General features: G+C 37.1%; 3 protein-coding genes and 3 long non-coding RNA genes across 19 annotated transcripts in view; 4 read left to right on the top strand and 2 right to left on the bottom strand.

The window, feature by feature from the left end:
- GluClalpha (glycine receptor alpha 1) overlaps positions 1-5,040 on the top strand; it is an 88,589-nt gene extending 83,549 nt beyond the window's left edge. For 7 of the 13 annotated variants that reach the window (XM_067111978.1, XM_067111972.1, XM_067111977.1 and 4 more), the window contains one exon: positions 3,194-5,040. In XM_067111978.1, coding sequence (XP_066968079.1) covers positions 3,194-3,388 — 195 coding nt within the window. In that variant the 3' untranslated portion in view covers positions 3,389-5,040. Of the gene's footprint in view, positions 1-3,148 lie in introns of all 13 variants that reach the window. The other 6 variants (XM_067111971.1, XM_067111968.1, XM_067111974.1 and 3 more) reach the window with 1 other exon arrangement.
- A 10,804-nt stretch (positions 5,041-15,844) lies between these two features.
- LOC136843445 (probable ATP-dependent RNA helicase DHX35) lies at positions 15,845-32,722 on the top strand. The gene is made up of 14 exons (XM_067111967.1): positions 15,845-15,987; positions 18,093-18,218; positions 20,286-20,500; positions 20,701-20,937; positions 21,194-21,440; positions 21,624-21,785; positions 22,716-22,862; positions 25,038-25,179; positions 26,564-26,670; positions 27,051-27,230; positions 27,538-27,656; positions 28,483-28,666; positions 29,900-30,053; positions 32,581-32,722. Exons 2-14 carry the CDS (start codon positions 18,188-18,190, stop codon positions 32,705-32,707), a joined length of 2,052 nt encoding a protein of 683 aa, XP_066968068.1. The 5' UTR covers positions 15,845-15,987; positions 18,093-18,187; the 3' UTR covers positions 32,708-32,722.
- Positions 32,723-34,411: 1,689 nt separating this feature from the next.
- LOC136843446 (uncharacterized) lies at positions 34,412-42,771 on the top strand. The gene is made up of 5 exons (XR_010854555.1): positions 34,412-34,569; positions 37,626-37,714; positions 41,956-42,144; positions 42,267-42,435; positions 42,512-42,771. It is a non-coding gene; the product is annotated as an uncharacterized lncRNA (long non-coding RNA).
- A 55-nt stretch (positions 42,772-42,826) lies between these two features.
- On the bottom strand, positions 42,827-53,812 carry LOC136843444 (uncharacterized). Its single transcript, XR_010854554.1, has 3 exons — positions 53,676-53,812; positions 49,954-50,255; positions 42,827-43,169 (listed from the first exon to the last, which is right to left on the bottom strand). It is a non-coding gene; the product is annotated as an uncharacterized lncRNA (long non-coding RNA).
- Positions 53,813-57,399: 3,587 nt separating this feature from the next.
- Positions 57,400-67,355, bottom strand: LOC136843443 (uncharacterized). 2 transcript variants are annotated; one of them, XM_067111966.1, is made up of 4 exons: positions 67,265-67,355; positions 63,812-63,951; positions 61,948-63,572; positions 57,400-59,298 (listed from the first exon to the last, which is right to left on the bottom strand). In XM_067111966.1, exons 2-4 carry the CDS (start codon positions 63,903-63,905, stop codon positions 57,772-57,774), a joined length of 3,246 nt encoding a protein of 1,081 aa, XP_066968067.1. In that variant the 5' UTR covers positions 63,906-63,951; positions 67,265-67,355; the 3' UTR covers positions 57,400-57,771. The 2 variants fall into 2 exon arrangements, with proteins under 2 accessions (XP_066968067.1, XP_066968066.1); XM_067111965.1 differs by having other exon boundaries at positions 67,226-67,329.
- A 3,606-nt stretch (positions 67,356-70,961) lies between these two features.
- The window catches only part of LOC136843442 (uncharacterized), a 9,774-nt gene continuing 8,646 nt past the window's right edge, over positions 70,962-72,089 (top strand). Inside the window, exon 1 of the long non-coding RNA XR_010854553.1 lies at positions 70,962-71,102. This is a non-coding gene — a long non-coding RNA (uncharacterized lncRNA). The remainder of the gene's footprint in view (positions 71,103-72,089) is intronic.

Here is a 72,089-nt window from a genome sequence, read left to right as displayed (position 1 = left end):
AATTTGATGTTCTTTTAAACGTATCTTCCTTTTATGCTGTTTTGATGTTCTTTCATCTTGACCTTGGGAGTATACATGAGTCGTGTCTGCACTGTTGCTACGCTTTATTCTTTTCTTTCCTTCGTGCCTTAAATCATCCCTTTTCTTGTTTCGCACGAGAGTCAAATTTGCATGATGTCCAGCTTCTGTGTGTGGCTAAGAATGGCTTCTTTTCCGATTACTAAAGAAACAAAAAAAAAGAATGTTCGTTAGTGATTAAAATCTCGTGTCCTAAAACTTCCGTTCGTGTAAACAGCTGGGGTTCGCCAGGGTTGGTATCCCACCCAACTGGTTCTCCTTCATTTCGAAGAGCCCGGGTCTCACTTCTGGAAAGTGCGGGCAGACCTTTCGTCTGGAAAGGACAAAATTGTTATTTGCTATCCATTAACACGAACCCTTATCATTTTTTTCTATATTAAAAGTTTATAATTATGTCAAATCATATCATGTGGAATCTTCTGATCTCCAAATATCGAAGCGTGGAGCCAGTTCATTCCTGCGCTCTGTTGAAGTCTCCTGAATTTCTGGTGTATCATATATATTGATGTCACCTTTTCATGTAATCTCTCTCTCTCTCTCTCTCTCTCTCTCTCTCTCTCTCTCTCTCTCTCTCTCTCTCTCTCTCTCTCAATCTTCAGGCTGGTTTCCCTATGGAGCCCTCTTAGGTTTATTTAGTTTGTTGACTCTGTCCGTAAGGGTTTTCAGCCGAAGTTTTAAAGAGAGAAAGAAGAAATTTACCCCCATGTTCCTTTCTTAGTGGACACCAAATTGCTACCCAATTCATTCAGTAAATGTCCGGTATTAAAAGAGAAAAAATCGACATATTTTAGTTTAAGGGGAAAAAATGAGAGCGTCCTTAAATTTCGATTTTAAATGTCTTACCCACTTGTACCCCTGCCAGGCTCAAGTGAATTCATTTCAATTAATTTTCCAGTAGAAAAAAAAAATAGCTGTTTACACGAAAAAAAAAAATCCTTGTTACTTGAACGAGTGAGTGTTCCTTGTCCCTCCTTTTTATTTGCTTTATTTTTGCCATACACTTACATTCACTACTTTGGTAATATAAGAAAATTTTGCAGAAAGAAAAAAAAGAAATTTACTCGTTTGTGTTGTATTTTATTTATTTATCCATTTATTTTCTATCATTTATCGTTCATGTTAGATAAGCAAAAGAATTTGTATGGTTTGGCTGAAAGTTATCACGCTTTTCAGGATTTATTGTCCAAAAAATTCATATTTTCTTTCCGTGTATTAGCTTAATTTATTACTGAAATTATTTTTTTTTATTTTTTACTCTTTGCGTTATTATTATTATTATTATTATTATTATTATTATTATTATTATTATTATTATTATTATTAATATCACGTTAATCTGAATAATTTTCTGTATAATAATATAAAAATTCACCATACTTTCTTTTCATGCAATCATTGGCATACTTTGTAACTGAAATCATATTTTATTTTTTACTCTTTACATTATTATTATTATTATTATTATTATTATTATTATTATTATTATTATTATTATTATTATTATTTTTACGTTGCTCAGAATAATTCTCATTATAATCATATCTGCTTTATATCCTCTTTGTTTGCATTTTTACAATTCCAGCACCTGTGGCTTCTTTTCTCTCTCTCTCTCTCTCTCTCTCTCTCTCTCTCTCTCTCTCTCTCTCTCTCTCTCTCTCTCTCTCGGTGTATTTATATTTAAATCGCTGCTGTGAGAAGTGTGCTGTTCTTGAATGATAGCATTTCATTTTCATTGTCAATGCAGTATCGATAAACTTGTTAATGGATAGTTTTTTCTTTGATTTTAAGTTTGGCTGACAGCAATTGCTTATTTCCCCCAAGTTAAACACTTAAAAATCAAGTCTCCATTGATGAGGGTCCATGAGGAAGTATTTATTTTAAGAGGGGTCTCCTGTCCCGGAGTGAGAAACTCATCGGCGCAGAATTAGCGACGAATCCAAAGATGCTTTGTTCAGAAATGCGATTAGAATTACGTCGACGCTGGTAATGCTTTTTTCAGAAATAGGATTTAAGACTAGCGTCGACGCCGAAGATGCTTTGTTTAGAAACACGGTTAAGACTAGCGTCGATGTCGAAGATGCTTTGTTTAGAAATGCGATTAAAATTACGTCGACGTCGACGCTCAAGATGCTTTGTTCAGAAATAGGATTTAAGACTAGCGTCGACGCCGAAGATGCTTTGTTTAGAAACACGGTTAAGACTAGCGTCGATGTCGAAGATGCTTTGTTTAGAAATGCGATTAAAATTACGTCGACGTCGACGCTCAAGATGCTTTGTTCAGAAATAGGATTTAAGACTAGCGTCGACGCCGAAGATGCTTTGTTTAGAAACACGATTAAGACTAGCGTCGATGTCGACGATGCTTTGTTTAGAAATACTATTAAAATTACGTCGACACTCAAGATGCTTTGTTCGGAAATACGATTAAAATTACGTCGACGTCGACGCTGAAAGCGCTTTGTTCAGAAATACGATTAAAACTAGCGTCGACGCCGAAGATGCTTTGTTCAGAAACACGATTAAAATTGCGTCGACGTAGAAGCTGCAGAAGCTTTGTTCAGAAATAGAGTTTAAGACTGGCGTCAACGCCGAAGATGCTTTGTTCAGAAACACGATTAAAACTAACTCGACGCTCAAGATGCTTTGTTCAGAAACACGATTCAGACTAGCGTCGACGCTCAAGATGCTTTGTTCAGAAACACGATTCAGACTAGCGTCGACGCTCAAGATGCTTTGTTCAGAAACATGATTAAAACTAGCGTCGAAGCCGACGATGCTTTGTCAGAAATGAGATTGAACTAGCTTTAACATTATCCAATCAGCCTTAGAAAGCATTTAAAAACAAAAAGCCTGAACATCGCGCAGGCCTCACGTTTCAGTGACAATTACGTGACGCCGTCATCATCATCATCATCGTCGCACGAAACCAGTGTCTGTAAGTCACGCGGTAGCTACTTCGAAGTAACACACTCAAGCTCCGTTTCACGAAAGATGAGTTTCTCGCTCCGGCGATCTCTTCGGGGAGTCCCGTTAGTGTTAGGCTTGACCGTACTGATGCTGGTCTTAACAGAAGCCCCTGATGAGGCCCCACGGTGATGGTCTCTCCCTGGATAAGGCTCGGCAGTGCGAGATCCACATGCAGCCCCCTCCGCCGAGACGTTGCTGCGGGTCCTGGCTCTCCAAGTTCCCCAGCAGGAGTAAAAGGATCGACGTCATCTCGAGGATCACCTTCCCGCTGGTCTTCGCGCTCTTCAACGTGGTCTACTGGAGCACCTACCTGTTCCGTGAGGAGGAGGAGGACATCCCGTAGACGCAAAGAGAGAGAGAGAGAGAGACAGACAGACAGACACACATCCGGCAGTGTCGTTCATGTAGATATATAACTCATCATCTGGTGGTTTACATTGTAAGGAACTCGTTTCACCAAGAAGTCCCACATCTTCGCTTCATCTTCTTCCTATATTTTTTTTGTTTTTCCGAAACGGAACTCTTCTCGGAAAAGAAACAAAACACTTTGTATTGTGCCATGAAACCCACGAATACCGAAAGTTTCACCCCGGACGAAACGAGGATTTTTATGTACGTAGTAGTTTCATAACTATGTTTTGAATTACAAGTAGCTATTTGTATATCGTTGACTCCATTTGCAGACGATGACAGACAACACTTCCGCATCTGACACGTTTGTAACTAAGATGAAAATAATGATGCCTTGCCAACAAAGAGGTTTATTTCGTGGAAAGTTCACTTTGTCCACAGTTCTCTGGAAATAGTGGAGGCAAATGGTTCCAGTGGGCAAAAGGAGAACGCGAAGCGCTTCTCCGTTGTGAAGTGTTTTAACTAAAGGTTGCTGCTTGATCTGACGGAAGGGAATCAGAAAACAGTGTTTGCAGTATTTCGTATGTATGATTAGCATTCCAGTTAATTACTCTTATGAAATATGATACGTGGTTTAGTATCGCGATTTGCCCCTCAGTTGTCAAATGTGCTGTATATGTATCATATGGATGAGTTTTATATCGCTGCATCGCAGGCTGCGTACTTATATGTTCTGTGTGTATACGATTGCATACATACATGCATGCGTCTAATGGCATGCACGTATGTATGTACAGAGAGACACTGTATTTCAGTTGTAGACTATATGTTGTTTTTTGTGATTTGGCATAATAATCGACTAAAAATGACAGGTGTTTGTGAAAGATTAGCGTCTTAGGTTTACTTTGAGGAACAAGTTTTCTGTGTCGACGGTTGCGAGATGAGAGGATTGGTACTGGCTGTTCACAAATCAACTTGGATTGTCTTTACATAAACGCTGTAGCCTACCTTTTCGTTACTTTGGTGATTGACAACACTCCTCTCAACAAAATCCTTTCACTGCAGTATTTCAGTAACACGTGATAAGAATCTCGTAAAGACAGTTTGTATTTTCAGAACGTGGTAATAAGAATCTTGTAAAGACAGTTTGTATTTTCAGAACATGGCAAACGAAGACAGGAGTTCGCTTGATCTTTTCCTCTTCAATCTGTTTGTTTTTCCAAGTACAAAAATGTCAGACTTTTAAGTTGAGCTCCTTCTCTCGGTGACGAATCGGTTGTTAGCAGCAATACAAAGTCATCTCAAATGTAAAATTGCATGCTGTCATATGCACAATCTTTCTGGGACTACGACCAAAGCTTTGTCACCTCTCCTGCCAGAGGCGACAATATCAGATATCAGATGGTTCACGAAACACTCTCATTCGTTAGGGAAGTTTACTTTTTCGTTTCTGTAATGACTTGAAGTGGCCTGAGCAGTCAAGGATTATTGTATTCATTGCTCACTTAGGATATACGATACATCCCCCCTGTGTTTTTTCCAGATCCGGATATGGTCTTTATATTGAGTGTTCTTTGTTTGACACGATGGGTCGCTAAAACTCTTTGTAAAAAGGAACGCGTTAAAAAAAAAAAAAAGCAAAAACATTTCATCCTTAAGAATATGTATAAAAAAAATAAACGTGTATGTGTTGTTTTAGTATTACAGTACTGCTTATGTAAAAGTGTGAGACAAACATAATGATATTTTTCATGTGAAGGTGCATTGACTTGTAATCTCATCTGCAGGCTTTATGACCATAATGCTTCAATGTGATAAGTTTCTTTGTTCCGAGTATAGCATTAAGACTTGATTTGATTTTTAAAAGAAAAAGAAAAAAAAAAAGAAAAGGATGATTTTATGAACGGGATTGCTAAGAGGAAGTTTGTTGGAGTTCGAGGTATTCGAGCTCCTCGATTATTGAGGGCATCGGCAGAGGCAGTCTGAATCGGGCCTTCCTATTCTTCTTCTCCTGGATTGTGAGATGATGATATTGACGGGGCACCTTTAGTAAATAAACCTTTCAAGTGATAATTGTCCATAAAAGATAATGATGAAGTTCATATATATGTCTATATGTATGATTATATATATATATATATTTGTGAGTATGTATGTATGTAGGTATTTTTGTGTGAATATATAAAATATATATATATACATCCCGATAATTATATATACATACATATATATGCTAACATTTATGTGTGTGATAAAATAGATGTTATTTTCAATGCTCTAATTGTAAATACCTGTATCAAAGCTATCTGTAAAACACGGAAGATGCTTATCTCTCCTAAAACACACACACACGTACTATATTTTCCCCAAAACTGAGCTTCTAACTAACAGGGATATTTAATGTAAGAACCTGTGTTAGTGGGTTCTATAAGATTTGTATTTACTCAAACAGAGCCTCTCCTTCCTGGCTTTCAAGGAAGCGTCGATCGATCCCCAGTGGATCGTCAGAGATTGTGTAAAAAGAACAAAAATAACAATATATCATCTTAGCTCCATCCTTACTTACTACTTCACTGCGATGACTCCGAATCGCGCTATGTAAAGAACTAATCATTTCAACTATTTATCACTGTACAGATACCGAAGTACGATTTAGATCTTCATATGCATTGATCTTATCCTTTGACTTCCTCCTCCACCCTGCCAAAACTTACCAACCCCACCCCCGACCCCCATCCAAACTCCCACCCCTGACCCCCATCTAACTTCAGCTTGGCCTTCTCTTAGCGAATTTTATATCGAGCATGTAGCCAGCATACGCGAAGCTCACATAGAACTTTTTTCATCTCTGCATTATACATCTGCATGGTCGATCATTTGTCACATCCGAGCCTTTTCCAGAGGTGTGTGTTCGTAAGTGTGTGTGCGCGCGTGACGTAGAGCCAAGGCGTCTACATTGCCACGCATCTTTCTGAGTGGACCTTGGGTAACATTTGGATGCCGTCTGTGCGCGTCATCGGTAAGCCAGAAGGTTAATCAAATTAAGCAAATTCGCCTTGATCAGGAAATCTTTTTCATTCACGGCGTCCCTAAAAAGAGACGCTGAAATCAATTCAGTTTTTAAATCAAAACTCGAATCTTTTTATCTTTGCTTGATAATGATAGAACAACGGCACTCACAGCTTGACTTGCAGTAACGTCATAATCACTAAATTCCACAGTTTTCAATGTAATCATTTGTAATTCCAGATATTTCTGATCATAATTTCCGAAGAAATTCCTTTCCGGTTTTTTTTAGAGTTTCTAATCGTTGATTGTTCCAGATGGAACATTTTCAATCAGCCTCACTCAACTCTCACTGTCATCTCAAAAGTGGTCAAAACAGCGTGGAAAAAAATTTAAAGTCCTGTCGTTTCGACTCAAAAAGTGGAAATCAGTCTAATATTCTGTGGGAGTTTTTATTTCTTAGATTGCAGTTAACAAGAGATCGTCTCACCCGCTTTTATCAGTCAAGGCAAAATGGATGTCATGCGCTGCTCACATTCACAACATAGACACACTCAAGCCTCTCTCTCTCTCTCTCTCTCTCTCTCTCTCTCTCTCTCTCTCTCTCTCTCTCTCTCTCTCTCTCTCTCTCTCTTTTCAACATTACAAACCCCAGCATAATGCTATGACGCTTAAATAATCATTGCTATTCATGAACAGTATTATATACAACTCTGGTTGCATCTCCGAATCAGTATTCACCTCATTTTCATGGCAGAAGGACAGATTCACCTTGATTCGCTTCCGATAAGATTTTTGTCACTTATTTCCCAGTTTAAAGGTGAGTGGAGATGGTCTGCATTCCAAGTGATGGGCATTTCTCCGAACTTATGACGCCCATGGCGCGTGACGCTTCCTTTTCGGATGCTGTCAAGCTACGTTGGTTCATTTCTTCTGATTCGAGAACGGCAGACCCCAGAATTTATTCGGTTACCAATAGTTACCAGTTCTATCAGTAGATTATTTTTTCTTTTTCTTTTTGTTTTATTTTATTTTTTTATTTTTTCGTTATAAAGATAGATATTACAGTAGAGATTCCGTCTCCTAACGGCTGTTCATTTGAACATTCTTGATCACTGTGTCATTTCCCATGACTGGCCGTGTATCACCCCGGAGTTTTGCATTCACTTGGAATGCAAGCATCGTGACGGAAACCTTGTTTATGTACAGCAATGGCGTGCGCGCACTTATGCCTGCACATTCTGCCTGCGCAAGCAAAACTGAACCCACTGACGCTCAGTTTTGCCTGCACAGGCATGACTGCGCTTTTATAACTGGTTCAGTTTTGCCTGCACAGGCATAACTGCGCAGGTATAACTGAGCGTCAGTGGGTTCAGTTTTGCCTGCACAGGCATAACTGCGCTTATATAACTGGTTCAGTTTTGCCTGCACAGGCCAACTGTGCAGGCATAACTGCGCAGGTATAACTGAACGTTAGTGGCGCCCTTTACTAAGGTCTGCATCTTCGTTCTTCTATTTTTTTAATCCCACTTTTGTTCTATTTTTTTTTTTTTTTAATCCTGTCCTGCTGGCCTGCACCATCACTTCATCCACATTCGTACAGCCTTTCAGGTACGTCTTCACACGCCCCCAAAAAAAAAAAAAAAAAGAAAACCGCGTAACATTAGTTTCTCCACGTCACGCTTGAGCGGCGAAGGCTTTGAGGGCGCTTTCCTCCCTAATTTCGTGACGTTTTAGGAAGGCGGTTCCTCCGGTTCCAGGATGGTGCCTCCCCTTTATCTGTAGATGCTCTCTCTCTGCCTGCCAGGAAATATACGGCGAAGTCAGAGCAAACCAGAGATTAATTAATATACTAGTGTTGATACCGGACTTGAGAATGTTTATATGTTTTCATATTCTTGTCAGTGACCTCGTGGGAATATATAAAGAAGACAATATATACATAGTCTAGCTACTGTATTTAGTGCGTTGAGTGTCGTGCGTGCGTGAGAGTGCGTGAGTGAGCGGATTTTCGAATGGAAGGGAAAGAACTTATCTCTCATTAGCGATCAGTAAGTGTAGCGTGTTTTGGCTGAATTTCTTTTGCTGTAGATATAATCACTTTTTTTTATAACGGAGTTTGTTTTGATAATTCGACAAAGCGATCTTTTCACAGTTTCGCGGAGTTTCTTCTTCTTCTTCTTCTTCTTCTTCTTCTTCTTCTTCTTCTTCTTCTTCTTCTTCTTCTTCTTCTTTCAGACAAGCTTCGTATCATGATTGGCAAAAGCTGTCATCAAACATTCTTCCTTCCTTCCTTCCTTCCTTCCTTCCTTCCTTCCTTCCTTCCTTCCTTCCTTCCTTCCTTCCTTCCTTCCTTCCTTCTTTCTTTCTTTCCTTCCTTCCTTCCTTCCTTCCTTCCTTCCTTCCTTCCTTCACTTTCGTTGAAAGTACACGCGTGTATGTTTACGGGAAAAAGTCGCCGTAGTCTTTAGCCAGTGCACACCTTTCGTTATCGATGTCATTTTGTTGATTTGATAGTCGAAGAACAGAAATAAAAAAGGAAAAGAAGTCCTCCCGTCCCATCCCATTCCGCTCTTGCATTCCTCCTCCACCTCCTCCTCCTCCTCCTCCATTGCAGATGTAAGAGCGGAATCGACGCGTGGGAGGGGAAAGCGCTTATATAGTTTGTTTTCCTGCCAAGCAGTGTGTATATGCTACTAGTTGTATTTAAATATTTATAAAGTAAAGAGAGTACCCCCTAAGATATTAGGTTTAAATATTTGTTGCATATTTACAGTGATCGTATTTGAACACCTACGAGACGTCTACAGAATGAAAAATGAGATAAGATTAACAAAAAAAAAAAAAAGAAGCGGAATCCGTTGACGTAATCAGCGTCGTCAGTTTTGAATTACGTACAAAAGCTTAAAAAAAAAAAAAGGAAGTCTTTTTACACGACGTTTCATTTTTTGCTGCGTATAAATTGAACATTGTTTAACTTCAGAAAAGTATTTCGTAGGTAAACTGAGATATATAGTACTTCAACCCACCTTCTCTTACTTCTAGGTTCCGGTAAAATGTCCGGTAAAGCTTCCTATGAATGTCTTTACATTTCTATTTTGAATGGCTGTCCTGGTACCTGCCAATACTCGTTCAGAGACATTTTACCTTTTATTTACATCCGTGTGATTTTTTTTTTTTTTTTGGCAAGTTTAACTCGTCCCCAAATTGTTTCAGAACATAGACCCTTCGTATAATATATCAACTTCATTTTCGAACGTTTGGCAGTAACGTGAAGCTAAGAGACATTTCAGTACTCCCTTTCCTCACAGCACACGAAGATGTTTTCCAAATGTCTCAATATTTTCCAGATGTTTCAGTATTTTCCCAGTGTTTCAGTATTTTCCAAATGCCGCCTGGTAAGTACTACATATCCGCGTTCAGTTAAATTGAAATGAATTGCCTGAAAACACTGAACTTGTACAACTGACGAATCAGCCAGAGGAACGCGACGCGGTTGTTGGTCCCTGCGAGTTTTTGTGATCAGAGCAGTGTCATTTCCAGTAGAGTCTTTGTACGGTGGTAGAGTGTTACTTCTTGTGGTCCTGCAAAAAAGGCACCTGAGCCCAGGGACTAGCCCGGACTTGAATTCCATTAGTGACACCGTCTTGGTTGCGAAGGCGCACGTGGTTAGCCAGTCATTTCTTCACTTCTATCGGCAACACCTGCAATCAATCGCAGTTGACACACTCTTAGCATTTATCCCTTTTTTACTACTTCTTCTTCTTCTTCTTCTTCTTCTTTTGGGCAGTTACTACTCTTACAGTCTGTGCCTCGTGATGTGTGGTATACACAAAGCTAAACAAGTAAGAGAATGTTTACTTGTATATGTGCTGACATGCACCAGTTGATTATACAGTTTCATTGGCGTTTTCTTTCTGACCACATTTCGACAGTTTGTTTCATAACATGGGTAACTTCAAAAGTTTTTCTATTTCTTTTTAGTAGTTTTCCTACAAAACATGACTCAAAGGGTCTCAGGGACTTACGCAGAACACACAAAAACCCAACGGGTCTCAAGTACACTACACTACACAGGCTTTTCGTTTCATCACAGACTATCCACCCCCTCCTCCCCCTTCCCTCAAGTTGTACATACATCACACTACTTCAAGGGTGTCCTCAGGTATGTTACACCGTGTAGCACATTCCCCTGATGAAAGTCTAGCGTGCACTGTGCAATATACATCTCCCTCCCCCTCCCCACTTTCCCCCTCTTCCCCACAAAAAAAAAAAGAAGAAGACCTTTAGGTGCGTGCCCTCTACTGCAACACACACGAAAAAAAAAACCATTGGTGCCCATCCAGCCGAGATTCCCGTGGCACTGGTCTTAGTCCGCGCACTGCCCTGGCCTGGCCTGTGTTGATCAGGAGCAAACAAGTTCAAAAATTCGGGTCGCTATTTCATGCACTTTCGCTTGAGAGCCCCTTGAATCCCCAAGTGCGTGGCTTTATGTTCCCTCGAGAGTCGTTCACGGACGTGGCGACCGATTTTTTCATTACATTCTGCTGAATTTTTCCCTTTGCTGCATGAAATTAACCCGTTTTTTGTGTTGTGTAGTTCGCCTCTATTCCGGTTGATTTTCTTCCTCCCCCTCCCCCTTACATTATCTAAGGTGCATGTTCGACAATATGAAATTTCCTCGTTTTTTAGTTAACGTAGGTCCAGTTTAGGATTTTTCGAAGACGTTGTATAGATTTGTCACATGATTAGAACTTTTGCCTCCCTTCGTACCGCTTCCCCTTCGGCGTCATTTTCATTGCATTCGGAGAAAAGGATAAACAAAAAAGGGTCATCATTGTTGATGAGTTCCTCCAAGCTTTTGGGTATGTGTAGAATTCTCTTCAGTTTTCAGTTGGAAGAATAGGCAAGTAAGATAAAAAAAATAAAAAAACTTTTTTTATGTTCCAGTGCTTCTTTCCTCTCCTGCATCATCCTTGGCTTCCATGTGCTTCAGAATCCTCGCTACCCTTATCTTTACATCACCTTATAACTTGACACGGCATTATGAATCCATTAGACCCCTCCAGTTGAAGTCACATTGCATTGCCATTGGGAAATCGTAGAAATAAAAAAAAACAAAAGACGAATTCCTGGCGTGCCCCAGGGAGCGAGTTCGATGTACCGAGAGATTGTTTGTTGCTCTCTGTAAATCGTGGCAAGAATACTCTGTGGCATCAACTTACACGGGTTTAATTTTCGCGAAATGAAATCGGCAACCTGTTCGAGCTAAGACTTCGGTCGTTTCCAGAAACTGTTTTTTTTTTTTTTATTGGATTTTTAGTGGGTGTCAAGTCTACTGTTTTCGCCATATATACAGTATATATATATAGTAATACACGTAAAAGCATGCTGAGGTTTCCGCCTGAGACAGCAATAATTGATTATTCAGTGATGCTTCAAGGACGAATAACAGTTTTGAATAGGGTATAAGATAACTTTTTTTGTATTACATTTTGAATGAAAAATAACTTTTTTTTTTCATCTTTTTCGTGCAAGTTGACTGTGGCTAACTTCACCAGAATCCTTGTGATATTTTGTGAGTACATTAATGATGTGGCTAATCACGAAAGTTAACCGCAATTGATGAACAGTGGTACGCTTCGACGTCGAGAAAGTAATTGTTACTCTCGACATTCATTCGAGAATAGAATTTATTAGATCTGAACCGACTGCGAATTCGTTTCAAATTTAAAAGATAGAAAGTTTATTAGAAAACTGTTTCTTTTTTCATTAACGTCCAGTAGCATTCAGGAACAAAACGTTGATTTTCTCCACGCCCGAAGATCGTCTCATCCAAGAATTTGTTGGAAATATATAAGTATTGATTGATTGCTTGAGCACGGTAAGGCGTCTTGGATAATGCGTGCAAGGCAGTCGCCTGTGCATCATAGTAACCTCATTCTATGAGTAATATATCATATAGACCTTTCAGATGTCGTTGCCATTACACCCCCCCCCCTCCTTCGGAGTTCATCACGGCCAACACGGAAATAAGTGATTCATATCCCTTTCTATAGTGGACATTGTAGTTAAGTCCCTCCCCCCCCCCCCCCATTTGAAAGAAAAATAATAAATAATGGTCGTGGTTATTTATTACTTAGAATCACTCATTCAACGCTTTTTATTTTCCACCAACTTGTGTCTGAAAATGATATCTCGATCACCATATCAAGGATAGCGAGTGTCAAAGCTTTCTCTCTCTCTCTCTCTCTCTCTCTCTCTCTCTCTCTCTCTCTCTCTCTCTCTCTCTCTCTCCATACTTTTGACGTCCACCTGTCTCTCATAGGACCTCCATCCTATGGCCTTCCGAGGAATATCCTAGAGGAGATGCTTACTTAACATTAAGGTGTGAACCCCGACATTCGGCGACTTTCATATGGTGATCCTCTGTGTGCGTGTCTACAGCCCGCTCTGAGCCTCTTTGTAAATGCACGTAGTACAGAGAATTTTATAAGCATAATATATATATATAAAAAAAAAGAATGCCATTATCATTTGAACGATAAACATATATATGAATATATATGCATATATATTCACTGTGCAGAGGAGTCTTATACGGAATATGTACTGTGAAAATTCATGTAGTGTTAGGAAGATTGTTGTCTGTATCTGAATGGAACACAACCGCTCCTCTGTGCAGGCTTTGTACATATGAGATAAAAAAAAAATTTCATTACAGTACATTGGTTTGAGTGGAGTCTTATTGTCCTTTTCCTATGGTTAAGAGTCTTCTGTCCGCCCTGCAGAAGGTGTTAAACAGGCCAGTGACACTTCTTCAACAAACAGCCTGATTTCAGGGAAATTGATGCTGTCAAGAGAAAGAGAGAGACAGAGAGAAAGCACCTCTTATATCTGATCTGACAAGCTGTCGTTTACATTATTCATGTATCTTTTTTTATTGCATGAGAAGGCCGATAGGATGGGCAACCCAAAAAGCGTATCTGACCCAGGCCTGCGACAGCGAGGACTCTTTACAAGTTATCGGAGCTTGTCAAATTGAAATGCCATGCCATGCCATGCCATCCAGAGGATAATTTACAAAGCTTTGCGGCCCGTGTCTTGTACCAGTTGGAAACAGCCTTGTAGGAATGTGTCCAGAAACTGGCTTGATTGCAAGGTATATGTGATGCCCAAAGAGGAATAATGACAAGAAAAAATAGTAATGAGAGAGCTGATCGACTGGTACAAGGATGGAGAAATATCTGTTCATTATCTGGTTAAAGCGAAGCTTTAAATGGATAGGAATTTCCACTGAAGTGGAGTGGTATAGCGTGTGGCTATAAGTGTCATTAAAATCAGAGAGTTTCTTAAGAAAGTAGTGAAAAGAGCAGGTAAAGAGAAAGTTGATAAAAATTAAACAATGATAAGTCACAAAAACAAAAGTGATACATGATGGGTATGCAAATTTTGAAGGTGGCTTACGACTTAACCATTGAGGGACCGTTCCCCTGAAATTTTTGGAATGAGAAGCTGTTCGATAACAAAAACCTTAAATGTAAAGAGACGTATCAAGCACATGATACCCTACAGCCCTCTAAAAAGCTACAAAAGTAATTAAAAAGAGAGGAAGAATAACATTTTGTAAACTACCAGCGACCACAATGCCCACCTGGCCTACCTCATGCCCTTGCAGATATATGACTGAGATATTCCTACGTGCATCACAATGCCCACCTGATCTACCTGATATATGACTGAAATATTTCTACGTGCATCTGTGGCCCCAAACTGTCGCCCTACCGTGGTCCACAGGGTCTTGTAATGAACCACCAAACTGTGGCCCTACCGTGGTCCACAGGGTCTTGTAATAAACCACCCAACTGTGGCCCTACCGTGGTCCACAGGGTCTTGTAATGAACAACCTTGAATCCACAACTTGAAGATGATTACATATTAATGTAACAAACTGTAGCCCTTTTTTTTTTTTTTTTGTTCTCTTGAAGGTGATTTTAGAGATGTCCTCATATATACCCAAAAGAAAGGCTTTGGACCCCTTCTGTGGCTCCATCCTGCCACCTGGATCATTATTTACACAAACATTAGTCTTTTATACAAACTTTAATCTCTGCTGTGGTTGGGAACTTCCACCTTTAAGTCTCATCATCTGTTGCCCTGTATTCTAGAGGATATTTTTAAATGAACCTATTTTAATTTAAACTGCTTTTTAATTATCAACCCCTGAAATGAGGCCTCCATTTGAACAAAGCTGAATCCCCTTGACATAAGGATGCTGTTGAAACTTGTGTTATGGTTCTGAAGATGAAACGTAATGACATACATACATACATGCAAAGAACGTATATACCAATGGTAATCAGAAGTGTCTGAAATAGGAAATAATGGAAAAATCTGCTACAAAATGACCACAGGAAGACATAAGAGTCTTTATCCAAGACCCTTACAGAAGCGACTCGTAGCCTATACCAAACGATATCCAAACCTTTGTAATGGATAAAGTAAATAACCAAAATGTGTTATGCGATGTATGGGAAATCAAAGAGGAATAAAGAAATTATAAAATAAGGGCTGGTGTAATAAATATTACCTATTGCTGAAGGAGCGAACGTGTGTGATGGAATAAGAACAGACAAAAACATGAAATATCTAGGTATTAGTATTGGAAAGATTGCTTCAGAGATCACATGGAAAGAGCCAATATCAAGGCAAAACAGGTGTATTATAGGGCTAACTTAGTCATAAGTAAAATGTATGACAGGTTGATGATAGACAAGCTGTACTGGAAGAGGCTAGCATATCAATAATGCCACTTACAAAGAGATAGAGAGAGAGAGAGAAATAAATGTTTCAAAAAGAATGTAACAATGTTTTTCGAGCGATAGTGAGAGTACCAAGGTATACGGTACACTGGGCCTTAATATCTGAGACAGGGTCTTCATTCAGGCTCTCAACGGACATAAAGAACAAATTGCACTGCCTTGAAGCTTACTCTCGACGTAATAGTACCAGTATCAAAACAAGCAAACAGTAGATTGCACAAAGTAAAGAGTACATAAAGGTTTTAGATGTAAAATTTAAGCAAAATTAAGAGAAAATTAAGAAATCGTAAACAACTAGGACCGAAGAAAATGAAGTCCTGATTATGTATTGAGAAAATTTAAGAAGAGCAAAAGAAAAATATTGGTACAACACCGAAAATACAATGAACGCGCGAGAGCTTAAAGATGGGGAAAGAAACTGAATGTTTACATTGAGAATAAGTAAGTGGAAATCCAAAGCACTCTTGACTTGATTACCAAGCAAGTTTGCTTCGTGCCGGAGTCACATCAAGAAGATAAAATTAACTAAAAGCTAATGTCTTGTTTTATGGGTTTACATAGAGATGAACTAAGAACAGGAAAGAGTTTAGTAAAAAGTATATGGTGCCATATAGGAAATAGACTGCAACAAAGACAAAGTTCAACTGGAACGATTGAAGGAGCCGTTTCACAGATATGATATAGCAATTACTACTACTACGTTCTCAGGATCTTCAATTGACAATTTGGCACTTAGAACCCAAAGAGCCGATCGTACGTGCAGGTAAATTGACCAAATGCCAAGTATTGTTGTATAAACAATGTCTAGGTGATTTTTCGTTATGAAAAAAGGTGTAATTGCCCAGAAGGACAAATTCAGCTCTCGCAAATAGGCTTTATGAAACACAGGCCTACGGTAGGCAGAGCTCCCAGGTAACCTATAAGCTATAAAGCTAGCAGAGTTGTCAGTAAGCCATTGTCTTTCCGGTATACTATTTACAATATTTAATAAAGATTTTAGTCATTTATTCTTATACTGAGTATATATTTTGAATGTAGAAGTTTAATATATACTTATTTTTTGCTGGTTCAATCTAATATCATTCTCCCTTTTTTACGTTCATATTTTAACACTGAATTTTACTAGTGTCATCATTCACTTATTCATTATCATTCATTAATTTATATATTTCCCCTTCATTACGACGCTGAATAATCCTGATGGGTTCCGGCGCTTGGTCTTCAAGACCCAGATTTCATAATCGGTCAGTCGGTCAACACCGTCATGAAAAAATGGTGCAGTGTGTTTTTATGATAGGTGTCAATGGCAGTTATCATGTTAATAATTTTAAATCTAGGCCAACAGGACCTATTATAACCAGCTCGCTAGTTTATAATGAGGCTTTGATAACACTGACATTAACGTCCAGTTTGGAGAATATAGGCGAGGCCTAACCTAGTTAAGCAAACTACAGGTATTCCTCTAAACCAAACCCACTTGAACCTAACCTAACCTAACCCAACCAGTTGTGGTGGCCCCACCTGGCCATGGGGTTAGCCCCTACTGACCTACCCTTTTACCTAAACCTAACCTAACCCCACCCAGTGTAGGATGTCTTACACATTAAAGAATCATTATTTTGGACTTCTAGGTATTTTGGTTATTTTTTGGTTATTTGTTAACTATTTATCGTAAAATAAAACTCAACAATAATATGATGGACATCTTATTGTTATTTATAATAAGATTTTTCCTGCATAACATTATTGACAGGAATGCATGTCAGATTCATCAGAGATTGCATCCAAAACAATTTCACATTTAAAATATTTTTTTTTTATAAATCTTTTCCAGAACCTGCATAGCCTACATCCATATGAGATATTTTTCTCCCTAATACAAATATGGTGTCAGATGACATTCTGAAATAAGAAACACTAACAAATCAAACAAAAATGGCAAAGTCTTGTAGGCTAGTAGTAAGCATTTAGGACAATTTTCTTAAAGAAGAAATGCCTTGAAATTGACTGAACTAGACATTGATCATGCTACTTTTTCAGTATATTATTACAGTATAGGTTATGAGGAAACTAATTCTGTTTTTAAGTGTATCCAGGGAATTTGATAGATTTCATTGATCGTGTCAGGGCATTCACAATGTCTATGAATGCAAGGTATAAGCAAGGCAGACTTTTTGCTATATTTTTCTTGTATTTGTCATGGAGTAAATCACATCTACAAATAATGTATAGGTTAAAAACTGCATTGATTCTCTGTTTGTGTGTTCTTCAAGTGAGTGTAGACTTGACAAGATAAGTTTGGAAACATTTTGGAAACATTTCACCTGCTAGGTTTTGTTAAGCAACAACATGGTAACAGCAAGTAATGGGACCCATCACCATTCAAGCCAGCTACAAACCATTTCTTTAGAAATTCGACTGCACCTCTTAGCAATAGGCTTTAGAATATACCTATCACCCAGATCTACAGGGATGACTTTTTGTTATAAAAAAAAGGAAAACAACATTCCAAGTATGTTGCTGTATTTGGATGCTTCAAGTATCAAATTGGGAGCCTGTGTAGAAGTCATGAGGTCTTGGGTAAGTGAATGCAAGAGGAATTACTAAAGCTCCACTTCAGCAGACTGTCCTTAGCTATCAGGCTAGGCCATAGATGGTTTACTGAATTCAGGCAGGCAGGTATTTGTCATGTCAACCATAAAGATGGTAAATTTTATGTTAATCTCAAAGTAATTCTTTACACCTTTTTTCAGTAAAAAAACAAGCAAGAATTTGGTCACATGAAATATTGCATATGGTTTATAATAATCTTACTTTTTATTTGATATATATGCATCATTACAGATTTTCATGCAACATTTCTTACAGCTTACAGGTTGCTTAACTGCAAGCCAGAATGTTAGCTTGGTAATTAACCTGGGAATTGAGATTGACTCTGTGGAAGTATCTTGGCAACAAAAGATATGGCAAGCAAACTCCAATTTTTAAAGCCAGGTAGTATTAACAGGTGATTTGTATTGTTTACACTAACTCATCCTCATTTTAGTTTCTGTATTTTCTTCATTTTCATAGTTTTTCTCTGGTTATTAAGTGAATTTTGAAGTCTGTATCTTAATGTTTTACAATTCTGGTTAACTATTATTCATTAGGTGTCAATATGACTCTAAGCTACAAGAACCTTTCAATTTACTGTTTAACATCATTTGGAAAAGCTACATTTGTCAGCTACAGTATTAACAAAAGAAGTACAAGTTACCCCTCTTTGTTAAGTTTTCATAGCCACTAGGGAGCCACTCTTTAACATGCCATGTACAATATTGGGTTTGTTTATCTGCTTGCTTTGCAATTTATGTTTAAGCAAAGTACTGTCTTATCTCCTTTTTTTCTCATGGTCAGATGAAACAGCAGTAGAATTAAAATAGTGATGAAAGACAGTGCAGTGATTTAGAACATGCTACACTGTAAAAAGTAAAAGGAGAAAGTCTGTGTGCTTCTGTTTTGTTATGTAATACTAAGGATACTGTCATATTACAAATGCTGTTCAAGTTCCATGCACTGAATTCTTCTATGTATTGCAGGAAGTGATTTTTCCCTTTCGTGTATGTTGTGATTCATGCTACTTATGAATAGAAACCATTGATCCATACTACTGTGAAACCATGTGATGTTATTTATCTCTGCCACAAAGCAAATGAGATTGGATGATAGAGAGGAGGCCTGAACCATCTGGAGTAGCTTCAGATGCTGAGCCAAAGTCAGAAATTGAAGATGAGTCTCATGGACTTTGATTTTCCAGTAGCATTTGCTTTTGGAGTAGTTTTTGATGTGAAAAACTAAATTAAAGCCAAGGGTTTGAGGAGTTAGTATGATAAACTCATGGAAACTCCATTAATTTCCTGCTTACAGACTGCTTGATCTTAACAATTTTACAGGTTGAAGGATGTTCAGTTCACATAAAAGTTTCCATCTCCAGGAATTGAGGCACTTGCTAGAGGCACTGACTTCTCTCGTCTTCATCTTTTAGCGTTTCTTATCCTTAGAGAAGTCAACTTGACATAGAAGCTTTTACATGAAATGCTAATAATGGTCAACCCGTGTGAGTGTGTTCTGGGTAGCACCAGTTACCTTCTCAAAAGTACCCAAGGATGTGACCAAGGCTTTTGAAGGAAATTGTATTTTCACTCCACTTCATTTTAGATGGTGTATTTTCACCAACTCCATTTTAGATGATGTCTCTCGCAAGTCTATGTCAACTTTTTTAGAGTTATTTATATAACTTGATTCATAAATCTTCTGTTTTTGTAAAGGCATGGTAGCAGAAGGGCAAGTTTTACGAGTTCCATATTGTGGGGAGCAGCCTGTAACATATTCCTTTCCCCTCCTAACTAGCATATTACCCTGAAGTATTAGGTGTTATGCCTTGTCGGTATAGTAAGTGTTACTTTTATGTTAATCCAGCTCAAGGAGTACAACCAATAGCTCACTACCAAAGTTCCAGTCCAGTTCATAGCCCATTATTAGTCCTTAGTACTTTTAGGTACAGTATAATCCCTATCTTAGAGGAGCCAACAGGTCCTGGGCTGTATTGTAAGAGTTACCAAAACTTTACCAAGTACTATAACTACTCAGGGTAAAGTTAATCATTGGTTTATAGTGAATTTGAAATTGTTTTAGAAAGAGAACTCAGGTTTATCAAAACAAACCCATTAAACTAAGGTAATTTCCCTCCCATTTCTGACAATATAATGAGTGATTAAGATTGCCACCAGGGGATCTGTTGTTTCTGGATACTGTATATACTCAGACAGAGGGAAATGGAGGATTTCTTCTGTATAGTATCTGGGAACTGGTTGAGAGCACGAAAGTAATGAGTTTTGATTTTCAGACGTACATTTTTGGTATAGAGATGGCAAATGTGCTAAAGGTGATCCCCTGAATTTATTACCGCAGTAGTCTATCGAAGATAAATTTGTACAATCTTTTTTTTTATTGGTGTTGTCAGAATTAATTGCCTTGATACATCAAAAATTATTGAGAACTTTCTTTATATTTTCTTTTCAGCTGATGATACCTATACTGAAGATAGAAGTGATATTGACCAAAATTCTGGTACTTCTTTTATATATAATCCATACAAAAACTTGTCAATAGAAAAACAAAGGCAACGACTACCAGTTTTCACTGCCCGGAACCACATATTGTACTTAATCGAGAACTATCAGACCACAATTGTTGTTGGGGAAACTGGGTCTGGAAAAAGTACCCAAATACCACAGGTGAGTAAGCGGTTGCTTTTTTAGGGATCTTGACATAAACTGGTGAAAATGTAAGGTTATATCCGAGAAATTTCTGTAATGCTGAAGTTTTTCTTATATACAGTACTGCATTTGGGTAGAGACTTGGATATCTGCAGCATAGATGTGTTAAAAAAAAAAAAGTTTCATTTAATCACTAAAAGCTAATCTCATCATTTCAGTACCTGAGGGAAGCAGGATGGGTAGTGGACGGTATTATTGGCATAGCTCAGCCACGTCGCGTTGCTTGCACAACTCTGGCGGAAAGAGTAGCTGAGGAATGCAATGTTGTTTTGGGGAAAGAAGTTGGTTACTCTATACGTTTTGATGAATGCTCAACGCCAGGAGTCACTGAAATCAAATATATGACAGAGGGAATATTGGTGCGAGAGATGATGGCAGATCCCTTATTAAGACAGGTAAATAAGGTTTTGTATATGTGTGTGAACTTGATACTTAAGTCTTTTTTATCACTTGAACTTGATTATTCTTACCTATGGAAATGAATTTAAAGAGATTAAATCTAGGTAAACTTTGTTATGTAATTCAAATTGGTCCTGGTGGTACATTATTGATATAAAAAAATATGGACTGTATGCAATAGCTAGCCCATGTGGCACTGTAATTGTAAAAGAAATAACTTGTGTACCTTTTTTTTCTGTATCCTATTTCCAGTACTGTGCTATTCTTCTAGATGAGGTCCATGAGAGAACACTGTACACAGACATTGTTTTGGGGCTAATGAAAAAAATCCTCCGTAAACGCAAAGACCTGCGGTTAATTATTTGTTCAGCTACTGTTGATGCCGACCATCTCTTCAACTTTTTCAACAGTAACTTGTCAAAGGATAAAAGCAAAGACTCCGTTGCTGTCATTTCAGTGGAAGGGAGAACATACCCTGTTGATGTTTTTTACATGCAAGGTAGGCCTTTAACTGCTTTCACCATTATTTTTTCTTTGAATTTGTGATTTTGCCTTTGTCACACTTGAATCTTGAAAGTGAATGCATATTAGAATGGCATTGAAAGTAACTCCATGGTCTTATGAACTGTGTTTACACTGTAGTATTGAAATCACTAATTCAAAATCCACACTTCATGTTTAGAGCCTGTAGCAGATTACATCAAAGGTTGTGCAGACACAGTAATGAAGATTCACCGTAAAGAGGGACCAGGAGATGTTCTGGTTTTCCTCACAGGTGCTGAAGAAGTAGATGCTTGTGCTAGTCTTCTGAGAGAGTTTTCAGAATCTTTAACCAAAAAAGAAGGTTAGTAAAATTGTTTACAAAAGCGTAGGATTCTTACTTTTCTATTATTTCCACGCATCATCATCAATAACATTTTGTACATCACATTTTTCCCTTGGGGATTAGGCATGAGATGAGTTTTATCCACTCCCATCCCCCTATAGGGAATACCTTTCACATATTGTTTGGCGCCAGCTTAATGGTCTTCTGACTCATACTTTTCATTTGTTTTTATTTTTTTCTTTAGTATCTTCTTACATAGCAATGGAACTTCCAGAGTTTTACGAAGCTCCAGTGTTTATCTCTTGTACTAGTACAAGTGAATGATTTATGAGTCTTAAAATGCGATTCATCTCATTCAAGTAACTCACAGCATGAATCCACTCTCTTCTGCATGTTATTACCAAAGTACACCATCCATGAATCTAAGCAATTTTTGTGCCTCCATTTTCTTTGTTAGTACCCTTGTCTTTGCTGTATTTGTTAGAACACCTTATACCTTATAAACATTGTAAATTTTTGGTTTTTGTCAATGGGATATGCCTCCCGTTTCATGAATCTCACTTGAATTATTATCTATTAGTATTTTTGTTTTTAGTTTCCTCTCAGTAACAGCTGCACTGTCCATTGTGTCCACATGATAAATGAAATTTTACCGCTTGTAAGGCTTCCTTCCCAGTTACCACAAACTTTGTTTGCTTACAGTGGTTGTCAGTGCTCTATTCTCCATATATGCTAGTCTCTCCTTATGTATGTTATAGCGCATTCAACCTGCAGAAGAGCAGGAGCCAATGAGAAAATAGAGAAGACTCTTGTACAAGCTAAATGTAGCCAGAACTGCTATCATATTCATCACCACCACTCTCTATCTAAAGTGTAGGTTTTTCTGTGAAAGACATAGATAGGTTTGAGAGTATAATGTTTAAAATTGGTTTTATTGTTAACTTTCAGGTGCTTTAGTGGTGTTACCAATGCATGGCTCTTTAACAAACAGCGATCAGCTTCGAGCATTTCAGTCATCACCTCCAGGTGTTCGTAAAGTTGTGGTGGCCACCAACATAGCAGAAACTTCTGTTACCATACCTGGTATCGTTTATGGTTAGTAACTTAAATTTTCACACTATGTGTTTTGAGACAAAGAATTATTGTCAGAAATCAACAGGGAAGTGGTTGACTTATGCAAATTATCCTGAGGAAGTAGGCGTAATACATGGTAATAACTACAATCATTCCATCAGATCTGTTGAACTTATGACTCCTCTTGTGCAACCAAATTTTGAAAAATATGGAGAAAAAATGAATTTGTGGGAGCCATACCCCTGGGCATTCTGTTTCCAAGTATAATACAAGCTAAGTGCCATACAACTGTTTGCCTAAGGAGAGTTTGGCAGTGCGACCAGTTCTGAATTCCATGCATTCTCTCAATACGTTCTCACTCTCTTCACTTCTTCATGTTGAGTGATATCCAGCTGCTTTTTTTTTTAAGCTTTTACTATACTAAAAGTTGAAATAGTACTCTAACTGTCAATACAAGGACACATAAAACTGTTTAGTAAATTATCACATGAGGCAAAGGAATTTCATCAAGGAAAGCTTCCTGGGACTTTTCATCCTTCAAAGCAGGAAAGCAGGAACAAGAGGAGGGGAGGGAGTGTAGAAATGCCTAAGGAGGACATTGATCTTGAGTTGTTCAAGGGCCTCCTCAGAAACTTCTAATTATGCACGAACTGGAACTTTTCAGAGCTAACACAGAAGATAGGGTTTAAGAGAGTCCAATTTTAACAGCTAGACAAAAAGACACAAGAGCAAGAGAGCTGGGAAGACACATACTATTGGAGGCATGACTTGAGAACCCCCATAGGGCAGAAAAGAGTAACACAAAGCAGCTAAAGCCAGGAGGTCTAAGAATGGCACCTTACTAGGAGATTCTCAGCAACAGGTGGAAAAATGGAATTTTCCCACAAAGACCAACAGGAACACAGGAAGAATATGCCTGACAGGAGCCCAAAAAGTTATACCTGAGGCCTTGATACCCACTGTCAAGAAGCAGCTTGGAGATTTGTAGAAGTCCTTGGAAATGTAAGATCCAAAGGGCAAATAACTATCCAAATTGGCCTGGGATCCTTTCATCCCAGCCTGTAAAAATCCACAGTGCTAAAAGGAGTTATTACAGAGGCCCCAAAACCCTTGCAACTGTGAACTTCCCCCCAATCTCATCCATTCTTATCTCTTCATTGGCCATCCATAACACTTCTACAAACAGGTCCATGCTTTCATTAGCTTACCCTAGCTTTATACCAACAACTGCTGATTTAATTTTGGGGTGAACTTCTCTTAAAGAGTTGGATTGAAGGGCTATAGAATGTCCCCAACTCTAGTTTGATTTTTAAGTATCCTTCTGCTAGAGGGGCTGACTACCATCGCTGAAGAGTCCCTTCTGCCTTGACTGGTGTGGGCAGTGTCATCAATCCATGAAGCAGCTACTCAAAGAGCAACTACCCACCTATTCATGGGCTATTTGAGTAATAGGTTGGAATGAAAAAACAAAGTTTGTAATTACACTTGTTTCTAAGGTACAATATTCTTTATTGTGATACTGTACCTTTCTTTACCACCCTTCAAATACTGTTATGTTATAGCCATTGCTAGGCTTCTTTGCAGTCCCATGTTGGATTTCAGCAGACTTTTACCTTCTTAGTATTAGCTGTAGCTACTGTAAATCATTCAGAAATTAAGATTAGTGAGATTTATATTGTTTAAAGATTAAGACTAACCTTTACCTTCTTAATGTTAGGTATAGCTACTGTAAATCTTTCAGAAATTAAGATTAGTGAGATTTATATTGTTTAAAGATTAAGACTAACCTTTACCTTCTTAATGTATGGTATAGCTACTGTAAATCTTTCAGAAATTATGGTCAGTGAGATTTATATTTATTAAAAATCAAAGTTGCATTGTTAGGATAAAAGCATTATGAACCACATGCTATAATTTAACCATTGCTATCGTCTAGAATAAAGTTTAATATCCTGTAATAGAAAGTTTGCAGCTATTTATCACCTCGTGTATACCATGGACATTAGTTTACCTAGAAGGCATTGCAAGTTCCAGATTCTGTCTAGAGTAGTAGGTAATAAAGATTAGTAAGAGAGATTTCTTGTTGGTTTTTGTGCGATTCTTAGTATTCTCTCTGGTAGGATAGGTAGTACTAGTTATCAAGGTGGGCTTAATATGAAATTTATGCACACTCATCGTAATGTATCTTTCCAACAGTTGTCGACAGTGGCTTCATGAAACTAAGATGGTATAATGTTGGGAGTCATACTGACTCTCTTGTTATTGTTCCCACTTCACAAGCCTCAGCAATCCAAAGAGCAGGCCGTGCTGGACGTACCCGTTCAGGAAAAGTTTATCGGTATGTTTGATATTTTTAAGACGCAATGTTATGTGGTGGTATACGAACTTAATCATGTAAAATCTTTGCCAGGCCACTTTCCTTGGTAATATGTTTGATGTTACATATTTATAAAAACCTCAGTTTAAAGTTTAGGCTTTTTTGTTTTGACTTGAAATTTAGTATCAACAGAGTCACCTAATTTTTTCTTTCATCAGCCATTAATCTCTTGATGATTTTAACTTAGATGCATGTCCTCTGAGTAACTTAGATTTCAGAGCCAATAATACGTGCTTTTGTATACTGTATACGTATTTGTCCTTTCTCGTACTGACTGGCACTGTAGATTTTTAGAAACCTTGACAGAAACTATATTGCTTTTTGTTGAATCTGACTTGTTAAATAATTATTATTATTATTATTATTATTATTATTATTATTATTATTATTATTATTATTATTATTATTATTATTATTATTATTCAAAAGATGAACCCCATTCATATGGAACAAGCCTGCAGGGGCCGTTGTCATTAGGAAGTAAGAGAAGGTAAAGGGAAATACAGAAAGAAGAGATCTTACTTATAAAAAAAAAAAACTATTGTATTTGTCGGCCTATAAATTGAACAAAAAGCATATCTTAGTTTAACCAGACTGCTGAGCTGATTAACAGCTCTCCTAGGGCTGGCCCAAAGGATTAGATTTATTTTTACGTGGCTAAGAACCAATTGGTTACCTAGCAACGGGACCTACAGCTTATTGTGGAATCCGAACCACATTATAGCGAGAAATGAATTTCTATCACCAGAAACAAATTGCTCTTGTTCTTCATTGGCCGGTCGGAGATTCGAACTCGCGACCAACAGAGTAGTAGCTGAGAACGGAACCCGCTCACCCAGCGAGGAACTGTATATATATAAATTGAACAGCTATGAAAGAAGAGAACACTGTAATCAAGGAGAAACATGTTTTCTGGAAACATATGGCCTTTGGCCTAGATTTTCTATTCCAATTCCAGTAGGTAATGAGCAACAAAAAAATGTAGAAGGTCTCCTTTACTGTCACTTTAGGAATGTTCACCAAGAATAAAGTTTTTCTCGTCATAAAAATTAGGTCCTGATATCAGTCAACTTTTAAATTCATACAAGATACTTAGCCTGGAAAAGTTCATGTATGGATGTGATACATATACATCTTCGTTTCCTCATAGTATTAAATCTTTAAACACTGTATATAGAGGGATAGTATTTAGGAGAGTTATTTGAAAATGTATATGGAGGGATAGTATTTAGGAGAATTATTTGAAAATTAAATTTATGAATTTCGCTGTAGGTAATTTAACATTGTTTTATCTGTTTTGCTGATTCAGTGGTTTACTAATGAACTAAAATTTCATTTTTTGCAGTTTGTATTCAGAAGCTGAATATGACAAGCTCAGCAAGGTTACACCTCCCGAAATGGTCCGCACCAACCTAGCATCAGCCGTACTTAATTTGATGGCCCTTGGAATTGGTATTCATATTTGGTTTTATAGGAATTTAGTTATTGTTCCTTTTAGATTTGAAGATAATAATTGAAATGTTATTCATATTACGTTCATTATTCACTGATACATAGGTCCTTTTGAGTAAAATATATATATTTTGTAATAGAAATTTGAGGCATATTGACATCATGAATTAGTGCACAACTTGAGGTCTAACTTCTTTTTTTTAATATTTAGCCTCTCTTTCCATGTTTTTGTAGGATACATTCCTAATATCTCGTAATTGTAAATATTTGATAAAACTACTGTGTATTCTGTCATATGCGTATGATATTAAATTCTTTATATGTACATTGTTATAGTCTTGTCTTTTCTTCACTGTGGTACTTGATTGACTTTTTTTCAGAAAATATGTTGAGATTTGATTTTCCATCACCACCACCTGCTCGTCACTTAATCTCAGCACTAGACGAGCTGTTTGCATTGGGCGCATTGACGGAAGAGGGGTCATTAACTCAGCCTCTTGGCAAGCAAATGGCTGAACTTCCTATTCCACCACAGTTAGCCAAAATGTTACTTGTTTCAGGTGAGTTAATTTTGGGATTCAGATATGTAAGTGCTCTCATCAGCACACATTGGAGATTTCCGATTGAATATGAGTTGTCCCAAAAGAAGATTGGCAGGTATTACTAGTGGGAGCAATGCCTGAAATAATGCTGATTTAAGAGAGTAATTCACTTCTTGTTTGGATATCATGTCATCATTAAAATATCAGAGGAGCAATAGCTAAGATTAGTACACTTATTCAAACAGCATTTGAAAAAGACTTCTATTCACTGTTAAGCCATTTCTGAGGGTAAACTACCAATGTGTGACTGCCACCTATTTTCCAGGCAAATTTGGATGTTCCCAGGAAATTTTATCCATAGTGGCCATGTTGCAAGTCCAAAATATCTTCATAAAGAAAAAGGGTCAAGGTCAGGCAGCCAAGGTAGTCCACAGAAAATTTGAGGTATAAGATTGGTGTCATTTGTATTTCTCAAACTTCCTTGCATGGATTAAACTACAGGGTCACCTCAAGTCTTGTTATACTTGAAGATACTGATGAATTAATAATTTATTTTCATATCTGGGCAAAAGGTGTTTTTATTGTTAGTAAAAGACATTAACCGTGTAGTGTTATTTATGTTATAACTACCATTGTCTTCTTATATCATTTCACTGCTGAGAAAAGTTGCAATGACTGTGCAACAGTTTTTTTTCAAACTACATTTATTTGGCTGTATTTATCATGAAGTTTGATACAATGCCGTGATCAAAGCTGTACCACCCTAGTAGGCACAAACTGATTATCATATTTTTGTCATACGTAAATTATTACATCCTACCTCTGAAGGTTGTAATACTAACTTTTCACCATAATTATCATGATGTTTGCGTTGGAATACATGTATGAATCAGATTGCAACAATTGATTTTTTGTTGTATGTAAATGTTTTAATGAGATTCCGTATTTTAAGAACAGTCAGCCATGGACACAAGAACTGTCTTGAACAGTTTCCATGTCTCCTTTCCCCATCTCTTTTGATCTCTTCCCATTCTGTCTTTCCTTGCATTTATCCCTTAGAACTTGAGTGTTCTCCTTCATCTCACCTGTGAAGCATGTGATCCTATTACCAATTTTGATTGTCATGGTTTGTATTGTATGTGCAGAAAATATTAACTGCTGATGGATACAAAAAAATTTTTCGTGTACAATTTATTGAGCATTTATTTGTAGTTCTAATATTGCATTTCATGTATATATTTATTTGTTGTCTTTTTGTACCATTTCCAAGGTTAATGAAGGCGATTTGATCACTCTACTGAATGTGTTTACTGCCTACATAAAAAAGGGAGAAAGCAAGCATTGGTGTACAGAACATTTTCTTAACCACCGTGCTCTGAAGAGGGCAAGTGAAATACGGAAGAGAATGGAAAAACTTGTAACGAAATTTGAGGTCCCCTTAGTCTCCAGTGAAGGTAAAGTTTACTATAACCCACAATCTAAAGTATCTTCTTGGTTAAATGTCTTTGATGTAGATCCAGATTGGAAAACGAGAAACTTCACTACATTTCTCACTGTGTAGTGTGATTCAGTTAATGCCAGTTGATAAAGGTAGCTCTGTAATTTGTTACTTGCATACATTTATCCTCATGTTCAAGTAAAAACAGTTTTAGACATGGCTTTCTTGGTGGTTTTGTCCACGGGAGCAGCAGTTGTGGGTTAGTGAATAGCCTAACCCTGATTAGCTTAAGCAAACTTACACTTATGTTAAAATAATCCAAAGAAATAATAAATATTCATCATTGCAGTATACAGTAAGTGTAGTGAATACATTTTACACAAAATAACCAAAAAATATGAAACCAAAATACTCGATAATTATGTCACAGCAGGCTATTCATTTAGCAGTATTATGCAGTCATCAAATACATGTTTATCAAAAAGCATTGGCAACCATTCATCTTTTAGGTTTGGGTTTAGCATTGATGATGCTACAGTCAGGTTCACAAGATGACGATAGACATGTACTCTTCATTGTGTCTTAAGCATTACTGAGAATAAATAAGATTTTTCCCACTGTTGGCTTATGAGGCAAGGTGTTGACATCTTATGATGGTTTAAGGAACCAGAGCGACCCAACATTTTAAAAAAAGTAAATTGTGGCACCCAGAGTAGGCAGTGGCTATAGCTGGCACCATTTCCTGAAGTTTGAAGGTTAAGCTTTAACTAAATAGATTACAGAATAAGAACAGAGTTATATAACATAAAACTAATTTTTCATACAATTCCATTATTCATCTTTGTCAAACACTCGTATTGGCTTCATGTTACCCACTAATCCCGATAATAATTTAGAGGGCGCATGCGCACTTTCAGGCCTTTATTCCCAGCTAGGTAACACCCTTACACTCTCATATAATCTTGAGGTGTGGCTGCAAACTCCGTGGGAATTGGAGGGAATACACTATATGGATGATGTTCTCTTACGGTGGTATACTGAAAGGAATTAGCTAATACATCTAGCTGAATATGGAATTGAAAGTATGCCAAAAGCATGAATTTATCCAATTTTTATGTGTAGTAAAAATAAGTATTCACAAAATTAACACAGGTATTTGATACCTAACAATTCATTGTTGCTATTGAACTATATTTTCAGACTTTGAAAGATAAATCTCCATGTATGAAATATTTGTTTTCACTCTCAGGTGGTGTAGATGCTGTATGCAAGTGTATTACGGCAGGTATGTTCCCAAATGCTGCATACCTACATCATTCAGGCAGTTACCGCACTGTTAGAGGAAAGCAGGATCTTCACATTCATCCTTCATCGGTTTTGTACACACAAAAACAGCCCCAGTGGTATGTACTGAACTATTTTTTAGCATATGAATATTAGGCAGGATATTTTATAAGATTATTCTTTAGGTAGATTTTGCTTTCAGCCTGCTTATTCTAGATTTTCCATTCCACTCCACATGTTTACCTTGCATTGGTGTGTATATACTTAGAGGCATCCGTCTCAAATTAAACATACAAATTAAAGTGAAGTGAGAGAGAGTACCATAATGTTGGAGGTTTTTCATTTGTTATCTAAGAAGTTAATTAATAATTGGTTCTTTCTTTGAAACTAGGCTTACTTTTGATGTAATAACTAATTCCTTCAACTCATGTGGCTCAAGGTAACTCTGTTAGAACTCTCCAACCAATGCAGGCTCTATTTCTCAGGCAAATCATCCCAGCTATTCCTTCATAGTTCTTATCCATTTAGGTCTTTGCCTTCCCTTTCCTCTAGATTCTTGAGGGGTCCTTGTTTTACAGTCCTTGTAGGCTGTAACTGGAGAACTCATAGTAGCCAATCCTGCTGATCAGTCATCAATCTTTCGTTTATATAGTGAACATTTGTGGTCTTGCCATTTAATGCCAAGTCTTCTCTGCAAGGCTTTATGGTCAAACATTTTAAAATGCTCAGAAATTGTTTAATTATCATACCAAGATTCCTTTCCATAAACTAAACTGATCTTATTAATAAGGAATAAAAATAAATCTTAGTATGCATTGTAAATCAGTCTAAATATGCCCATAGCCTAATTTGCTGCTTTCAGTCTGTCGACAGATTCATTTTCAAGAGATCTGTCGTTTCTAGCGACTTTACCAAGGTACTCAAATGTGGCACCATCATTGATTTGATAACCTCTCAATGTTATACCATCGAACCCAGCATGTTCTGTTTCGCATCCTCTGATTTAGCAACACTGATTTTAAGACTGTTTCCATTTACTGTTTGTTCTTGAGTCTGTTAACTAAAGCTTGTAAACCTCATACACTTCTGCTTGGCAGTACTACATCTGCATTATCATGATCTGACAAATACCCACAATCAATCCATTTAGCTTCCTTACCATGCCGCCAACTTTTGGGCACAAAATAAATCCTTAAGTATTGCACAAAGAAGCTAAGACAATATATTTCCCAGCAGCACTATTGATATTAAATTCAGAGGACTGTCAGTCATTGACATACAACACAACACAGCTGTTTTTATCAAGGTTATCAATCTGTGTAGGCCATAACTTCTCAAAATCTTCCAAAGCATATTTTGTGTTAACACTGTCAAAAGAATTTTCAAAATCTATGAAAGCCATAACACTACATCTGAATCCTGCCTGATTTCATCTTGTAGAGTTCAGTTAAAAGCATTTTTTTGCTTCAGTAAAATCATTTGCTGGTACATGGCATGTTAAAGTGCTTGTTTGCTATTTTGCATTTTATTTTAGCCATCAGTATTCTTTCATCGCCATTTGTTTTCACTGTGACAAAGCTCTAAAAGCATTTTTTTTTCTTTTGATATTAAGGTATCATCATCCTTTCGTATGCCATCAATTCTCCCACGTAACAACAATACATTTCCCATTTGCATTAGGGACCCTGTCCATTCCTCCCCCTCTTGTTTCATTCAGGACCATTAAGCCAACCTGATGGTTAATTATCATCTCCTCAGTATAATGTGGGATGCTGCCATATTTTAGGCACAAAATTACCAAACCGATTCAGTTCTGAATATGGTGGTAATACCATGCTTTATTTTTATGCATACAGAGATTGTAGGTCATTTCCAGTTTCTGCCAATGGATGGCATTAGTACTTTTGTTTACCTAACACAGCTGTGGATCACAGAGACCAATCAAGTGGGCAGCCGTAGATTCTAATAATTTTTGTACCTGACTCATTCACATAAGAAGAGTAGGCCTAATATGAAAGTCGTGATTTTTTAAGGTATTGAGGGTTCAGGAAATGATAGCACTGAAATATCAAATAAAGAAGAAAATGTCAGATTCCATGGGTTTAAAAAAGCAACTTGTGAAATTTCACGCCTATTCACTTGCGTAGATAATTTGTTTTATTTAATTTTGATACTGAAGGTGGCATTTGTACTATACAATATTTTGACACGTATGTGGATTATTATATTAATGATTTGATAGTTATGGAGACCAACAGAAACTAAGGGCGAAAAGTAGTGCTGCAAAAAAAAATTGAATCCAGCCACAAAGAATACAGTAAGTTTCTTTGGAGATTATAATGCTTGGAGCACTATGAAAAAGCTAGGTAAGCAACCGATGTGACGAGTGTCCATGCCGTAGCCCCTGTAGTTTATTTCACATTAGTTTTTCCAAAAAAGTGAGGTGGTTATTATACCTTAAAATTACCTTCTGTCTGACGGACAAAATTTCGATGAACCTGGAAACATTCAGGTCACAAATACAGACATATATATGATTAATGGAGTGGTATGAAAAATTTTTACTATGGAATTATTTTTTTACCGTTAAGATTCCGCAGCTCGTAGTCATCTGTAAGAGCCCTATATGTGATTTTTGTTTTTCAGGGTGCTGTTCCATGAAGTCCTTCACACGTCGAGAGTCTTAATGCGTGACTTGACAACGATAGACCCTGCATGGCTGTTAGAACTTGCCCCTCATTTTTATGAAAAGACTAGCCTGAGAAGTGAATAAAGAATTTTTTTATAATCAGTTTGTATCCCTGCAACAATTTAATCAAGTTATGCTGCAGTATACCTTACATACACCAAATATACAAACTGTGTATACACCAATATGGCCATTTTTCTTAGGAATGGCTGTTTATAACGAACTGTGTCAATCATTTAATTGATATGTAATGATAAATATAAAAGAATAATATAAACACCGACGATCATGTCTAAAACTTGAGGATACATTCTTGTAAGAGAATAAAGTAAATGTCAAGTTGTTTTAACCTTTATTGGCAAACGTTTAGGTTAGGATTCCATTATTTCCTTCAGTTTGTCACGTTTTCTTTGATTGTTGTAGCCCAAACCAATGCAAATTTCTCAATTTTTCAAACCTTTTACTTCTCTTTTAATTTGAAGATTTGCACAGTTTAATAATTATTTTACTGACCTGTATGTACATATTCGTCTGTGTGCCATATCTTGTCCATAGGTCTAACAGAAAGGAAATAGGACGAAAATTAAAAAAAAAGACTCCTGTTCCATTGTGTCTGATAAATTAGAAAGGGGATTTGGGTATTTCCAAGTAATAGATACACGGCGGGTATTTAGCGAGAAATGGCAGTTTCTTATAGTATTTTGGTTGCTTATTTAAAATTTAACGTTTTTGAGGGTCGGCTGTAATTAACCCCTGAAGTCCATCCAACAAGGGGTTTCCATACGCGATCTTCGCAAGACAGAACACGGCTACGTCTGTTTCGAACGGTTCATATCCCGTCCGGCAAGTGCAATACCTTGGAAACTGGTTTTTTCCACACTTTTACGGCTTCTGACACAAGTGGTGCATTTGTTTGTTGTCGGCCAAATGGAATGTCCCTTCGCCGTGTTTAGTACAGGCCCGGAGTTGAGACGGTACCCATAAGTTAACAAGTTATTGCACTTGCCGGACGGGATATGAACCGTTCGAAACAGACGTAGCCGTGCTCTGTCTTGTGAAGATCGCGTGTGGAAACCCCTTGTTGGATGGACTTCTGAGTGTTAATTACAGGTTAATTGCAGCCGACCCCTCAAAAATAACGTTAAATTGTAAGCAAGCAACCAAAATACTATAAAAAAACTGCCATTTCTCGCTAAATACCCGTCGTGTATCTCTTTCTTAGATCTACCACACACACACACACACACATATATATATATATATATATACACGTTTACACCCGTGTGTGTGTGTGTGGTCATTGCAAATGTTGTTGGGCACTTGCGATTTATATACTGTACATGTGTGTACTTGCATACCCACGAGCGTCTGTATGTTCAATTGGTGTGTATGGCTCTGGTGACATGCATAACTCTGCAAGTTTTTTAACAAGAATTTAAACAAATGTGTATGCACGTGTATCGTATCCAGCACACATATAAGGTTTGTGTGTGCATTTGCATGCATGTTTAAATACGCGTGAAACTCCCACGTAAATAAAATAGTTGTGACTACTTTTCCTCAAACTTTGACATCTCATTTTTCCTGCTGTTACATTTCTCTGCCTGTATTGGTATGCGTATACATTGATTATTTTTATTCATTCATTTTTAGAGTGAACTGGCTGCAATCTGATCAAAATGACATTGACTTGACAAAAATACCGTCTGGAATTAAGGTCTTTTTCCCATTCGCCAACAGGACAATGCATTCAAAGACTCCTAGCCAAAATACAAAGTTTTCAGCCAATGAAAGAAGGCGATAGAAAGTTAGGTGTGGTGGAGGCCTTTGATTGGCCAACGTAGGTCTTCGGAAAGCATTCCTATCCTGACTTTGACAGGCAGTATAGCTCCTGACGTGGAACAGTGGTAACTTTAAGTGCTTGCGAAATGAAGAGACGATTCTGGGTAAGACTTGGAAGGCCTTTTCAAGTTTCACTTAATATTTTTTAAGGTGGATTTTTATGGCCTTTTAAATGCCCGTTGTTTCGAAAACCATAAACCACCAAAACTATTATTTTTATTTCAGTGCCGCTGACAGACTCAGTCTGTGGCTCCCCTTTCAATTTTATGCAGTAAGTTACCCTCTCCAAGAGATTCTCTTTTTGCAAAATGGTCCCAGTTTAAACATTATTTCCCGGTATTGAATTACAGCATAGCCATTAATTTCATGAAGTTAGTAATCCTCAAAGGGGTTTGTGTGTCTTGCCTGATAATACATATCCTAGGTGAGGTGAGGCAGTTGCTTTAGTTGATGTTATACAATTGAGGTTCTGCTTGTCTACAAGTGTCGATAAATTTAAAATGTTGCTCAAGAAAAAAATAGAAATTCAGATGAACTCTGGAACCATTTTAAGTGCAAACCATTTTCACGAACTATTGGGTAATATCGACGTGGTTTTAAGGTAAACGAAGTTGCTGTCAATTTAATAGATATTTTCAAATTTCTTGGGTCATTTCATGTGTTTATATGGTATTCCTTACCTTGGTCTTTGTTTTTTGTTTCAAACATGATAAGAAATCCTGGAATCATATAGGCTGTTTACTTTAATTTTTTGAAAACTTCAATACAAGGTCTTTCGTCTTTAGGCAATAAGGCAGTTGTAGAAAATTTTTCTGAGTCTTACACTGTCTTGCTTAGCAAGTACCTCGTATATTCCATTTCTTGTATACATAACGCCTGTACCTCCTAATAAAAGTCAATAACACGCTGTCAGACTTTACGATCGCTACTTTAAGGTGTGACGTGTGTGAAAGGCTTCCTTACAAATGTTACACAACAGATAGGCCTACTGAGTAAAATTCTACTTGGAGAACATGAAAAACTCTTGGTGTTCTAGTCGTGTTGCATATTTTTGTGAAGTATCGAGTAAAAGTTTACATATTCGAAAAATTAACATATTCGTTTAAACATTATTCCGCTTTAAACGCAATTTTCCATAATGCGGTTAAATAGACTAGGCTGCTCTAATATTTTGTAAACTTTTGTCTAGGGTTACTGCGACATTTTAGTGCCCTCATATGAGAATTGCACGTTTTGTTAGGTCATTTTTGGGTGATGGGGTCGGGTGGGGTGTGTTCGAATTTTTTGGGAAAACTTTGTATCAGCCGGCATTCAGGTTTACCATCGCCTGCAGGATTTAGGTTTACATATTTCGTGTTATTCGCTTTATTGTCGTTGTTAGAGGCGCTGCTTAATAGCAGTTAGGGGAAAAAACGCCTAGTATTGACCCCAGTTTTACACTAGATGTATTGAAGCTCCAAATAGACCTAACGGTTCCAAGAGAGGTTTGATGAAATTTGGGTACTGCGAATCCTTAAGCATTCCCCCCACTCACTCTCTCTCTCTCTCTCTCTCTCTCTCTCTCTCTCTCTCTCTCTCTCTCTCTCTCTCTCTCTCTCAGCGGGATATTAAAAAGTTACTGTATGTTGGCGTCCCCTGTACAGTGGCGTTACCACATCAAAATTTATGTTTTTAATGTCGACACTGTTTTTGGGTTATCGGACGCACGGGTGTTCCGTAAATATATATAATATATAGCCTATAGGCGTATTGTTCAAAAAAATTTACGTGCTTTGCTACTGCAGATTGCAAAATGAAACGGTATTTTTACAACGGAGCCGTGGCCGTTTTATAGTTAAATACAAGATTTTCGTTGATGATTAACTATATAACGTAACATTTTTCTTACTAGCTTAACCTCGATGCTTTCAACAAGGACCAATGGCATCTCAAAACGTTCTCGCCCAGAGTAAGCTGAAATGCAGTTTTTATTTTGAATTTTTTTTTTTTTCTTCGCCTAGACATGCAAGAATTAACCATAGTTCTGTGTGATAGTATTTATTTTTTACTTGCAGCAATTTAAATGACAGAATTACATTGAAAACCTTCAGAAAAATTAGTAAAAAAAAGCTGTAGTGTTGAAACCCAAATGGCGAACAGGCACTACAATGTATTAAGAAGGCGTCCAGTGACCTTCCAAGAAACTTGACATAACCTTCATCCATTCTGTTAGAATTAAATAAATAATTAAGCCCGTACGTAAAATACACCATTAGAAAAATCAGAAAGCTGTAACTGTAACTCGTAACATCTTTGAGTTGTTTTATTGACGTCAAGTGACTTTATTATAAATCATTTTCAACTTGATCATTAAGTATTGGATAGGACTGGCTTATTGCTAATTTATAGTATTGCAATGATGAAGAAAGTGAACTAAATACAGAGAAGCATGGGTCTTGTATTACTGATTATCGCTACTGACAGGGATGTACGGCCACAGGTATCTTATCACTAGACTTGTGTGTGTTAAGTAGACCAAAAGTGGGTTTAAGTAGGGAAGGAGGGAGTAATTGGGGCATTTATTGGTCTAGTCCAGTGGTTTTCAACCTTTTTGTGCCCATGGCCCATTTTTGGCATCCCTAAATACTCATGGCCCACTGCCCTTCAGAAAGCATTTTCAGAACACTTTATTTGTTTTACATTTTCATTTGTGGATTTATTTTTCAGAGCACTTTATGAGTTATACATTTTCATTTATGAAAGAAAGCGCCGGCCAGTATTTACTGTAAATAAATCATGTGCATTGTAATCAAAACTAAAATCACACTTTTTCACTTATGAAATAAGCACTGGCCTGCATTTACAGTGAATAAATTCTGTACATTGTAATGAAAACTCAGATTGCACTTTTTTCTTTATGAAGGAAGCACTGGCCTGCATTTACTGTAAATGATTTTTCATTTTTTAAATACTGTTTTGAAGATGCCCGTGGTATGTCCCCCCTTAGAATTGCCCATGGCCCATAGGTTAAAAATCTCTCTCTCTCTCTCTCTCTCTCTCTCTCTCTCTCTCTCTCTCTCTCTCTCTCTCTCTCTCTCTCTCTCTCTCAAAATCATGTGTTTAAAGTTTAAATTTAGGTTGTAGCTATAATGAGAATAATATTGAGTTGCTTTATTTTCAGAAAAGCGACCTCATCTCAAGAATCATCCCTTGAAGCTGCTGTCCTGTAAGGCGTCAAAATAAATAATGGAGGCCTAGGTACTAACATTTGTAAGTATGATATACGATTACTTAAACATCTTGTCATGGCGTTCATTTATGACCTTAAAACCACTAAAAACCTCATATAAACATAATTTTAAGTTGGGTTTTAGACACTAACAACATGATTCAAAACCATTCTTTGGCTGTAGTTGTCGCTGCAGTTGGTGTGTGTGTGTGTGTACGTACAAAAAAGTGAGGGAGATTAAAGCGCTTTTACTAAGGTTCACGTTAAATCCTAATGCAGTAAAAGGCTAATAGTCTAAAAGTAAAATGTTCAGTAGCCGAACAGTAATTCCTTTCCTTAACTTTCTTTTGGCGACGGAATGGAGGAAGTTTGCAAAATGCTGAAAAAGGCCATTCTCAGATGTGTACAAATTTGAAAAGTTATATGAAGTAGTCTCCTTTTGAGAGTTTTGGTTAGTTTTCTGCGGAGAACAGATACTTAACACTGTGTGGAGATTCCTTGTTGTATTTGCATGATAAAAGATCAAATTACTATACGAGACATGTTCTATTAATCGTGTACGAATTATGAATTTAAAATGTGATATCAGCCTAGAAATAAGAATGCAGGAAAAATGGACGTTTACGTAACAAAGTGTTTTAACTTGCATAGTTTAACTGGTATTTAAGTTAATCACCCACACATTTTCTAACAAATGAGGAAACTGCTCAAGCCGAAAAAAAAATATTAATATAAAATCAGTGTCTTGATTTAGTGTGATCACTTCACCAGCCTTTGAGCAGAAAAACAAATGTGCTTTATCAGAAAAAGTTAATTATGAAAAATTAAATTAATCAGGCCAACCCCTCTAGCTGTCGTGCACCAAACAGGTGATTGAATGGGCTTTGACAGTGTCGTTGGCTGAGTTCTTTGTTGGAAAGGAATGTGCTAAAGCAGAGCATCAGCAATTACTGGTCTCTTTCAGACACAAATCATCCTATTTCCTTCTGCGTTTGTGATTTTATTCCTTTCTTCCAAGTTCACATTGCATACAGTAATTCACTCTGGTCCACTAGCAGAAAAAGAGTTCGTTACTTTTTAGGGGTCTTTGTTCAGAGTCTTGACACTCGTGAAATAAAGAAATGAATAGTTAAAGTAGGGAAAAATGCAGGAAGTTGTCTGGTTTACACGATTAGACTAAGTAAATGTCATCGAACAAATTTAGTAAGCTAGTCTTAGAGCAAGCCTAATGCAAGTAGTCTTGAAAATATATAATTAGGTTCTTGGAAACAATATATTTTTTTTAATCAGTATATTAGATAAATGCTTTTTTCTGTGAGAAGTTTTTCAACATATGTTAGATTTCCTTCTAAAAAGTAATCAGCGTTTCTGAAAGTACGTTACGAAGAGTCTCAGTATTCATGTTTTCCAGTTCTGTCAAGATCGATAATCCTTTTCTTAGATTGGAAGGTTGGCTTCTTTAATGCTATAGTGATTGAAGGCCACCATCATAATCACTAACATTTGCAATAATTAATAATGGGGTTAGGCCAAGGGCGGGTTCTGTCCATTCTGTCCCTCTTTACCATGATTGCGAAGACCTTTGTACAGGTGTTCTTCCTGAAATTTACGTATCCACTGCTATTTTAACAAACGTATCATCATATTTTTACATCACATGTCCAGACCATGTCGATTTTCGAAATTTGTCTGTTCTCCAAACGCGAGATACCATAGCTCTCCTCTGCTTTGTCATTTGTTTTATGATCTTTCCACTGCGCTTGGACCGTGAATGTTAGCTTTGCATAGTTATACCATATCAAAATAGTCATTTCCTGTTTTGAACGCCTAAAAGTTTTATGTATGCATCAGAAGTCTTTGGTCAGTCAAGTAATGGGGTAGGTTAGGTTAGTTGTCTATCAGCCTCTATCGACTACTTAAAGGCTATTACTACCTCTTCTTTAGTGCCCTGAATACTGGTTCGGTTTTGTGTGTCCAATGGGACTGTGCAGAGTTCCCACCCTCCCCTCAACCGCATATCCCGTAGCATCAATTGTTCACTTCTTGAATACACTTTTTTTCCTCTGCTTCCTTTCTAGTAACCGTGAGATATGTTTTGCTTCAGCTGAATTTCAGCTCACTCTGTTCCGTTCCACTTAGCAACTTTTTAGCGCCATTTTACTCGTCATTTCTCTCATTCTGCTGTTGCCTTTGTTACTTCCATTTAGTAGCTCTCAGGGACCTCTCTTTCTGCGCTCTTTCGTACCTTACTGCATTTATATGTTGACCAACGAAAGGCTTAATTGTGAGCCCTAAACTTTTCAAGGGTAGTATACTAATTATCAGTCGCCATATCATGCCAATTCTAGTCCTTATACGGTTTCTTCATTCAGATGTTTAAAAATACTGAATATTTTAAGTTTTCTCTTGCGTGTTTTTAGGTTCTTAATACTAAACAACTTTTGAAGTCATTGAGGAAGAAGAATTATTCAGAGGTTTTCGGAGTGTATGAAAAGAGGCAGGTTTTTTTTTTTTTAAGCACGGTTGTGAGTGAAAGTGCGAACATAGCAGATGTGGTACACTATAAAAGTTAAAATGAAGATAACTGGTTCCATTCATGAAGTTATTTATCTGTTTAATATGATTAAGATGGCCAAGATTCTGTTCAAAAATGTACATAACTATATTCAATGTAAATGGTTTTTAGTGGTCGGAAGTACAGGCATTGCTTATGTTCGTGATATTTTACTTAATTTCCAATAGTTAACATTTTTTTTCCTTTCTGCCTTCTGTACTTGACTGTCCTACGACAATTTGCATAATTCTCTCTCTCTCTCTCTCTCTCTCTCTCTCTCTCTCTCTCTCTCTCTCTCTCTCTCTCTCTCTCTCTCTGAGAGGCGCATAGTGGTGGCGGGTATAGCATTCACACAAGTTATGCACTGAAAACATGCTTTCTCTGATGGGTAAACCATTAGTGTAGCATCCACTTATTAATAATATTTATCAGTTGCACTCTAGTGGTATCATTAATTATTGAGGGTTTTGCGTGAAAGGATGAATGTTTAATGTAAATTGTGCTTAAGCATGAAACTCGGTAATATTCACATGCAACGAATGTGTGTTGACGTAGGCTACATTCAGGAGTAAGTAGAAACAAAGAACCTTTACTTAAATATTGATTGATGGAAAGACGTACAACACAGGGCCCAGTTTACATTGTTTTTGAGTAGTATGTTTGAGTATTTTTTCAGGGGAGTTAGTTCTTTTTATCCTTTATTCCGAAGGTGGTTACGTTTTCTCTGTTAATAGACTGCAATTGAAGACAAATTAAGACCCTTTAACTGTGTCAGCTTTTGGTATATTGTTATAAATACGCGTAAAATTTAGCTTTACGTTGCCTACTGTCATCTTCCGAGGAAGTGAACTAGGTAACAGTCCCTACGGGGACAGATTATCCATATTTGGTTCTTGATTGATTCAGGGATTCATGGGCAGGAATCTGGTGATGATAATCTGGTCTTGTAGAAATTTTGGTCTAGTCCCAAATCCTCCGGCGATGACAGTAGTCCTCGTCAAGCTGAAGGATTTCAGTGTATTCCTAATCATAAACAAGTTTAACATAAGAAAAGTGTCTTAGTCATCATAAAGTGTGTTCGCCTTATAGGCTTAGGGAAAAATTCCCCAGGAACAAAAATCGATTCAAATTTTCCGAGCAAGGTTCTAAGGTTAAGGGGTTGTTACACTTTTAACTAGTTTTGCTAATACAATGAAAAGTATGGCGAACGAATGGAATTTGGTCAAGATTAAATAATTCTTGAGGTGTGGGAAATGTTGAACGTGGCTAAAATAGTCGTACTATGAAATTTCAGGGTAGCATGACAATAACAGATAGGATATTTACAAATCAGTTTCGTCGTTTATAAAGCTGAAAAGGGAGTGGTAGTAGTATTCTCTTGCATTAACAGCATGTACCAAAGTTTTTACGCAATTTTTAATGTTAAATCTTGTTTGATAATGAAAGCTAACTAAACATTCATTACGCGTTATAATCATTTTTTGTGTGTTCAATAACCAAATGGATAATCTTAGGTCTATATTTTACTTCTGAAACAAATTTGATTATTTTCAGACTAATATACAATGGTTTTGTCTCCAACTGTTGGCGTCCCTTTTCCTTGAAATTTCATGTTTCCAAATTCAAAAAGACCTATACGTGACTAGAAAGTCGTCTGGTATCTTCTCATTTAGCCGATAATTACATTATTTAGAATGATTAAATGGTAATACTGTATACCTTTTACAGAATCAAGATTTGTTAGCCTGCAAGCAACAAGAAGTCTTCTTCTCCAGCGGACGCCAGGAAATGTGAACGCACAGCCAGCAAAGTACTACAGTACAAAGGAGGAAGTAGTGGAGAAACTAAGGAATCTTGAGCCCCAGAAGGACAAAAAAAAAAAAAAAACTTTACACAGGAATAAGCGATGAAGCCCTGGTAAGCATGACGATGGCTGATACGTGGGGCTTTACCATTTTCGTAAAATTCACCATGAAGTAAGACCATGATTATATACGAACTTAACATCAAAGGTTTTAGAATACAAAATCCTTTTGCAGGAGGAGTGTGTGGAGTAGCAAGCCTGCCGTCACAGGGGCGGGCGAGGAAGAAGAGGGATCGATCTGTTTTCGCACTATCTCCTGCATAGGAGGAGTGTGTGGAGTAGCAAGCCTGCCGTCGAGGAAGAAGAGGGATCGATCTGTTTTCGCACTATCTCCTGCATAGGAGGTGTGTGTGGGTAACAGCAAGCCTGCCGTCGAGGAAGAAGAGGAAGATCTGTTTTCGCACGGTTTCTCCTGCATAGGAGTGTGTGGAGTAGCAAGCCTGCCGTCACAGGGGCGGTCGAGGAAGAAGAGGGATCGGGCGGTTTTCGCACTATTTCAACCAAGGCTGGGTAAATTTGCATATATAGAGACTAGCCATTTTGACAACCCAACCTCGACAGCAGCAATGTTCAAGAGAACCATGAACAACCATTAATGCTGTGTCTGAGATGATTAAAATAATATATATAATACAGGCAATCTAGAACAACGAAGGGTATTTTGATTTTTTATTATCAAATGTTTATATATAATACAGGGAACAACGAAGGGTATTTTGATTTTTATTATCAAATGTTTAGTAGTAACATGTGTAATTTGTATATTACAATTGCAATGTACACTTACAAAAATTTTGTAATAAAAAAAGCTTTGAGTATATTAAAGCCGAGATTTTCAGTCCTGTAGTGTTTGTAGCTATGTAAACCAAAAAAATCATATTCCCAAGCATTTCTACCCCAAAAAAAAAAAAAAAAAAAAAAAAAAAAAAAAAAATTTAAAACTGAGGCGTCCAGAAAGTTTTTTAAGAATTGCCCTGGATTACCGGCTGTAAAGTAATTTGTTTCTTCGGCGATCATCATATTACTCATCTTGCCTCCAACTCGCTTCCTCATACTTTGTATCAGTCTCTACGGTTGCCTGTAAGAGAAAGAAATTTTGTTATAAATCTGAAGGAAAATCATGTTCGTTCAAGAAAGGTAAATTAAACCAAAGGTTTCATTTTAGTCCACTTTAAAGTGGATTCCAAAGCAATATATTACTACTTTCATTACACAAGAAAAGGGTATCACTGACCTCACTTATAATAGTGTAAAAATGAAATAGCAATTTCTATAACTCTGTAAAAATGGAATAGCAATTTCTACATGAAGAAACATTTTCAATGTAAAAATGGAATAGCAATTTCTACATGAGGAAACATTTTCAAGATATATAAGTACATGATCATGGTGGCATAAAATTTAGTTAAAACCACTTCTGAAGGCGAACAGAGTCATAATATAGCATACTAACGAACTGCTGCAATTCCTTGTCAACTAGTTACCAAAGCATCCTTTCATCATCTGATCAAAGTTATCTACAGAAGCCCAAACGATTCATCCATACATTGTTAAAGCTCAAGAATAGGGGTGTTGCTAATACCCACATTAAGAGACTATTGCTATTTAAAGATTCAACAACTCTTGCAGAAAGGTTTCACAGCTCCAAAATTCGCTCTGCATGGATCTTGCATTTTTCAAAGATTAGCTATAAAAAGGCCTTGCAATTTAAAAGGTTTCCACAATGAGCTCTCGTAATTTCAAAAGTTGCCTTAAACAGAATTACAAGCCCTTGTAAGGTTGCCTTAGGAAAAAACTTTGCAAATTCAAAGGTTGCCTTAGAAAGCCGTTGCCATTTCAACGATTGCAACAGAAAAACCGTAAAAATTTAAAGTGACGACCTTAAAAGTTTAAAGATTGCCTTCTAAGCACTTTGCAACCTCAAAGTTTGGATTAAAAAAAGCCCTTGCAATCTCAAAATATCAACTAAGCACAACTTGCAGTTTCAAAGGTACCCTTAGCCCCTCTCAGATTCCAAAGCAGCATTACAAAGAACTTACAAACCAAAGAACTAGAAAACTCCTTACAAACCAATGAACTAGAAAACTCCTTACAAACCAAAGAACTAGAAAATTCTTACAAACTCCTTACAAAACCTTACAAACCAATGAACTAGAGTACAAACCAATGAACTAGAAAACTCCTTACAAACCAATGAACTAGAAAAAACTCCTTACAAACCAAAGAACTAGAAAACTCCTTACAAACCAAAGAACTAGAAAACTTACAAACCAAAAGAACTAGAAAACTCTTACAAACCAAAGAACTAAGAAAACTTACAAACCAAAGAACTAGAAAACTCCTTACAAACCAATGAACTAGAAAACTCCTTACAAACCAATGAACTAGAAAACTCCTACAAACCAATGAACAAACCAATGAACCACAAACCAATGAACTAGAAAACTCAGTTTCAAACCAAAGAACTAGAAAACTCCTTACAAACCAAAGAACTAGCTCTCAGAAACTCCTTACAAACCAATGAACTAGAAAACTCCTTACAAACCAACACAAAACCAATGAACTAGAAAACTCCTTACAAACCAATGAACTAGAAAACTCCTTACAAACCAAAGAACTAGAAAACTCCTTACAAACCAATGAACTAGAAACTCCTTACAAACCAAAGAAAGAAAACTCCTTACAAACCAAAGAACTAGAAAACTCCTTACAAACCAATGAACTAGAAAACTTACAAACCAATGAACTAGAAAACTCCTTACAAACCAATGAACTAGAAAACTCCTTACAAACCAATGAACTAGAAAACTCCTTACAAACCAATGAACTAGAAAACTCCTTACAAACCAATGAACTAGAAAACTCCTTTACAAACCAATGAACTAGAAAACTTACAAACCAAAGAACTAGAAAACTCCTTACAAACCAATGAACTAGAAAACTCCTTACAAACCAATGAACTAGAAAACTCCTTACAAACCAAAGAACTAGAAAACTCCTTACAAACCAATGAACTAGAAAACTCCTTACAAACCAAAGAACTAGAAAGTTTACAAACCAAAGAACTAGAAAACTCCTTACAAACCAAAGAACTAGAAAACTCCTTACAAACCAAAGAACTAGAAAACTCCTTACAAACCAATCAACTAGAAAACTCCTTACAAACCAAAGAACTAGAAAACTCCTTACAAACCAAAGAACTAGAAAACTCCTTACAAACCAATGAACTAGAAAACTCCTTACAAACCAATGAACTAGAAAACTCCTTACAAACCAAAGAACTAGAAAACTCCTTACAAACCAAAGAACTAGAAAACCCTTACAAAAACCAATGAACTAGAAAACCTTACAAACCAAAGAACTATACAAACCAAAGAACTAGAAAAACTCCTTACAAACCAATGAACTAGAAAACTCCTTACAAACCAATGAACTAGAAAACTCCTTACAAACCAATGAACTAGAAAACTCCCTTACAAACCAAAGAACTAGAAAACTCCTTACAAACCAATGAACTAGAAAACTCTTACAAACCAAAGAACTAGAAAACTCCTTACAAACCAAAAGAGGAACTAGAAAACTCCTTACAAACCAATGAACTAGAAAATACAAACCAATGAACTAGAAAAAACTCTTACAAAACCAATGAACTAGAAAAACTCCTTACAAACCAATGAACTAGAAAACTTTTACAAACCAAATGAACTAGAAAACTCCTTACAAACCAAAGAACTAGAAAACTCCACAAAACCAAAAGAACTAGAAAACTCCTTACAAAACCAAAGAACTAAAAACTCCTTACAAACCAATGAACTAGAAAACTCCTTACAAACCAAAGAAAGAAAACTCCTTACAAACCAAAGAACTAGAAAACTCCTTACAAACCAAAGAACTTGCCTTAAAAACCAAAGAACTAGAAAACTCCTTACAAACCAAAGAACTAGAAAACTCCTTTGAACTCTTACAAACCAACTACAAACCAATGAGAAAACTCCTTACAAAAAAAAGAACTAGAAAACTCTTTACAAACCAAAGAACTAGAAAAACTCCTTACAAACCAATGAACTAGAAAAACTCAATACAAACCAAAGAACTAGAAAACTCCTTACAAACCAAAGAACTAGAAAACTCCTTTACAAACCAATGAACTTCAAAACCAAAGAACTAGAAAACTCCTTACAAACCAAAGAACTAGAAAACTCCTTACAAACCAAAACTAGAAAACTCCTGAAAAAAACCAAAGAACTTACAAACCAATGAACTAGAAAACTCCCTTACAAACCAAAAAAAACTCCTTTACAAACCAAAGAACTAGAAAACTCCTTACAAACCAAAGAACTAGAAATCTCCTTACAAACCAAAGAACTAGAAAACTCCTTACAAACCAAATGAACTAGAAAACTCCTTACAAACCAAAGAACTAGAAAACTGAACCAAAACCAATGAACTAGAAAACTCCACACAAACCAATGAACTAGAAAACTTTACAAACCAATGAACTAGAAAACTCCTTACAAACCAATGAACTAGAAAACTCCTTACAAAACCAAAGAACTAGAAAACTCCTTAAAACAAAGAACTCTTACAGGAAAACTAGAAACTCTTACAAAAACTCTTACAAACCAAAGAACTAGAAAACTCCTACAAACCAATGAACTAGTTACAAACCAAAGAACTAGAAAAAAACTTACAAAACCAATGAACTAGAAAACTCTTACAAACCAAAGAACTAGAAAACTCCTTACAAACCAAAGAACTAGAAAACTCCTTACAAACCAAAGAACTAGGAAAAAACCAATGAACTAGAAAACTTACAAACCAAAGAACTAGCTCCTTACAAACCAAAGAACTAGAAAACTCCCTTACAAACCAAAGAACTAGAAAACTACAAACCAAAGAACTAGAAAACTACAAACCAAAGAACTAGAAAACTTACAAACCAAAGAACTAGAAAACTCCTTACAAAAACCAATAGAACTAGAAAACTCTTACAAACCAATGAATCTAGAAAAACTCCTTACAAACCAAAGAACTAGAAAACTCCTTACAAACCAAAGAACTAGAAAACTCCTTACAAACCAATTACAAACCAATCCAACTAGAAAAACTTACAAACCAATGAACTAGAAAACTCGCCTACAAACCAATGAACTAGAAAACTCCTTACAAACCAAAGAACTAGAAAACTTTAAAAACCAAAGAACTAGAAAACTCCTTACAAACCAATGAACTAGAAAACTCCTTACAAACCAATGAACAAACCAATGAACTAGAAACTCTTACAAACCAATGAACTAGAAAACTCCTTACAAACCAATGAACTAGAAAACTCCTTACAAACCAATGAACTAGAAAACTCCTTACAAACCAATGAACTAGAAAACTCCTTACAAACCAATGAACTAGAAAACTCCTTACAAACCAAAGAACTAGAAAACTCCTTACAAACCAATGAACTAGAAAACTCCTTACAAACCAATGAACTAGAAAACTCCTTACAAACCAATGAACTAGAAAACTCCTTACAAACCAATGAACTAGAAAACTCCTTACAAACCAATGAACTAGAAAACTCTTACAAACCAATGAACTAGAAAACTCCTTACAAACCAATGAACTAGAAAACTCCTTACAAACCAATGAACTAGAAAACTCCTTACAAACCAATGAACTAGAAAACTCCTTACAAGTTTAAAGGTCGACTTTAAAACCACCTGCTTTTTCACAAGATGCATTAGAAACCCCTTATGATTAAAGAGCAATTAAACCCAGTTACCGATGATTAAAGAGCAATTAAACCCAGTTACTGATGATTAGAGAGCGATTAAACCCTGTTACCAAGTAAATTTTATCGGTTGCGTGAAAAACCTTGTAATTTCAAGATCAACTAAACATACCTTGCAATCACAAAATCCCAACCGAAAGGCCCTAGTTATTTCAAACGTCTCCTTAAAAAGCCTCCCCAATAAAAGGTTGCCTCAAAAAGATCCCACAAACAAACGTTGCCTTAAAAAGCCAGAGCAGTTTCAAAGATCAACTGGAAAGCCGTTGCAATTTCAATTCTTCGGCAAAAAGCTATTGCAATTTCAAAACATACGGGGGAAAAAGCTAATAGTATACCAGGAGCTATTTATAGTAGACAAAATCTGATGGAAGAAGTAATAATTCAATGAAGCTTGAAGCTTGACCAACTTGGAAACCTTACACACACACACTACAGCACAGAATAATATTCTGAACCCTAAAACAAGTCTTAATCACACCACACAATCATTGCTCACGATAAGAAAAGCCACATGAAAACACACAGGCTGCTGCAATTTGCTTATCTGCTAGCTACTAGAGCGTTCTTTTGCCAGCCAATATCTAGAGACGCACAAACACTACTTCCATGCTTTGTAAAAGACCATGGGCACTCTCTTGCTTAAGAAAATAGTAGGTGTTGCTAGTTCGTCACGGAGTTAAAAATCATAGGCTCCTTCCTGCTCAAGAATAGGGGATGTTGCTAGTTCGTCAATGAATTAAAAAACAATATGCTCCTTCTTGCTCAGTAAAAGGGGTGTTGCAAGTTTGTCAATGAGCAAGTATCTGCAATAACAGACAGGCTTGCTGTTTAAAAATACAACGAACGAGACTTTCAGAAAGATTTCCCAGATCCAAAATTCGCTGTAAAATGGACTTGCAATTCAAAGATCAGCTATAAAAAGGCCTTGCAATTTAAAAGTTTCCTCAATAAGCCCTTGTAATTTCAAAGTCGGCCTTAAAAAGACTTTGCACTTAGAAGTTAAACTAAAAGCTCTTGAAATTTCAAAGGGTGTCTAAAACAACTCCTGCAATTTAAAAGGTTGTCTTAGAAAAAAAAACTTGCAAATTGAAAGGTTAACTTAGAAAAATCTTGCAGTTTCAAAGGCTGATACAGCAAGCTCTTACAAATTTAAAAACTGCATTCAAAACCCCTTGCAATATCAAAGGTAGCATTAAAAAGCCCTTGCAACTCAAATTACTAAAAAATACCCTACAGCTTTAAAGGTCGACTTTAAAATCCCTTGCTCTTTTAAAGGATGCATTAAAAAGCCCTAACAATTCAAAGAGCAATTAAACACTTTGCTACGTTCAAAGGTTGCATCAAAATCCCTTGCAATGTCAACGGTCGCCTGAAAAATCCTTGCAATTTAAAGATCAACTAAATAGACCTTGCAATTACAAAAAACCTAATTAAAGGTCCTAGCTAATTTAAATGTCTCCCTAAAAAGGCCTATACAATCAGAAGCTGCCTTAAAAAAGCCGAGCAAAAAGGCCTTGCAATTTCAATGTTTCAAATAAAAAGGTCTTGCAATTTCAAATTTTCAAGTAAAAACTTTGCAGTTTCAAAACTTCAAGTAAAAATGTCTTGCAGTTTCCAAGCTTCAAGTAAAAATGCCTTAGAGTTTCAAAGCTTCAGGTAAAAATGCCTTAGAGTTTCAAAGCTTCAAGTAGAAATGCCTTGCAATTTCAATGCTTCGAGTAAGAAGTTCTCACAATTTCAAGGCCTGCTGAAAAAAACTGGAATTTCATCCAACACTAAAAATCAGTATACCGGGAGCTATTTAAATTTGCGACAAAATCTAGTGGAAGATGCAGGAGATAAATGAACCTTGACCAACTTGCAAACCTCACTCACAAAGCACACAATACCTTAAACACCATTTTTAATCCTAAACTAAGACTAACTCACCAGACAATCACTGGTCTCGATAACAACCACTGAACACAATTGCCAACAGAAGATGCCTAAACTGATTAATATTCAGCCAGATAAATGCCACCATGTACTGATCAAGAAAGCTTAAAACTGAGAACTGAAAAGGTGGATGTTAACTTACCGAAGATGCGACGTGTTGAAAATGGGCAGCTGAGAAAAAATCCGTTGCTTTCCTAACATGCCTGCTCAAGTCAACTTCATCAGAGAATTTTGCTTGGCCAATCAGAGACGACCTCTCCTGATAGGCTTTGTCTATCGCCTTCTCTCACTGACTGAGCTCTTGCGCTTTAGATGGTGAACGGAAGGCTTTTGAGTTTTTCTCCTATTGGCTGGTGGGACTACACCAAGATTTTTTGAAGGGACGTCTTCTTAAATCTTGAGGAAACATTGTCACCTTCAGTATTAAATGTGCACATGGCCAATCTGTAATAAAAAAAAATATTAGATTAATACACAAGTTAAACTACTCATCAATAGAGCAGAATGCAATACTAAAAGGAGAAAATTTAGATGAAAATTTGACAAGTCAAACGGAAGAAGCAAAATATGGTAGCTGGTACAGACGAAAAACTAAACTGTACCTTATTGGGTCCTGGGAACCTCCAGCTAATCATGCTAACCTTTTCGATCTGGGAGGCAGCTTATGCAATATGGGTTCTTTCCTAGATAGTGGCGCCCAAGGGTTTTTAACACTGTATCCACCTTTGCGGCGTGTTTAGTACAAGCCCGTTGGGGATTGCCGTAAAAACAAACATGTAAATATCATAAAGATAATGACCAAGAAATATTAGTCCTAGATAACGACCCCCGAAAACCCTTAGGGGTCACTTTCTAGGAACGATCCGAAATTTGGTGGCCACATCATTACCAAAATATTTCTCTCAACTAATTTTCAACGCAAACAGGGACATTTTGCTAAAGAAAATTCTGAAGCTTCAACGATTTCTGCCAACATATCCTTAAACAGGATATAGTCACATTGTTTAGATTCAGCTGGCCTTATGCCATCACAGGCCTTTATTGTTGGCATCTCTTCCAATCCCACTCCACCGAAGGCACAGACACATCCGCAAATTCATTAATCCTATACACAATTGTCCACAAGCATGCGAAGTGTCAGGTTCCTATCTGTCAAATCTACGCCATCAATTCACGCAGAAAATAAGAAAACTTTAGTTTGAAAGATTTTATCATTTCAGTCCTCCTAATATTAAGAGGAAGCTTACTGTACAATTTTAGGGTTCTAAAACCGACACACTAGGTATCTTGGCTCAAATAACTTGAAACTATCTGTAGCTTGTCTTGTGTTAACACATCGTTGGTTGTCTTTATGCACATTAAGTCCTTCGGATATTTTAGACATCCAGTCTTGATAGTGATGAGTCTTAACCCATTTGAAACATTCTTGCTTTGACTAGCAGCCAGTGCAATTCACCAACACAGGGGTAATCCGATACCGATGTGCAACATCCCTTATTAATCTTGTCGCCCTGCATAGTATATTTTACAGCTTCTGAACAAAGAATATTAAAGTATTATGAAGAATCTCTCTTTCTGTTTCATTCTTAACTTGTCTAAATATAAAATCCTTTTAAACAAGAGTCAAAAGGCACTGTGCTATGTACACTTTTTGTGTAGTAATGTGATACGGTTTAGGTTCGCTCGCTTTCTCTCTCTCTCTCTTTCTCATTGGGGGAGCTAAAGCACCCCCGAAACCCGCCATCGGGGGACCAAAGCCCTCAGAACCGCCCCCCTCCACCAGCCCACAATCATTAACATTCATATATTCACTATATCTTTACAAGTCTGCCTTCAGCATTATCTGCATTTTCCTCCTCCTCCATCTGAGAAGTTCCCACAAGCATCACACTCTCTCGCATCTCTCCACTATATTCTTGCCAATCTCCTCAGTGTGTTATATTTAAGCACGAGCCTTTTAGCCTAATTGTAACCTCCCTCCCTTAATGGAGTGCTGCCACCTGAGAAAGCATGTTGCTGAGAGAAGGGCACTCCGAAATCAAACCAGTGGGTAGAAGGGACTCTTTAGCCTTGGTAGACAACTCTTCTAAGAGAAGATTTCTGAATACACCCCTTGTTCTCCAACCTTGGACTGTGCAGTACCCATTGCGCTGTGGCCTGAGGGTACAATCAGGCATTTATCCGAATTTTCGTTCACTTTCCTGTTTTTCAAAGTGTGCAGGACAGGCTGATGAGAAAGCAAAAGTTGCTTGGTGGATTATCAGGGAAGTAGCCACTTATAATCTTTTCCTTCTGAGCTTTTTATTTCTAAATCCGCCCTGACTGTCCTCCCAGAGTTGTTGTGGGTTGTACCGGCCCCCAACTTGTTGGCCCGTTGCCTCCGGCGCTTTTTGCAGTGACGTATGGTGACGTTTATTTATACTCTCAACAGAATTTTTGTAAATAATGTAAATACTGTTGTTGTTGATGGTATTGTTATTTATTGTTCTGTTGATTTTTACAATGTTACGGCTTTGAGTTTATTAGTTTTGATTCTGATTTTATGTAAAATTTTAATTCTTTCGGGAGACACTGAGCTGAACCCTGGGCCTGTTACTTATTACAGCAAGAAAAATATTCGGGGCTTAAGGTCAAATTTTCTTGATCTCCAGAGTTGTGGCCGTAACTACGATTTGATGTTTTTATCAGAGACTCTTTTACATAGTAACAAGTCAAAGGTCGAGTTTTTAATCCCCAGGTTTGATGGCCCTGACTTCATCGTCGTAACATCCCATACGTACTCAAGTCCAGACGACCTATTTATCGTCAGAAAACTTTGGAGAGTAGTTGCCTTGAAGTTCTTGGTTTTAAAATTTTCAGTATTACAATGTTTATGTAATTACTGTTTACCGTCATCCAAATAAAGTCGAGTCTATATATGGCTGTCTTGCGGAAAGGATTAGCATGGCTCTTTTACAGGATTCAAAAGCTTCACTCGTTATTCGTGGAGACTGTAATGCAAAGTTATCAGCGTCTAATCCACTCAGCTCTCTCTTAGGGAAATCATTTTCTCGTGTATATCCCAGTTGCCATTTATGGATTAGTGAAATTGAGTGGCTTTCCCAAATAGCTTGAACTTGACCACTTATCCCTGTGGTACATTTGACAGTCCAGTCGTATTTAAGCAAAACTATTTAAACACATGGAAATGTACAAACTTACTGCTTCACATTAAATTATACATGAAATTATTATTGGATTTATAGTGAAGTCAATGGCTTTATTTGCTGATTATCTTTTTATTTAGACTGAATCAGTCTATACTGATTCAAAGTCTAAATAAAAGGCTAGTCTCTTCAATTAATACCATTGACTTCATTATAAATTGCTGAAGAGAAAATATGCCCAAATAGCATACATCGAAATTACTATAAAACTCAAGCACTTTAATGTCACGACTGCAAATGCAATCTTGAACATAATTCACCATACCTATCTAAGCCTATTCTTTGAAAGCCAATATTTTTAGTGATAGTTACTACAGGCCACACCTTGTCAAATTTTTGAAAATATCAAAACTTCATGAAACCTGTTAATACGAAGCAAATCAATACCCGAAATTCTGTTTAGCCTTTGACCCATTTTGCCGATGGTGAGAATGGCCTTGAGGTCACCAAATCCATTTAATCAAAACTGGGGCATAGCCTAAACCTTAATGGGAGCTGTGACCGAGTCAGTCACCGGCTTGTCAGCCGACGAATTATTCAGTCATATACCACAACAATAAAATAACTTTGGCTGGCTATTTTTTTCGAAACCACGGGCACTAAGTGGGCCCCAAATATCCCCAAAGTATAGTAAAAATTTGAATTGCCTCAGCCTTACCCAAATTCTTGTCTTCAATTCACTAGCAGCACTGAATGTACACACCTACACTTCTGGGATTACACCGACTGAGTGACTCAGACTTTCCAAGACGGGGAAGGAATTCGGTCAAAGAACTTCTCTAACCAATCAGAGGCCTCCACCTTACAATAGTTTCTATCGTCTACTTTTATTGGCTAAAAGCTTTGTGTTTTGGCTAGGAGCCTTTGTACGCATTGTCATATTGGTTGATGGGACGAAAGCTTATTTTTCGACGATTTTTATAAGGAACTATTTATGAGCACTTTATATATAAATGAGTAAACAAAAGAATTAACTGATGAATATATCAATAATGACAATGAAATAACAGATAAAATGTGGTCACAATTTACAGAAACGTTATCACTTACCTAAATGAGTTGAGGTTGAAAGCACGATGGAAGGAACTTGTCAGAAATTGAAGGCGGTGGCAGTGGTAACATGTGACTACAGAATGCAAATAAACTGACACTCTAATCACGCCAGCAAAGATGTATGGTTCAAACACATGGGCATTAAGAAGGAAGGAAGGACAGAAGCTGGACCAAACAGAAATGTGAACACAAGTGGATTCTGAAGAACTCAGAAGTGCTGGGCTGGTAAAGATTAGTACTATGATACAAGAGTCTAAGTTGAGATGATAAGGGCATATAGTATGGATGATGAGGGGAAGGGGGAAACTGTTAAGAGCATAAGGAATACATGGAAGAAAAGGATTTGATGGAGTGCCACTTTTTCATTGATACCATCTTTATAACAAAGTGGCACACAGTCTTTTTTTTTTATTCCTTTTAGACCACACGAATTTCCCTGCAGGGATGATTATCCTAGGGTGGATGAGATATCAAAGTCATGCCGTCTTAGAGATGTCTTCATAATCTTCCCCAAAAGAAAACTGTGGAAAATTATCCATTTTACCTGGAAATGTGTGCTTTGGTCACAACATGTAATAAGCCATTATTGCTGACTGCATTCTGTTAAGCACTGTATTCCAATTCTGATTAACGTAAGCTACATTGCACCGAAGAAAAATTAGAAATAACACAGTTTTCATGATGGCAAACATCTGCATGTTTGGCTTTCAACATCCTAAACAGCAATTTAGCCTAACAGCCTCTCCAATTACACTTAGCATTTGTTTAAAGAACTCAAGGAATTTAACATCTGACTGGAACATAATCATTTCCATAGCAACTATTTGGTATTTGATGAGGCGCTCTCTTCATATTCTTCTCGCCAAATCTCCCCTTTGAATCCAATTCAATATCATAAACTATTCACCATAAGCACATCCTTATGATCCTAACATGCACCTGTCTGACAATTTGCACCTGCAGTATGTTAAATACATCAACGCCAGTTACAGTACGCTAATAAAGTGAAAAACGATAACAGTCAACTGGCAACTTTTAAGTAAACACTGTAATGCACCAAATTCTTACATTTTAACCACACAAGTGAGAAGTAGTTTCCATTTGCACAATTATCCATGGACCTTGAGTTTTTCTCTTTACCCTTACTCTTAAAGAACCCACAGATTATGTCTCCAACTTTTCAAATATGTATCACCTTCCCCTATCAAGACTTGCAGGTTTCCTACTTGACCTATAGTTACTGGATGACCATGCAGGACAGTTACTTTATGAACTTAGAGAACATTATATTCGTCAGCATGAGAGGATCTCGGCTTTGTGCTAAAGAAGTATTCTCATCACACATCCATTGCAGCCAGTGTATCAACAAGAGTACACGACATATTACCATTAATACCTAGATCCTCACCTGTACTACGTCCCCTAGGAGGAGAATGTCCCAGGGTAGGAGCAGTGGCTACTTCAACATTTTTCAGCAATAACATTTAATAGAGAGGGGATGCCCTTACAGTGATGACAGGCAAACCCTATCATACTTACACCTCATTGCAGATGCAGTACCATATGCATGCCACACCCAAAACTCAATACCCAAACATCGAGGGGTAGAAGACAATGATCAATTGGACAAGAACATCAAGAGAGAGGTCACTGAAGAAGTTCCCATAGGTGAGGCAATGGAGTGGTGTGCGCACATGGTCACTGTGCAAAAAAGGCATCATCCTTGGTGCACAGTGGACTTCTACCATCTCAATGCCTATGCAGAAAGGAGTTGCACCACACTGCAATATTTGACACTGTGCCTGAAGTACCTCTATACTCGTACAAGACTAGTGGAAGTGCACTAACGTTTCCATCAGGTGAAACTGGATGATGAGAGCTGCTTCCTAACTAACTTTGTAACAGCTTGGGGTTGCTATAGGTTCAAAAGGACACAAAGGGGACTCCATTCTGCTTGACAATGCATCAGGAACATACCTAAGAAATACAAGTGCATGGACGACACTGTACTGCACTTGACAATGCATCAGGAACATACCTAAGAAATACAAGTGCATGGATGACTGTACTGCACAAATATGGAGAAGGTACTCTGGCAACATACAGCATCTTGACAGCATGAGCTTTAACAAGATTACCCTTAAACTAGACGTTCTGAACCTCCAGAGGACAATACATTTCATCTGATCCATTTAAGTTGCGGCAAATCCCTCAGAAGACAGTTTTGTGGCCGCCAAGAAATTCACTACACCCAAATGCGCTTAATATTACTGAAATTAGGTCACAGTTTGGATTTGTGAATCAGTTAGGTCCCCTTCCTAGCTACTTGTGCTCAAAATCGAACCTTTTGTGGACCTCTTAAGGAAACCAGACAAGATCTGTGCCTACTGAGGCATACTTATCAAGCTTAGGTCATTATATGCAAGTTTGCAGATAGGTTTGAATACTAAAGTAAGGCTGATTGACTTATAAATTTTAGGCATACATGCCAAGCACTTGGGCAACTTAGGCCATTCAGCGCTGAAGCAGAAATTGACAGTAAAAAGGTTTGAAAGGTGTAACAGGAGGAAACCCTCACAGCTGCACTATGAATCAATTGTTAGGAGAGGGTGGAAAGTAAAATGGAAGAGAATGCTGTATGAATGGAGGTACAGTAAAAGGAATGAAAAGAGTTGCAGCTAGGGGCCGAAGGGATGCTGCAATTTACCTTAAGCAATCTACTGCACCGCGTGAGGTGCATTGACAGCACTAACCCCCCCTATGGGGACTACAGTAAGTCCCATTCCATGGTAATGCAGGGAGAATATATGAGAATTGTTCATGTATGACTACATGGAGATAAATATGCTAAAGCAGAAACAGCAGGGAAGAAAGAAAAAGGTTAGACTATATTACTTTTCTGAGTTAATGTAGTCCACCTTTGACTTTGCTTTTATTTCCACTCCCTTATCCTTATATAAATAACTAACATGATCTGTTGACTACACGTAGGCATTTAGTCAAAGTCCACATGCATTCACAATTTCCTTGCCTGCTTTAAAACTGAATTGCATGTCATACTTGAGCATTGCTCTTTAATAAATGTACTGTCTTATTTTTAGGCCTTTTTCTTATTTCTCTTTCTCCTGCTGTTTCTACTTTGTCGTATTTGTCTATGATGTTAATTATTAGCAGCAAAAATTAGTTATTAAAACCTCAACCAAATTATTATATGCATTGTAAAACAATTCTTATAAAGTCCAAATTCATAACAACTTATAAGCTAGATAACTCAGGGACACTTGGTTGAAAAATACTAAGAATCACTAATCTACAGAAAAACAGAATACTGTGCTTCAGTTTTCAGCAATATATTATTAAATGCTTTCCAACATATACAGATGTAATTGTATACAGTATTAAATCAAAATTTATGTAAATACCAGTGTTGTAGCATGCTTAATATCATGGTTTCCACATAGTATATAAAAATTGAGAATAGAACCTTACTTTATACATTTGAAAAATAATTCAGTGTTTAGGATACTGTCATGAAATCAACGTGATCATTTAAAACAGCCAAAACTCCTATTGTTTTCATTAGACAAGTTTTTAAAAGTAAATGTTATAATCCTATGTATGTATACTGTAGTCACTAACAATGGGACATAATTAATATTATTACTGGTAGACGACTTGAAAGCTAAATTATTTAAATATTCTTAAAAATCTGTTAGCTGAAGAAGACTATAAACAGCCTCTTGAGTTTGCTCCACTGTTGGTACTTTAAATGGACTTTTGATAGGACTCCAAGAAGTTGAGGCAGATCCTTCTAAGCAGTTATTTTGTTGATGGACCTGAATATCAACAAACTGTTGGTCCTGAGACTGATCAACCTGTACCAGTTCCTGCTGTTGCTGGTGCCGTTCCACCTGTTCAGCATGATCGGTTCTAATGTGTTCTAAAACTTGAGTCTTCTTCCCATATATCTGGCCACATTCTTCACACTGAAACACCGGTCTATTGCCAGAGTGGATCTTCATGTGATTACCTAGACGACGAAGGGCGTTAAACTTACGGCCACACAAAGTACATACATGCTCAGACTTACATGCTTTTTTCTCAGCATGAGCAAATTTGATATGGCTTTCTAGCGTTTTGGCAGTTTTGAACCTTCGCTTACATTTAGCACACTCATACTTTTCATTCGCTCTTAAATACCGAAGGTATGGTCCCCTGCTCTTCTTCTTTTTGACCGTGGGAACTGACCCAGACTCAACAATAGCTTCTGGCAACTGGTCTGATTTGGCTTTCACTTTTGAGTGCTTTGTCTCAATATGGAAACTTAACCTATATTTTGAAAAAAATACTTTATAACACTCAGGACATATTGCAAGATTTACAGCTTCTCTTTCTTCCTCCGAGTGTTCTGTGATATGATGTCGAAACTCATTCGCAGTTATGCAGGAAAATGCACAAGCTCTACAATTAAATGATTCAATTCCTTCATGATTTTGATTTACCCTATGCAAGAGCACATGATCCTGAGTGTAGAAAAAAATGTTACATGTTTTGCAATTGAACTTCAAGTCTTTAACTGAAGTAATTTTGTGTGTTAGCCTAAGATGTTTCTTGTAAGCCTCTTTGTTGCTCAACTTATGATTGCAATATGGACATTCAAAAGGTAAGTGATTACGGTGCTTATTCATGTGGTCAAACAACTGATCATTGGTAGTGAAGTCCATTTCACAAATGGAACACACAGGTGACCGTTCTGTGTGCATTTGTTTTTTATGAATCTCTAAGGCATCTTTACTTGACAACTGAATTTCACATTGTGAGCATTTCTCCTTTAGTGTCCCTAAGTGCCCTTTCATATGAGTAACAAGAGAGAGCATTGTTGGTGCTCTGAACTGACACAAGTTGCACTTCTTCAATAAGGATCTTCCCAGTCCTTCTGAATTAGGGGGCTGAAGGTCTATCATCTGAAGGAAGGCTTCTTCAGTCACACAGATACTTGATTTGGATTTTCCTTCCTTTTGATTTCCTCTTGCTCTTTTTCTTTTCGCTCCTGCTTGTGTTTCTTCATCAATATCTGCGTCATCTGGAAAAGTCTGGCTGCTTTGAAGTTCCTTGTCAGACAGAATTTCAGGAATACTCTGGGTAAACAGGTACTTCAATGCACTGTAAGTCATTCCAGTTCTCTTGACAGGCTGCCTCAGAAGTTGCAGGAAACTATCACCAACCACCTGAAGTAAAAGAAAGAAATAGTTGCAGATAAACACAACGCTTGAAAAACAAAAACAGACCTTTGTTCTTAATATTTTGGGTATATATATGTAGCTATAAATCAAAATATACTGTATTTACGGGCACATGGGCAAGTGAGAGCCTCCACCTCTCAAGGGAATATTAAGAAAAAAGTTTCATTGCACTGCTGCATTGGCTAGCATTAGCCCTACTGAATTCTTATGAATGTTCTATTTGCCACCCACACAAAGTATTTTTATTCAAAGACTCTGATTCCTTTCTTGTACACTGTTTATAAGCATTACAGAGTAACTCCTATTTGTTTGCACAAACTTTTCAGGTAAACGTTGACATAGTTCATTTGTGGCTGGTAGATGTTACATACTAGCAGAGCCTATTCTAATGATGTCTTTTGTAAGTGAAATACTGTCGTTTTTATTTAATGGTGAATAGCATGTTCCTCTATATGAAGATTAATTTCTTTTTTTCAAGCAATTTACATAGGACGTTAATTTCCAGGGCTATTCCTAAGTGTGCAAAGGGCAAGTAGGGTCAGTATTCATCCATACCAACATTTTGTTTTGTTCAACTACTGTGATCCTTAATAGAAAGCTATAATATGTATGAAAAAAAAAAACAGAATTATTCATAAATACAAGCAATTCATCTGCAAACAATATGTTCAAGAGATGTGCTGAAATGAATACTTTTAACATCATGATTCCTGGCTGCTGCCTGACTTAAGCTTAATGCTGATCGTACCAAGGGTCAATGGAAACAGTATAATAATTCTGGTTTATGTTCAAAACAAAATAATATACGAGTTATAAAATACAGTGGTTAAAAATAATATTCAAGAAAAATAGTGTACGGATCACAAAAACAAAATTCACTAGATTTAAAACCTACAAATGTTAACTCTGAGGTATTTTCAGACACGCATTATTCTTGCCTCTCCCCTCAGCCATAAATGTACAAATAACAGTACTGTATATTAAACAAAAAATTAAGGCAGTTACTTAGTAAGGAGTGAAACCCTCTGAGCTTTGTAAATTTAGTATATTATAGCCATTATCAGCCTAGACTCTATTCTACCTTTTCAACCCCTCCCAGAACATCCCATTTTAATTTTTTTCAATAATTTCTTTTCAATTAAAGCACATTTAATAAGACAGATAATGGTAATGTTTGAGTGAATAATATATCAGTGTTATTATTTTAAAATGAGATTTGTTTGCATTTAAAGTCTTTCTAAAACAAGAAGAGAACAGTGACAAACTGCCATGAAGGAAACGCTTACTATAAGTTAAGTATTTAACTGACGTGAATCCTAAGATTTACAAATATATAATTGTTTTGCTGCACTATGCATGCATGTGTGAAATCCATTTGCCTTTTTTGAATTTCTAACCCTTTCCAAGAGACATTTAAAGCATCCGAATGTCTGCTTCGGAACATGTCAAAGTTGTTGAGAAATGGTTAATGGAAGTATGCAAAAACTGTCATGGTGCCTCAACCTGAATCATCCCTGACCAACATACTTGAGCTCATATGTTAGACTCTGCCAAGACCCCCACATCTACAAGTCTTTACACTCCTCAGCAACTAAAAAATCCCTTTTACTTCAGAATGCCATGGTAGTTTTCTCTCCAGGTAGATCCCACCTGCAAATGCTAGCAAACATTCTAATTAGTCCTGCCTCTGTGAGGATGCATAAGGTTCTACTTCAGAGCTGTTACCTGAATGCCAGACTACACCCTGGCAGGAGTCTGCTGTTTGTGGCCCATGTACTCTCAATTTTATGTTATAATCCACTTGATGTTAGCAACTTCTGACCAACCTTCAGAACCTTATGTTAAGCCCTCTTACTGAAGTGGTGGTTTAGGCCCTATCAAGTTGTTCAGATTCCCCATGAGAGGAGCCATCTGCCAAGCAGAATGGTACCCAATGCAAGTCACAATTGGCCCATGCAACCTTTACAAGACCTTCATAAAAGGCATATAAAGGACAGAAACTACCTGTCCAAATAACACTATATGTACCAATGATGCCTGAATGACATTCAAATAAGAACCTCAATTACTCTGACTGTGACTCAGCGACAGGATATCAGAAAGGGAGCTTAAGAGATAAGACCCATTTAAAATGCTGTATTCTGAACAAATGGGATATGATATTCAATGTTCATATAACAGATTGTAACTGAACTGTAAACATATTTGCTTAGCCAATATTCACAGCAACAAGTAACACAGTTGTTCATAAACGTGGCTATGAAATCATGTTTAATGGTACATGTTATATATATCTGTGACTTCAATGGCTGTTAATCCCTCATAAATCTAACGATCATGCAATATGAACGCATTAACTTCTCAACTATGACATGTGTGTAAAGAAATGTAAAAAGTAATTTGAAAGAATAAAGGAAAGTAAGTCATATTATGAGGCGCTTAAGGTGTTGTGCAAAGTAGCTAATTAAGACCCAGGTTTGTTCTGAATATGAACAAATTTGTATATTACTATCAAGAAGTTTTACCATAACCCGGGTTCAAATTCTCAATTCTCCCTCAGGTGACTAGCAATATTTTTAAATGTAAAATGTACATTTCAAGATGGATATGGTTTTTAACTTTTAAAAGACTCACCTTTTCCTGCATTTCATCAGCTTCCATGACACTATTCTTGGGTGATAGCTTAATTAACTGGTTCATTTTCTTACCAAGAAGAGCACATGCACGACATAACGCATGTACACCATGAACAGTTCTAGACCCTCGGGTGAACACAGACACGGGAGAGCTGCCACTTATTTTCACAATTCCTCGACATGACTTTGAAAGCAGACATTCAAACGGTGTTGACAAAAACTGACCTTTTTCCTGAAAAAACTGTCGCACTCTAGTATTACTGTTTATGGTAAGTTGATATGGAGACGGTTTAAGTCCAAGACACAGTTTACGATCTCTAGACATAAATCGAAAAAGGTTATTAATATCATTTGCTGTATTGAGTTCACCAGTTTTCAAAAGCCGACTGAATCCTCGCAGAAAGTAAGTAATAGGTGAAAAATCATTTCTATACACCACTTTAAAAGACAGGTCCATCATAACTTCACCATCAATCTGATAAAAATTGGACATCCTTTTCACCTGCAACCAGCTTTCATTGTTGAACTGAGTTACAAGACCCTGCACTCTGCTATCCTCAGATGCATACTGAGTAAGAAATTTCCAGATGTCTCCAGGGTTCAGAGAAGCATTCATGTCCTCATGTGAAGACTGCAATTCCAGCATAGGCAAATCTTCTTTGGCGGCACCATCCCCATCATTACCGTCTGCACTTGATGAAACTGCACTTCCACTAACAACTATCCCAGTTTCACAACCAAAGGTGCTTAAATCATCACCTTCCACATCACTGATTTCCTCTTCTAATGTTATCTGCAAGTCCTTATCCTGATCTGGGATACCATTATCTCTTCTTCTGAATTTGGAGTGTTTGAACTGACTAACATATTCATTCAGTTCTCTAACTTCCCTCATTATCCTACCTTTTGCAACGCCTTTTCTCCTGCCTCTTGGTCGCCCTCTTTTACGAACTGTCTCTTTCACCAAAATACAGGTTCCAGTCGTTTTCACTTCTGGATCTGAAAACAGGTACATGATCGTAATAGGAACTTCCTTATCATTCACAAAAGTAAATATCCTCTCTCTCTGTGCACTTAAGGACTCGGTTATTCCTGATATTTTGTGAAATTTGTCAACTGCACTTCTGCTGACATTCATAATATCACCCTCTCCAAAATTTACAGAAAACATCTCCCTGTTGTTATCACTGTAAGTTTCAAGCAAAATCCCACCATTTTCTTCTCTCTCTCCCACTTTAAGGCCACCTGTAGGTCCTCCATCAGATGGGAGCTCGCACAAAGGCAATGCGTGAGCAGGAAACCTGGATATACAATGGGGATCTAGATTACTGTCAAGAATCCCTTCCAATATATCATCAGTATTTGAGGTGACTTGCTCCACCTTTATTTTGAGCAATTCATTCTCCTCTCCATTACTTGTCCCTTTGGCACGAATCTGAGAGATTTTCAAAGGGTTATAATATCCTGTCTTTCTACGATATTCGCTGACTACAGACTTCTGTAACTCATTTACATCAGCTCCCTCTTCTATTACAATGGCTTCCTCTGCTTCCTCATAGGATGTTAAATTTAATTCCTTGTAGGAACAAATAGGTGGTTTGTAAACAGCTTTCACCAAGTCACCTGGAAAAACAATACTGCATTGTAAGGTCTTGTGTAACAACATTTCATTTTATTCTAGGAAAAAAGATTTATCTTTAACTGTTATGGACTAAAATGAAGAGAGCAAAATCTCACCAAATTTCTAATCCTTTGACGTTGAGGTTGTTGGAAGAATACCAAAAAATTACTCTAAAGCATACAAATTACCAAGACAAGAATATATTCTTATTCACACCAACTATTACACAAGATTCACTTACCACTACCCTGAATGTGTGATCCATTGACATGACTGATAACGAATTTCAACAGATGTTTCCCTCTGGGGATGGAATTCCTATCAACAGAGTCCATGGCTGAATGAATTTCCCATGGTTCTCAATGACTTTCAAATCATGACCTAGAACACAACGTACAATCTTTAGAACATATACATTATTATGTAATAACATACCAAATTTAACATATAATTTGTATTTTTCTTAGATACACAATGTCAAAAGAGTATTTTTCAGCCAAGCAGTGAAGCACTTTCTACCATTCACTACTTGGGACAGTGAAAAATGGAACTGGAGTGGTTGGAAGCAAGATACAGAGTTCAAGACACTAAAGGAGATGAAGTACAAGGATCTAAAGGTGGAAATGGTAAACACCCCACTGTTACACTAAAAAGTAACATGAAGAGACATTGGACTGCAAGGTGGAAGAAAAATAGTGGGAATGGAGGTACAGTAAAAAGCCAAAACGTGTGTGCAGCCAGGAGCTGAAGGTACACTGTAAAAACCCTTCAGTAATCCGTACAGTGCAACCCATGAAGTGCACTGATGGCACTACTCAATTATTAGCAAGTAAGTGAGGAGTAAGGAAACCACCTATCAGTGGGCTGTGAACACCCATTTTCCTTTAGCTACAAGGACAATGCAATGTGATTAGAGATGGGTACAAAGCATAAATACTCAGGCTTGTACTGTATGCATAGGAAAAATACAAATTATCTTTAAAATGTTATGCCAACACTTCAATGGACTTTTCTTATCAGCTACGTTGTTATGATAAAATACATGTTAGTTTAGATTAGTAACTATGTGGAGTTGCTGTCAGCTGTAAATGAAAATAAAAAATATTCAAGTGAGGGTTATAATACAGGGTCTTTGTTACTTAACCAACTTGGTTACTCATCAGAAAGCCAGACCCCCAAAGCATCTGCTGAACTGAGGTGCTATTGTGCTTGTTCCTACATGTGCAAACCCTCATATTTATTTAGGAGACTAAAGGGACAATCAGTCACCCACTGAGAAATGTCAGATGCCCAGTCATGTACATGAGCAGGGGAAGAATTCCTATAATATACAGCAAAGAGGACAGAATAGTTAAAGGACATAAAAATAACAAGAACGATTTTAACTCCAGGCCTACACTCATAATTACTGAAAAGATGTCGAAATTATCACTTAGGACCACAGATAGCTCCCATACAAGCATGTAATTGCTTTCAAGCAACCACCAGGTAAACTGGAAACCATGTCCAGTACAGTGTTAGGGAATTTCATATTTAATAGTTTTAACATATATCTCTATCTATGACACCATTCATTTTAATGATAGAGCATAATAAAACACAAACTAATTTATTACCAATGTTCCCATTAAAATCAGCCCCTCATTGACTGTATTTATGGCCTAAGTCATACAAAGGCCAAAGAAAAGAATCTCATTTACAACTGGCCCTTGTCATAAGTTAAGAGATAATAATCCAGTACGCCCTCTCACATCTACCGAGTTATTACACTGGCCGTATGTCAAACTCAGCCTACTCTTAGATTACACTGCCAACCCTTCCTGCTGAAAGGCAAAATATCAACCATCACTACAACTGTACTGACTTAAGCAAGATTGTCAAGCACTTTGAACTACCCTGGATGAATGAATACCTATGTTGCTGAAGGGAGACATCACAAAGCAATGAAATCAAGGAAATGTCCTCTTAATGTACACAATTTGATTCTCCTCAAAACAGAGACCTGCAGTAGACATAAGCACATCGAGTAGTGCTTTTATTTGATCAATGAATAAACTAATTCACCTTGAATACAGGGTTCACCCCACATTAGTGCTTGCTCCTGATTGAGCACAAAGTGGTCCCATGATGACAGGGTCTTGAGCTAATGTTCGTCCCTTCAACTCAACCTAGAGCAGTCCACCTTAAAGCACAAAAGACCATCAAACACTATGGGTAAGCAATGACTCTAGTTTAGGGTAAGGGGGGAGGCAAGGTGGGGGAATGAAGAGCCCTAAACAGGGTATGACTAAGCGACAGAGGTTAGGGTAGGACCAGTAACACAATTTTTAGCCCAGATTTGAAAGTCTGGAGGTTGGTGGCAGGTAATACCCAGTGCCCTAGGTTAGGTTAGGATACATCCCTATAATTATCATTGTCACATTTACATGAATTTTACCTTTTTTTCTTGCAACCCTTACTGGTTACCATATGAACCACATATCAGACCATCCATGTCTCATGTTTTTTTGCTATTTTGCCATTCTTGGTATAAATGTTTCCCTCTAGGCTATTGTCCAAACAAGTGGTTTGCCCTGTCAATAATGGCCAAAAACACAGTAAACACACAATAAGGTAAGGTACTACTAATGTGTTTTGTGAATAATTAATTTATTATGCAGTCAAGCTAGCCTACTGCTATATCTCAGAAAGGAACGACTGCTCTAAACTTAGCAAAATAGCAATAGGCTAGTTCTTCTAATCAAGTTATGCTATCCTTCAGAGTAAGGGGTCACAAATTACTTGGGGGGGGGGAGGGGATCCCGGGAGAGGAGCCGTCCTCCTCCATACCCTGGCCAAGTTAGGGCAGGCGTCCGAGTTTGGGTTAAGGCATATCGGGTTAGGTTACCTTAACCTAAATTATATTCTTTATACATAATTCAGTAATTTTTCAGAAGACTCCAACCAGCCATTTTGAGAGACTCCAGCTGCCATTTTTGCATGAAAAACCATTTTGGGTTTTTCATGCAAATATGGATAGGAAATAATAGGGCACTAAAAGAACCTAAAATTACCAACCTAACATAACCTAGGGGTATTTACTGGTTACAATTTTGCCGTATTAGCCATGGAGGGGGTGGGGGCCGGTATTGTCTTACCTTATAAGTCGTAATATGATTAATTATTTTTCTCTGTTATTAAGCATTTGTGAAGGTTATGTATTGAGAAGAAATTTTTTGTTTTGATGTGTTTTATCCATGAAAATTAAAAATTATAGTGTGGAAGGTGGCTGGAGTTTGCCGAAAAATAACACATAATTCTTGCAAACTAAATTTATCACAATAAAAAATAAAATACATGTGAATGACTGAGGATTTTTTTTTAAGTTTCAATTTTGCCAAATGCACTAAGGGACGTTTGAAGGGGCATTGGATCCCCTAGGGGCTAGTACTAAATACGGCGAAACTGTGTAGATGAGTCACTGTTTAATACTAGCCATCATGTGGAATTGGCAAGAACTTTTACTAGCCGCGGTAGGTTGTGGCTGGCATAAATGGTGAGGTTAAGCTACGATAAACGGTTAAACTAGCCCTGTTTTTTCTTATAAGAACAAATGTTTAATATATTTTCTTTTATTAAAAACATCCTTTAATTTGGCAATACTTCGTTAACTCACCCACTAGTACTTAATTCACGTCGTCAATATTGCAGTTACATTTGCTTTTGTATCAGTTTCCCCTGCAGCAGACGAGTCTTGGTTTCTCATTTTGTAAACAAACCAACTCTTCTTCTTCTTGCTAAAAAAAATATTCCGAGTGTTTACCCGGTTAAATGCTAAATAAATGAACCGAAGACCCGCGAAAAGAAAGATTTGCGTTCATATAATCTATTCAAGGTGGAATGTATGTAATAATGACCCAAACTGGTAAGGAGGCAGCCAAAAACCAAATATTCTAAACAAGAACAAAAGGTCAATTTGAGTCTGGTTGGAAGTGGTCTCGGCCACACTGGAGACTTCTGGTTCTGGGTTCATGTCATCTCATTCACTTCCACCTGCTTGTCTGCAATAACATATATGTGCATATATATATATATATATATATATATATATATATATATATATATATATATATATATATATATATATATATATATATATATATATATATATATATATATATATATATATATATATATATATATATATACTGTATATATATATCCACACACTGGAAGCAAGGATTTTAGCTAAGGAGTCACTGAAAATGTATATTAGTGAAAGCGAAGTTACGACTGTGAAGAGGTGGAAGGAGCAAAGGGTTAATAATGACAGCTAGTATGACAAGGTTGGGGAAGAATGGAAGCCGTCGGTTGATAAGGTTATTGGCAGTCAAAGAAAAAAAAAGTATCAAATGACGATGCAATAACAGAAGAAACGACAAAGCAAATCAGATACTAAGGTGGAATCTATTAAGATGAACATTGTTTATAAAATAGATGGGAACTAGTTTGGGATGCAGGGGCTGGGGGAATATGTGACTCAGAGAGTTTTATGTGGTTGAGTCATTTAAAAGAGAGAGAGAGAGAGAGAGAGAGAGAGAGAGAGAGAGAGAGAGAGAGAGAGAGAGAGAGAGAGAGAGAGAGAGAGAGACTTGCGGAGGAGGATTTCTCTGATGAAGCGGCTGATGTCGTGGAGGTTTTCTCCAGAAGAGGTTCATCTTTGATTAATCAATCGAAGTATTGACGTAATAGTGTCATCTCTTTTAGAGGAAATGTATCATTGATGGGTGGATGTAACGTGCGTACACACGGATACAGACACACACACACACACACACACACACACACATACACATACACATATATATATATATATATATATATATATATATATATATATATATATATATATATATATATATATATATATATTTATATATGTATATATATACAGTATATATACACACACATATATATGTTAGGTAAAGTCACAATGAAATCCCTGTAACAGAACATAGTATATTAAAAACATATACTATGTTCTTTAACAGGGATTTCATTGTGGACTTTACCTAACATTTATGTTAAGTACGACATAGTACTTTTATATTTCACACTCACACACATATATATATGTATATCTGTACACACACACACACACACACACATATATATATATATATATACACAAGTGTTTTGTGTATTGGGCATCAGTTTTTTTGCATGTATGCATGCACACGTGTAAATATTGTAAACGGATTCAATTTAACAAGCAACCAAAATCAGTAAATAAGCTGGATGTTCCAACTTTATTTTCACGTGGTTTCTTCATCTTAAGCAGTAAGTATGGAATGCAATTATCACCAGTCCCAGTTCATTATAAAAACAAGATCAATTAATGAAAACCATTTCGAGAAACTTACATAAAAATTTCTTTTTCCACACTGTATTATCAACTAATTTCTCTGCATTTCATTTTTTCTCTTCATCATGGTAAGTTCCCATGACATAGAAAACTTCCACTCTCCACAAAAACATTTATTGATTTTCTCGGAATCGATCATCTAGTATCTCTCTCTCTCTCTGCCTGTCCATAACTAGTAAACTGGTTCGAACCTGTCGATACTTACTACCTTCCAAAATGGATGTTCGTCCTCTCTTACTCACAGAATCCTCATCTGGGTTACATAATTGACAAGTTTTGGAATGAACTGGTCTATACCTGTTCGATAAGGAGTCCTTATGCTCATGCAGTTGTCCTCAAGAAATGAAACTAGCTTGAGATCTTTCCCATAATCTTAAGGATTGGCTTTCGTAATGCCTAATATTAATAAAAAAAAAAGAGTGAGGGGACGCAGTAGTGTTTTAAGGTTAGTTACTTTATTCATTTTCTTAAAAAAAAGACAAAAAACTTTAACACCTCAATAATACTCTGACTCGAAATCGAGTTCTGCGTGATTCAATAACGTTAAAAGCACATTTTTCGTTATAAAAACAAAAAGGAAAATAAGGATTATATAACAAGCAAAACTATTCTGCAGTGCTTGCTGGCGGCCTACGGTGTAAATTAAAGAGACTGAGCATATTTACATTCTGATCAAAGTTGGCGCCAAAGGAAAAACAATGAACCACAGTTGGACAAGAAGCCTCAAGATGTGTTACCTAACATGCGTAAGGTACAACGAGAGGACGCGAACAGAACAGGGCAGAGGATCGAGAAAGCTGGACAATTGATTTCTTTGAATAATTCAAGGGGCAAAGGGCTGAGTACGGCGCGGTAGAAGGTCATAAAAAAATTACTGGAATTTGGACAGAGTAACTACACAATAATCATGTAAGAAAGGAAATCAACAGAGAATGAACTGCAGTCTTTGGGACACAGTACGTCATTAACAGTGACTGGCATTTGGTCTCGTTACGTAAAACCTTAAATAAAATTTTCATTCTGTTTGGTGACCTTTCCAACTATAATCACGAAATGGCGGTGTACCCCTGCGCCGTGTTGTACCTAATAGACCATCCAGCATTTTAAGGATTTCCCCTGAATCCTAAACATGGCTCTGTGCAATTTCTTTTCTAATCTGATTTTGCAACTGCTTCAGTGCAAACATTTACATGTGTGCATGAAAATGCGCCTAACCAAAAACATTTCCCGCGGTCTCGCCCTGAAGGTCGAATGAAGGGTGTCTGCTGAGCAAGCAGAAACTGTCATCATCTTCATTACAACCTTTCTTTTTTTTTCTTGTGTCAAAGTTTTTCCTCGGTATTTTTGTGAAATAACTTTTGTGTTGATTTATTTCTTCATTATATTATTCCCGTCTATCGTTTTCTAAGAAGATAAACATAAATTACTTTTATTCCCTCTTCCTTTCAGAATTGACGTGGATACAGGCAGTTCAGTTTCTTCTAGAAATAAATTCACCCAGGGGTTCAGAGATAATTACCATTTAAATAGCGTGTTTGCCCTAACTCTTGCAAATTACATGAGAGTATTTTTTCCCATTCATCATAGTTTAGATCTATAGCTAAAAAGAAAAACTTCAACTTTCTAAAATCTAAAATCAGTGACTGGTGTTTCCCTTAATTCCATTTCCACCTCTGACGAAAACATTTCTGCAATTTCTACTGACGAAAACCAAACTATCATGAAACAGTTCTTTCAGTTTTTAACTGTACGAGTCCCTCAACCAGACAACCTCAATGGATCAGTCATTCCACTTCCGCCAGTCCAGATTTCAAAAAAAAACTTCAAATGGAAATCGCGGACTTTGGCAATCCAGATGCATGAAACAAAATAAAGTTTGTCATGTTCAGGTGACGAATGTATATTTTAGATTGTTTTAGATTTAAATTCAACAAGTGTCATCAATGCAACGGCGCATGATGGCGCTGTAGGTATGGGCGAGTGCCGACCCAAGTGTCTGAAGGTTTGTAAGCGCGGCCCGAGCATTCCGTCTCCATTCCTCATCGTGACACCACCGGTGGAAGACTCGAGACACCTACTCCAACGTTGAAAGAAGCCAGTGACAACATGCCAGATCCCTGCTCTGACGGTAATTGCAGTTATTGTATTTTTTTCGCCATCAACCATCATGAGTTATAGGTTCCAACTATTCTCCGGCAGGAACTCTGTCAACAAATTCTTCTAAAAAGTATTAAGATTTCGTTTAGATCTAGCCGGCTTTTTCATTTTTTTATCAGCATGTTCTCCTGAAATAGGAATCTGTAGCTTTGGCATTCGTGTGGATGGCTAATCATTATAAAATCTCTATGTAATCACTTCATCTCATTCTGAGACGCCGATGAGACTACGGGCATTTCGGATTGATCTGGATCTGGATCGATTTTGTCTGAGCTCGTCTTCTGAGCCAGGATGGATCAATATCGAGGTATTATTACTGAACTCCTAAAGGTCAACATTTGCATTACGTGTTACTAATCTGCCAGCATCCCTTACACTATCAGTAAATTTAAATTTTCGTATCCAGGATATTTCATACGGAAGTAACCGCAGTGGCGGTCGTTATTTAGCATTTCGCATACTCATGGCATAAGACTGATGTGAAGCCATACAACTGACGAGTGTTTTCCAGCAGTTTAGCTGTCTTTGTCAATGACTACATATATCTACTTTTTCATTATTTCACCTAAACGTCACCTTGATATTCACAGACTTTTATGTGCGCGCCTTGCCAAGTGCGAACACACATACATACATACATATATATACATATATATAATATATATATATATATATATATATATATATATATATATATATATATATATATATATATATATATATATTATTGCTTAATAGTAAGGAATTTGCATATTGCCAAGGTTCCCTCTGGTTCCTTTGAGGAAAAATGGCATCGGCTAAAGAAGACAGCAACTTTAAGCTCTCAGGCAAATTCAAACTGAGTCTTATTGTACCCAAATTCGATAATTGATTGTACTGTGGTCTTGACTTCTGAGAAGGAAAATTTTGCTAAGACCAGGCAACTTCTGAATGGTGGCAAAAAGACTCATGTTATAAA

Source organism: Macrobrachium rosenbergii, chromosome 11 (genome assembly GCF_040412425.1).
Source record: "Macrobrachium rosenbergii isolate ZJJX-2024 chromosome 11, ASM4041242v1, whole genome shotgun sequence".
Lineage (NCBI taxonomy): Eukaryota > Metazoa > Arthropoda > Malacostraca > Decapoda > Palaemonidae > Macrobrachium > Macrobrachium rosenbergii.
The sequence above is the reverse complement of the archived record's forward strand: the minus strand, read 5'-3'. Positions and strand labels throughout refer to the sequence as shown.

Excerpts from the sequence above, each read along its gene's own strand:
- LOC136843445 (XM_067111967.1), top strand. The coding sequence starts at position 18,188 with ATGGCAAGCAAACTCCAATTTTTAAAGCCAG. Across the intron at positions 21,441-21,623 it reads TGATGTTTTTTACATGCAAG|AGCCTGTAGCAGATTACATC; the intron begins GTAGGCCTTTAA and ends CTTCATGTTTAG. Across the intron at positions 30,054-32,580 it reads ACACAAAAACAGCCCCAGTG|GGTGCTGTTCCATGAAGTCC; the intron begins GTATGTACTGAA and ends TTTGTTTTTCAG.
- LOC136843443 (XM_067111966.1), bottom strand. The coding sequence starts at position 63,905 with ATGGACTCTGTTGATAGGAATTCCATCCCCAGAGGGAAACATCTGTTG. Across the intron at positions 63,573-63,811 it reads ATCACACATTCAGGGTAGTG|GTGACTTGGTGAAAGCTGTT; the intron begins GTAAGTGAATCT and ends TTGTTTTTCCAG. Across the intron at positions 59,299-61,947 it reads CTGATGAAATGCAGGAAAAG|GTGGTTGGTGATAGTTTCCT; the intron begins GTGAGTCTTTTA and ends CTTTTACTTCAG.